The sequence below is a fragment of the Neopelma chrysocephalum genome, unplaced genomic scaffold (genome assembly GCF_003984885.1).
Source record: "Neopelma chrysocephalum unplaced genomic scaffold, ASM398488v2 Primary Assembly neopelma1_84, whole genome shotgun sequence".
Taxonomy (NCBI): domain Eukaryota; kingdom Metazoa; phylum Chordata; class Aves; order Passeriformes; family Pipridae; genus Neopelma; species Neopelma chrysocephalum.
The window spans coordinates 6,240,095-6,304,654 of NW_020897746.1; the positions used below are offsets into that span (position 1 = coordinate 6,240,095).

General features: G+C 46.0%; 1 protein-coding gene and 2 long non-coding RNA genes across 7 annotated transcripts in view; all 3 read right to left on the reverse strand.

Moving 5' to 3' along the window:
- LOC113971479 overlaps nucleotides 1-2,082 on the reverse strand; it is a 26,368-nt gene extending 24,286 nt beyond the window's left edge. For all 3 annotated transcript variants that reach the window (XR_003535571.1, XR_003535570.1, XR_003535569.1), the window contains exon 1: nucleotides 1,976-2,082. This is a non-coding gene — a long non-coding RNA (uncharacterized LOC113971479). The remainder of the gene's footprint in view (nucleotides 1-1,975) is intronic.
- A 1,566-nt stretch (nucleotides 2,083-3,648) lies between these two features.
- TOB1 (transducer of ERBB2, 1) lies at nucleotides 3,649-8,202 on the reverse strand. Its single transcript, XM_027691439.1, has 2 exons — nucleotides 7,875-8,202; nucleotides 3,649-5,591 (listed from the first exon to the last, which is right to left on the reverse strand). The coding sequence occupies exon 2, from the start codon at nucleotides 5,452-5,454 to the stop codon at nucleotides 4,477-4,479; it is 978 nt and encodes a 325-aa protein (XP_027547240.1). The 5' UTR covers nucleotides 5,455-5,591; nucleotides 7,875-8,202; the 3' UTR covers nucleotides 3,649-4,476.
- Nucleotides 8,203-9,261: 1,059 nt separating this feature from the next.
- On the reverse strand, nucleotides 9,262-43,035 carry LOC113971478. 3 transcript variants are annotated; one of them, XR_003535566.1, is made up of 6 exons: nucleotides 33,201-33,311; nucleotides 31,953-32,118; nucleotides 25,494-25,775; nucleotides 13,076-13,189; nucleotides 12,665-12,707; nucleotides 9,262-9,882 (listed from the first exon to the last, which is right to left on the reverse strand). It is a non-coding gene; the product is annotated as an uncharacterized LOC113971478 (long non-coding RNA). The 3 variants fall into 3 exon arrangements; XR_003535568.1 differs by having other exon boundaries at nucleotides 9,262-9,885; XR_003535567.1 differs by lacking the exons at nucleotides 31,953-32,118; nucleotides 33,201-33,311 and adding an exon at nucleotides 42,864-43,035.
- Nucleotides 43,036-64,560: the final 21,525 nt, after the last annotated feature.

Here is a 64,560-nt window from a genome sequence, read left to right on the forward strand (position 1 = left end):
TGTCCCAGCACTCAGAGGAGAGGAGCTCTGATTTCAGGCCTCTGAAGTGCTAAATTACAAATGAAAACTACAGCAAGTTCCACCAGAACTGCAGCCCTCGATACTACAGATTGTTCCTAACAAACGAAAGTTGACAGAATAAAGGATGGGGGTTGAGGGATGTCTGCACTGCACGCCAAGGTTTTTCTAAAAATATTTTACACCTGCCATTTGTTCTGCACTCTGATCATATTTTGTCTATGAGGTAGAGAACTCGTAGTGCCAAAGGGAATGTGGTTTATGTTCCTGAGTCTTAATGCTTTTTCCCTTCTGTAAGGCAAAACTTCTTACTACTGTCACTAAAATAAAGCCAAGAGGACAAAAGTCACACATGCACTGCCACGGTCACAGTTTAACTGTTCCTCTCGCTGATCTTTGGAAACAGTCCCTTCAGCAGGATTTTACAGCTCTGGCACTTCGATTTAGCAAACTTTTTATGCAACTCATGAGAGGAATGCAGCCAACTCTGTACACTCAATTTAAATCAACTTGCTGATGATATAAAAAAGAGTGCTGAACCACCGGTTTGCTTCATCTGCTCCAAAACTACCAACACAAACCCTGAGGTATTTATTCCTGAAACGTTAATAGAACAGTCTGGGGCATCAGATCAGTACATGAACTCTGCTTTGATCCCATGTCGGTCCAAAGAGCTGATTTAACAACTAGTTGTTTGGTTACTTGATAGTTCAGAATGCAACTGGGCTGTTTGCTACCACCAAGCTTTTGCGTGCTGCGATGTGGTGGGAGCAGAGGGTGCAGACTGTGTAGCGAGAGATTGCAAGCAATGTAAGCAATGTTTAGTAGCTTTCTCATTTTGCATCATGAAGGAGGGATGATCCTTGTGTGGTTTATAGAATCATAGAATTGTTTGGGTTGAGAGGGACCTTGAGAACGCACCTAGTCCAACTCCCCTGCAACGAGCAGAGACATCTTCAACTATATCAGGTGGCTCAGAGCCCTGTCCTCAGTTTGTACAAATTCCCACAGTTGAGCTGAAGTTGGGAACTGCAAAACTGGTACCCAGGCCAGGCTGTGCCCTCTGGGCTCACCCCTGTGGCAGGGACCCTTGAGAACACGGTGCAGCACTGGAGCACTGTGAACTCCACCCCTGAGCCGGCTTCCCTTTGCACAAGAAACCAGATCAGTTTAATTTTGGTGGCTGCTACCAGCCTTCTGATCAAGAGTGAGGTCTGTCCTTGACCCACACAGCTGATCCAGCCCAGACTGTAGCTGTCCACTGAACCTCTGCCCTGCCACACCGGTGCCTCTGAGCAGGTTCACAGATCTTAGACTGCAATTTTCAAATGTTATTGATTTGCCCTGAATTGAGTGAGCCCTGCAGACCAAAGTACTTTGAACTTGTGCTCGGGTGGGGACTTGGGGTGAAGTGACAGGATGCACTAGGCAGCACTGAGGGGGTCACATACTTATGGCTCTACCCTTTCCTTCAGTGTAAATTAAAGAGAAATTTCCGAGGCTTAACTTGCACCAGCAATTTTAAGGAAGTAAATTGCATGTTCACATGAGAAAACACAAAAGAGCTTGCACAACTGAGCAAATGCTTCCTTTTTTCCCCTCCACTCCTTTTTATGTCTTTTCTATCAAAGCAACTGCCCTTACCCGACAGCTGAATGCTGGGGGTGTGCAAATGACCCCGGCGATTGACTCGGTGAGAACAGAAGGTTGCAATGTTAATGTTTGATCTTAGAAATTCAGCACCAAACTTTAGCAAAAGATAAATAAATGGGTGAAGGAGACTGAACACAAAGCAGGCACCTCTCATTGCTGTAAGGAGGGAATTAAAAGCATTAAAATCTTCACATTTGTGTTGAGAAAACTGGAAGCTCTTCTACAGACTCGTCTCCTTGCAAAGCACCAGAACCAAACCCTGTTTGTCAAATCTTTATATTAAAAGGTGCTGCAAAAAACCAACCTTGTTTCCAGAGATTTTTCCTTGCTGCAAAGCACAGCGGCCCTTCAGATGCAGAGCTGGTTACAGTGGAACAAATCAGCCTGGGAAGAGGATAAGCTCAATGACCTTTAAGACAAATGATCTCAGTTTAAATCACAGGAATAGAAATATTACAGAACACATCGAAGAGTCTCCACTGTCAGAGTTGCTCAACCTCCTAGGCAGTTTAGGTATCAGTATTGTGCTGTCAATAGTAAAACTGTAAGTCTTGAAATCTAGGCATACAAACAGAAATAATACACAGAGCTAACGTTCTCCGTTTTCCAGCAATCGATCCAGTATTTTTCTAATTCCTCTTAAAAGCAAAATTATCCACTTAAAATTAGGTACCAAATGATGCGCTTTTAAGGACCGTTCTGTCCGCGGATGTGCCGTTAGCGGAAAGATAAACCAGATGGCAAACTCAATAAAGAGGAGCCAGTTAAACAGAGACAGATGAACGCCTAAAAAAACCCCTTTGCTCCATTATTGCTTTTGAACTGGTTGTCATGGCACTAGAAATGGATACCACTGTCAGCCTCCCACCTCCGCCCGGCCAGCTCTTCTCAGCCTCTGTCCAAAGCACAGAGCTCACGCCGGTGTGAAAAACACCCTCTCCCAGCACCACTCCGCTCCCACCAAACAGGGGTGCGTGCGTGGAAGTCACACCTCTTGTCACATCGAGGGCACCCAACAGGAAAAGACTGACCTTCAGTCTCAAATTCCAGTTTGAGAATGCTAAAGTTCAAATCATTTTAATCCTGTGCTCCGTCTGTGGCTTACAATCCACTGCCAAGAGCCAAGGACTATCCACTTAGCACTGGAGCTCTGTACGACTGGAGCTGCCATGGAACATAAGCTGACCTTTGTCAGATTTACACATTAAAGCAGTTTCTCTTCCCCTTGACAATGTCCATTAGCAAGGAACACTGTTTGCCAAGCAGACGGAAAAGAATAAGGGAGGCAACTTCAAAATAGCCCTGGAAAAGCTGAGTTGTTCTGTCAGCCTCTGAATTCTTCCTCCTCCCACACACATTCGATTTTGAGAATCTATTAAATTAAAATTGGCAAAATCCACTAAAATAAAAACCTTAGAATGTCACAGTGCAGTTGCATTACATTTCTCCTTTTAATAGAGCATATCAAATGTGAGTTTACAATGAGTTTAGTAAGCTGTAAATCAGCACTTTTATTCAGTTTTGTTTCTGAGCTATTAATCCCTAATACAGAGGCAGAACGCTGATGTGCTGGTCTAGGACCTCCCGAGATAATAGTTCAAATAATCCCAGTGACATGGAAAGGGAATTTCATTGAATCACCTGAGTCCCTGCTAGGCACACCCTCATCCCATAACTCAACATTCACAGAGCTTATAGTCTTAATTATCAAGGAAAAAGAACGGAATTCCCTTCCGGCTTCACTGAGCAGCAGTTACGGAAAACAAGTGGAATTTTGCTCAAATAATTGAAGGCAAGTCCTTAATTGGGTTCTGTGCTCTGTCAGTGGTGTTTTGGGTAAAGAGCCCCGTGTGGTGCAGCAATGCAGCCACCCTTCCACTGCTCCTCTGAGTCAGACTTTGGTGCATCCTCAGCACAAGGAACAGCAGTGCTTGGATGCTCAGCAGGACAGGAAAAACACACACCACCACAGCCAAGTAATTTTAAAGAATTTTAATACAAACTTAATATAAACTATTTCAGTCCCTCTTAACATGTAAGACACTGACTCAAAATACTTTTATACCTTTTTTCAAGTATTGCACAATGTAGGTACAAAATTAATATTTACGATTACATTTTCTTCCATAATATATAGCAAAAATCTTTAAACTTTTAACAGAAAATACAATTTGTGTTTCTTTTGAAAAAAGCAAATATTTCGTACATTTTAATTCCACCACTAAGGAATATTCTGTACACAACTTTTTTACTTTTTTTTTTAGAATTGATGTCTTTAAGATGGATATCTTACAATTTCAGTAAAAAAAATACAACATGAAGCTGCTGCAGCTGTCACAGATCACTGTAGTAAAAAGATATAAATGCAATACCATGTTGTAGAAACAATATATATACTCTGATATTTTACAAACTTTGTACTAAATTAAATTATACAATTAGAAAAAGACCAATAAACCCACCTATTAGTGCCAATTTTTTAAATATATATACATATATGTCTGTGCACATATATATATATACATATGAAAAAAATTAGCCACGTCCTTGCTATATCTTAAATACTGTAAGAGGCCATATTTTGAGAGTATATTTTTGTAATGTACAGTCAGTATAAAATAATTTTGTGCTTGGTTGGCAAATGAAAAAAATGATGCATGTTGTATTTATCTAACCAAGCCTGAATGTATTCATACTACAAGCCTTAAAAAAAATCTCAAGAGGTGGAAAAAAAGATACACCCTTGGGTACGTGCATTTTAACTTGTACAATAGTATTTACTTGGATTTCACTTTCGGTTTATTTTTAGTTAGCCATAACTGGCTGGAATTGCTGGTTAGAATACTGCATGTTGTTTAAACTAAAATTCAAGCCATCCACAAAAGACTTCTCATTTAGACCTCCATAGGCTGCAAACATATCAAAGGCATTACTGTACTGGAGAGGACTGAGGTTAAGGGGGCTGTCACCAGGAAAGATGCTACTGGTACTACCTTGACCCTGCATGTTGGGGAAAATGAACTCCTTTGCGTTAGGAGACAGGGCAGAAGTCTTCTGCTGTTGCTGTTGCTGCTGCTGGCTGCCTAGGCCAAGCCCGTAGAGAGAGTGCATGGAGGAGGAGAGGGCTTTCTGCTTCAACAGGTCATTGACATTCAAGCCAAGGTTGGTGGGAGAGGTGCGGGCGACCTTGTTGCCACGGCCGCTATTCTTCATTTTGGTCGAGCCAAACTTGGTGGCAGCAAATGTGGCAGTGGTGAAGGTTAAAGGCTGAGTGGAGCGGGGCATGAAAGTTGGGCTCACAGCAGCTGAGTGACCAAAGGGAGGAGAAGGAGAACTAGACACTGAAGATGCTGGGTCACTAATTGGCATGAACACCTGGGCCTCTGGGTTAAAGCTGTTCTTGATTTCCTTATCCAACTCACATCCATTTTCATTATCATCCACATAAAGCACTTTCACTGGTCCCTTTTCACCGATTTGGTACGAAACCTCAAACGGGTCAATCCAAACACTAAGATCCTGAGGCAAGTTGCCACGAACATCATCAATGTCCAAACCACTCTCTTTGGATGCTTGTTCTATGACTGGGTCCACTTTCTCCCCTATATGAATACATCTAAACCCTGATCCTTTGTATGGCTTTTCTGGATACCAGTGCCCTTCATATTTCTTCTTAAGAAGTCTTTCAAGCTCTTCACCAAAGATGTTGACACGTCGTCTGGGAAGCTTATTGTACAAATATGAAATAATAAAATTGAGTGCTACTTGGATTTCAAGCTGCATAGCTGCTATGCCACAGAGTTATAAGTCTGTTTCAAAACCCAAAGAAGAAAGTGTTCAAGACGCCACAGGGAAACAAAGTTTCATTCAAAGTGCTGATTCGAGTTGATTATTATCCTTCACCTTGAGTGCTCTTGTTCCTTTAAGAAAAAACAAAAGCAAACACATCCAAATAAGGAAAGAGTAAGATAAAGCTCGGAGGCCTATTCTTTCAGCTTCACTTTCTGCATAAAATAGGTTACTTTTCAAGTGAAAAAATGTGCACCAAACTATTTCAGTTCCTGCCTGCGGAAGGTGAGGATGTCAGCTCCATTCAGCCCGACTTACAAACAACGCTGCAGAAGATGGGCTTGTGTTTACATATACAGCATGGGGCACTTCCAAATCACATGAGCTGGTGGTTTGGTTATTCACAAAGCAGCAAGGATAATTTTTAAGACATCACAGAACTGCCAAGCCTGTCAAGGGTTCAATTACCAACCCTTATTTGGATGATTTATAGTACTCAGCTGCAAAATTTAGCACCAGACTATTAGTTTAGCCTGAGAGGTCTTAGTCCAAGGGTCATTTATCAATTTAAAGTTTGCAAACATATTGACTGCACTGTAGGCTGCAGAATTATAAAAATGTCAACAACTGCCTTAGAAGATTTCACACAAATAACTAAAATTATGCAACATTTATTTTAAGTCCAAGCAAATCTTCCGCATAAACTGTGCACGGGTGAAATGATGCAAACTGAGGAGAAAATGTCCGCTGTGCACATCCAACAGTTCTTCCTCCAACTGCTCAAATTGAAATGCAGTCAGCACATACAGAACAGATGCACGTATGGTCTGTCATAAGGGTGGCCATGACCACGGAATTATTACGATAAATTTATTCACAATTTTTTAATAAAAATTATTCTATATTTTAAGATGTGAGGTACAATATATACTCAATTATTATATTGCACTGTTTGTAGTTCAGATTTCAAAAAGTTGCAGAGCTAACAGGGCTTTTGGCAGCCTCAAACACGATTGCCTTTCTCCTTCTCCATGACTCCATTTTATATTTAATGTAAGATATGGTTGCCACTCCTTCACAGAGGACAAAAGAGAAATTAGCTGTCTAAAGTTAGAGAAGGGACAAGAATCAGGTATTAACACATGTACTGCTAACACAAATCTTGCAGTACCTTGGTATAAAAGTACTCATGGAAAGCACACACCTTTGTCAAAAAGTTCCAATGAAACAAAATATGTTGGGGGGTTTTTTTGCTCAAGTTAAAAGCCCCAAACAGAATTTCAATTAACAGTGGATTTTTCTGCAGTGCATCACCAGGAACAAAATTTAGTGTAGCTGTCATTAAAGATTAGAGAAATCAAAGTCAATATCAAAATCCTTTAACAATGAGGCTACACTGCTTTTTTATTTCCTGGTCCGAATAATCTCCTTTTAAAGTCTGGAACCCTATTTCCAAGCCACTCGTGTTCTCCCCAACATGGTATGGGAATAGTTTGAAAGCCTGTATGATAAGGCGACCTTTAAACGTTTGCTGGATCAGCACCGGGTGGGGATAAGGAAAAGATCAAGGGCAAACAGAAGATATTTACAAAAGGGGCACAATCAGTACAGAAAAGCTGATTGGGTGGTTAAACGGGGCATTTAAAAATGATTTATTAATCCATCTGTTTTGTTTCCCTTCCCCCCACGTCCTTTAAGAAAGAAACGATCCTTTCAAGGCGCACCGGGGCTGACGCTGTGAATTTTTTTTCTAAGCGAAAACCGATCCGCGGGCGCAAAAAAAGCAGCTGATCAAACAAATCAGCCTAATCATTTCTAAGCTTTTTTTTTTTAATATATTTACGGGCAGAGGAACGGCGTTTCTGGGGGGGGGGTCCGAGCCCCACCGGCGGCCCGGCAGCAGCGCCCTGGCAGGAGCCTTAAGCAGCGGGAGTTACATAACCAGGCAGTCGGGTCTCATTAGATTTCTGCTCACAGCCCCGGAGCTCCGGCGGGAGGAGGAGGAGGAGGAGGAGGAGGAGGAGGAAGAGGAGCATTTTCTGAGCCCGTAATAAAGAGGATGGAGAAGAGGCCGGGGGGATGCCGGCGGAGGGGTGGGGGCTGCGGGGCCCCTCTGGCAGCGCAGGTCCCGCAGGGCGCTGCCGGCGCTCCCGGAGCGGCCCAGCGGCGATTACTCAGCCGGCACCGCTCCCTCCTTTTAACCCGAGAGGGGAGCGACCCCTGGCAGCCCGGCCGTGCCCTCACCCCCAGCCCCTTCCATGAGGAGCCCCCAGACCCGCCGGGTCCCTCACGGCCGCCCCGTCACGGCGGGGTCGTGACCGCCCCGGCGCCCCCCCCTCAGCGGCCGGTGCTGCCCCAGCCCCGCCGCCCCAGGCTCCCCGCACACCCCCCCGCGCCTCACGGCCGGTACTCACCCGGGGGTGTGCGGGCGGTAGTGCAAACAGTCCCGGCGGGGGTGTGAGGGCGTGTGTGTGTGTGTGGCGGCGGGTGGGGGAGGTGCGGCTCAGCACCCGACCCCCATCTCCGAGCGCCGGCTCTCCCTCGGCGCGAGGATGGGAGGGGAGAGGAAAGAGATGTCCAAAAAAAAAAAACAAAAAAAGAAAAAAAAAAAAGAGAGAGAAGGGAGGGGGAAGGGTCGGAAAAAAAAAGGGGGGGGAGGGAAGGGGGGGAGGGCAGCGCTGCTCACACCCCCACGACGGGCGCGCTCGGCCGTCGCAGCTGCGCTCCCTCTGCTTCTGCCCCACCGCCCGTCGCGCCCCTACTTATACCCTCCCTTGCCCCGCCCACCGCCGCGCCCCGCTCGGCCACGCCCACAAGCCCCCGCCCTCCACTGACTCGCGTCCGCTGCAGCCACGCCCACAGCCGTCACGCTCCGCCCCTAACCCCGCCCACCGCGCGGGGCCCTGCGCTGCTGTCCCTTCCTCCGGCGCGGCGCGCGCGGGGCCGCTCTGACGTCAGCGCGCTCCTCGCCTCGCAGCCCCGTTGCGTCACCACCCACGTCAAACCCTGCCCTGGCGCCCCTCGGCCCCGCGGGGAAGCGATGGGATGGGAAAGGGAGGGAGGGGATAGCGCTGAACTACATCTCCCATGACCGCCGCGGCCCGCGGGGGCCTGGACGGCGGCGATGGCGGGCTGTGCCCGCACGGCGGGGGCAGCGCAGGCCGCCCCCACGCTCTGGGGGCACCCGCGCGGGCCCCCCCAGGAGGGGGCGCGGGGCGGCCCCTCACAGACATCCCCCCCCCGCCCGGCGGCTAAAAATACTCCCCACAGGTAGCAACGCCCGCCGATTGGCTGCCTGCCCAAGGGGCTGCCGCTGATTGGCCAGCGCGGCCGGGGGGGCGGAGTCAGACCCGGGTGTGGGGAGGTCGGGGGTCCCCACAGGCAGTTGGGGTGCGACCCACCGCTGTGTGCCCTACAACATCCCCGGGGGTTCTCTTTAAACACCCCCCGGGGGGTTCAGGGTTGCGGCCGGGGCGGTTTTCCTCACGCCACCAGCAGGACCCAGTTCTGGAGGACAAACTGTGAAGGGTTTTTTTTTTTTGGTTGATTTTTTTTCCCCCCCTCTCTCTCCGCCTCTTGCTCTGTTTGTATAATAATAAAGCATTTTGGCATAAACGCTGCATGGGCCCCGGGAGAGATTTGGAAATGCCACTCGGAAGAAATGCCAGGACTTTTAACCCTTTGGTGCTGAGAATATAGATGAGACTGGGAGGCAGGAGCCCAAAAACTGAAATACCAAGGGAAAGAAAAGGATAATATTTAGGATTTTCCACAGCTCAAAATTTCTGCTGGAAGGCTGCGTTCATTGTAAAACACATAGTTTTTATTCGGACATTTCAGTGTTGATGCTACTGGGATTGCAGTGTTGCAAACAGCTTGAAAATCTTGATTAAGACTAAAAATATTTACGATTCCCCCCCCCCCCCCCATTTCTCACCCATTTTTAACCATAAGGGGTTGCACATTCCTTCAGTGAAAACTGGGTCACCTGTCGTCACTGTGCACCCCGAATGGAAAATAAAGTATGAACATTATGAAATTACAAGCGTTAGCAACTGGGAGACTACTGGGAACTGCTGTAGCATCACTGGGAATCTGAGTGAGAGCCCCGGGTATTTGTTTTGAACAGAAAGAGACAACGTGAAACAACTCCCTAAACAGAGAAGGCGAAAAGACAAATAGAGGTGGTTGTTTTGTTTTGTTTTTTCTGACATTAGCACTCAGAAGTCTCCCTGGTACAACAAACACACCTTGGGAGGTGACATCAGCCCCCAGTGACAGTTCAGTGTCTCGCTGTGCTCAGTTCTGGGGTGGCAGCAGCAGATTTCCCTTTGAAGTGGGAAAAACTGCACAGCGCCGCAGATCAGTGTTTTCAGGTGAGATTCCGTAAGGAGCTTTACAAACCCGGTAACTGCTGCTGAGCTGCTAAAAAAAGCGGGGTTGTAAAAGCGGAGACTTTCTTTTAAATGGCTTTAGCACTACATGAGAAGCATTAGGAGCTGAATTAAATGTACAGAGCCAAGGCATTGGTAATCAAGGCAGCCGTGGGATCCTTTAAAGCTGTAAAAACAGTGGCTTTTCTGTGACTTAAGGAAAGGCAGCTTCTCGTGCAGTCCGCGCTATCAAAGAAATCTGATAATAAATGGAACTAGATCATCTTTAGGGTCCCTTCCACCCCGAACCATTCTATAATTCTAAATGTTAAAGACAGGTAATTACCCTAAGAATAACCTCTTCAGGTCTGCAAGAATCAAACCTGCTTCTAGTGGCCCATTCAAAGTTCCAATTTATCCTTGTTTGTCTGAAAAAAACCCCTGCTTTTAAACTGCAGTGATCCACATATAGCACATCACAAGTAGGTGGCCAAACTGTAGTAGTGTTAAATTATTAACACCTAAACCCAGAGTTTAATCCGGGATAATTTGTATTCTTAAAACCTCGGCTGCCTTTTTGATCCACAAGGGTCAGAGTAGGGCCTGCAGTATTTTTCAGTCTTTTTGATTAATACATAGCAATAACAAAATGTCTGCCTCTCCCTGCTAGAAAAATCTTTAAAAACGCAATCAATACAAAATAACTCCAGCAGCAAAATTTTACTCATGTTGCCAATTCTATTCAACTGGAAGATTAATCTTAAAAGAAAAGAAAAAATATATATTCTCATCTTTCCTGACAGACCTCGACAAGTTTTTTCCCCAGCAGAGCAAATCAGCACAAGTATTTCAGAGCAGGGCAGGAGGCAGGAGTGAGATTAGAAGTAAGAAGACTTTCTTAATCTATATTAAATGAGAAGGGCTTGATCTCATGCCCTGTTCATAGCCAGATCCTGCAATGCTGGCCAGCAGACAGCAACTGAACTACAATTTCCATGGTCTGGGTCTCTGCAGAATAATCTCTAGAGCCAAAATCTCTGTATTGTAAAACTACTTACTACAAGACCTTGCAGATACTACATAGTCTCAGCAAGGAGCTTTCTTTTCTACTAAAGAAATCTAAATTTGGTTCCTCAAATAATTGCTAGTGCTCTTTAAAATTCTAAATCAGCAGCATTTATTGATCAACACAGTATCTGAAACCAAAATACAGTTTGTTAATCTTAAAGGTTGTTAAAAGGCATTAAATATATCTCAGAACATTTTTGCTAATTATGTCAATGAGGACAAGAATTTAAGAGCAGTAGGAAGAAAGGCTCAGAATTTCCACCACCCATCTTTGTCCTTTTCATAGAATCCTCTTCTCTGCTAAATGAATGTTGCTGTACAGAATATATAAGATTTATCCTGACGGTGGACATGAAGCTTTGTATCATACATTCCTGAAAATAGTACAGTCTCTTTTTTAACATTTTCCTATTTGGGAATACAATTCTCCCTTTAGCGTGGGAGCCTGAGCTTTGATTTTGAAAAATGGAAAGCTTTCCCCATTGTATTCATCTCTCTCTAGCCCAGTTTTATCCATTTGCTGATTTTAACGTGTGTTCCTTTTCCCCACCATCTATCAGTGTGAGCAACCAGGCCTGGCTGCTCTCCAGCGTATATCTTAGCAGTGAGTTTGAAATGTAGTGTAGATTCTCTTACATTTCACTTTAGCATCTTAAGCAGTGGTTTTTCCATAAATACAGATTATAGAGGGTGTCTGGACCCATCTGGACCCAGCATCAGGAGCTCTCTGATCTCAAAGGTTTTTTGAGTTGGGAAACCACGAAATCACCTTGCAAGTAACATTGTTTTGATGGAATAAAGAATAACCAAGAACAGAATTCAGCCAGAACAGCCAGGTCATGTTCTAGGAGAGCCCCAACTCGTTTCTGATCCTGTGAAGAGGCACACAGTTCCCTCTGAGGGAGAGCAGCTGGGGGACAGGGGCTGCTGCCACAGCTTGAGCTGCCAAGTGAGTGCACAAGGCAGGATGTGTGGGATAACTCTGGGTGTGCAGATTCCTGTCCCCAGGGCAAACAGCCACAGTCAGAGACTCTGTGCCCAGGCTTGTGCCTCTGTAGCTCAGGGGGCTGAGGAATGGGATTAGTGTCCTGGGAGATGTGCAGGGAGGGGATGGAGGAAGGAGGACCTGGCGGTTGGGTAAATGTCTGTCAGTCTGAATAGAGGGACAGTGAATCTTGACAGAGAGGGAGGAATAGCCCTGGAAGTGCAGGGAGGGAAGTATTGCAGCAAAAGGGGGAGAACAGAGGGTACAGTAGTGATGGGCTGTGACCATGAGAACAGCCCTGCATTGTTCATCTGACCCTGGGAGCCCTGAAAACCCTGGTACCAATTCCCATGGGATGCTCTGGGTCTGGCTTGCCCCACAGATCAGCTGGGCAGGCAAATCCAAACACCAGCAACAGAAATTGCTCTGCTGTTACAGTGTGTGATGTTAGTGGCTCCAGTGATGCCAAGATTTTAGAAACTTGTCCATCAAGAGCTGGAGCTTGTATGCCATGGATTGAAGAGCAGTTTCCAGATCTGAGTATCTATGGCTTTGTGCAGCTGAAAGAAACCCTCCTAAGCTGGTACTTTCATAGATATTAGTGAGTCTTCTAAAAAAAAAACCCAAAACCTAAAAATATATATATAATATATTCATGTTATTTTGGTGGGCCAACATCACTCAAAGGGACTGATCCTCCTAGACTGACCTAAGGAGCTTAGAGCTCACAAGGACATCACTCTCTCTTAAGTGGAATGCTACTAATGTTATAGCTTACCTGGCAAAAGTTGCTCGAGTCCTGAACAAGACACAGAAGGCAGCTGGAGGAAAAATAAAAACAGGAATAAAGATTTTGCACCAAATCTTTGCTCTTCCCAAAGTTTCCCTGTCAAGGATGAAGTAAAAATGGGGGGGGGTTGTACTGAAGATGGTATGAGGCAGGATCTGTTCTTGAAAAGGAACCTGATAAGTGACATTTTGAGAAGCGGGTGCAGATTCCAAGAAGGCCAGGTAAAAAGAGTGAAAAGAGGAGGAAGGGATCTACAATTGCTGTGAAAAATAGTGGTCACAGGTAGATAGATATTGTAATAAGAGGGGGAGGGAATGGGAAACATTTTATGAGTATCAGAATTTTCTATAGCTGTGAATAAATGGGCTGAAGAAGGAGGAAGGAAGATTGATTTCATACCTTAGAGAGGTTGACCTTTGAGGAAAGTTTTATTAAAATCCAATATAATTTTTTCCTCGAGTTCACCTTTGTGCTGGGATTCTGCCAGTTTAATGTCAGTTAGTTCTGCAGTATCTGTTAATAGATAAAATTATGAGGTGAGGACTGTCCTAGCTGATAGCCATGTAACTTCTACGTTAATCAGCTTCAAGTGCTTTACTGCGTTCATTCCAAACAATGATTCATAAACAGTTTTAAAGAAACAGAAAGCTGCTTTTTAAACTGTAAGAACTTTTATGGGGATCCAAAATAAACACTGAAGATGAAGGGCTGGTCTTTTGCCCTTTCAGTTTCTGATAGATGGAGGTAGCTTGAAAAAGTCTCATGAAGAATTTACTTAAGAATTTTGTGTACTTAGCATTTTCCAGGAAGACAAGTAAATCTTTTTTTTTCCTGAGGAGGGAATTCCGGGAAAACTGTTCAGTCTTGTTCAAGAGAGATACTGAATGTGAAAAAGGAGATAAATGGGAGGAAACTGATTATAAAGAAAAGTTTCATTCAGTCTGTTTACCTGAAAGAAGGAGCAGAGGAGGAGTCACTGTTTACCAAAACTTCCCGATAAACACAGAAGTTCTGCTAATTTTTTGACATTCTGATTATCATCAGCTAGGGAACATGCCTCAATTTTTGCAATAAAACACAGAACAAAATATAATTTTAAATTCCCTAGAAGATCTCACGTGGTTCTTGACTAAGAATTTAAAGCACCCAAGAGCAGTGCAGCTCAGTGAGAAGCCATCCATATTTTAAGCTTTCAGGTGATAAACAGTCTGTTTTTTCTGGAGCGTGTGGCTGTTGATTGGGTTTCTTAAGCCTTTGTGTAATATTATTCCTATTAGAATTGGTGTTTTATGCTGAGCCCAGTACTTGCTCAGGACTTGGAGAGTGTAATTACATGCAGAATATCACCTTTAGGAAAGCCAGGTGTTGATATTGGTCTGAGAGCATTGATTTGAGAAACGCTGAATTAACCTGCTGTGCTGTCACACTGTGACAATGTGAGTGATGGTGACTTCAAAATAAAATGAGTTCAAATGTCAATGTCTTCATAAATACAGTCTGAAAATCCTTCTCATGAGAAGATGGCTGGAAACTGTCTTCAACCTTCCAGTATCTGAAGGGGGCCTACAGGGAAGTTGCAGGGGGACTCTACATCAGGAACTGTAGTGGCAGGACAAAGAGTAGTGGGCACAAATTGAAGGAGGGGAAATTTAGGCTGGATATTAGGAAGAAATTCTTTACTGTGAGGATGTTGAGACACTGGCACAGGTTGCCCAGGGAGGTTGTGGATGCCCCAACCCTGGCAGTGTTCAAAGCCGGGTTGATTAAGGCCTCGAGCAACTTGGTCTAGTGGAAGGTGTCCCTGCCCATGGCAGGGGGGGTGGGACTAGATGACCTTTAACGTCCCTTCCAACCCCTTTACATTCTGTTAATGATTCTATGATTCATGTTAATAAAAAACCAAGGGTGTTTCTTTACAGATGAACAGAAACTTGGTGACTCTGCACTTGTGCAGACACGAAGAACTAGTTGAGTGGAAAGATGCCAGCTTATGACAGCTGAAGGTGTGACCCTGAATATTTAAGGGTATTATCCATGGGGGGGGAAAAAAAGCCAATGGAAATTTCTTTTCAAGCTTGCTGTGCTCCAGATCCGGCCCTTATTCAAGACCATCAAGTCATGGAGACAGGAATAAGGGAGGGGAATGAGGATTCAGGCTGTGTGTTTACTGCCAAGACATACAAAGTGGATTTTACATGGTTTGTGCATCCTGTTTTTAAGACAATCAATGTATCCTGTTCATGTAAGGAGCAGTTCATGGAAGACTCGGTCTGTCACCGGCATTGAAAAGATCATTCAGTTTAAATAGTAAATCACTCATTTCCTCTCCAACTTCTGATTCCTAAAGGTATAATTGCCAAAAATAATATAATAAGTGCCTTAAAAGATTAAGCAAAAGGTCAGATTAGCATAACATCTTTCCTGAGCTGATGGCAAAATGGTGAAGCTGAAGCCACACCTTGAAACCCCCCAGGACGGTACTCGTGGGACTTGCCAATAACACAGTTTCACACAGATTCTTCTGTTTCACAGGTCACAGCTCCTTACCCTGTGATGGACAAACTGAGAAACCCTCACCTACCTACAAATACCTGACCCACTTCATTATACCAGAATGTTTTCTCTTGAACACGCAGCCCAGTAGGAGCCATTATCTCATGCGCTATTATTAATGCAAAGGCTTCAGACGGTATCTGCACTCAGCAGTGGATCTGTCTGGTCTCAAGAGTTGCCATAACTAAGAACTTCAGAAAAAGGGATGAAACAGCCATGTTGCACAGTTGCATTGAGTTTGGCAATGGGAAGAAGAGATTTCTCCTTGATGCCACGTGATGATAATCTTACACGCTGGAAAATGAGCACTCGGAGTGACATACTTTTTATTGTAGCTAATGCAACTCGGATTTGTAAAGAAGGTGATTCTGCTATGTGACCATATTATCTAAATTGCTTTGTCGCCAACGCATTAAAAACTGAATATAAAATTGCCTGAACATAATTGAGTGCTGACTCACCCTCAGATTAGGGTAAATGGTGCAGCGTTCCAGGGTGTCTTGGAGCTTTCTGTAGCCTCACAATCCTATGTGAAATCTTCTGATTGATTTTTCTCCCCTCCAAGCAAACTTGTGTTTCATGCTCCTATTTGAGGCTAGATGCTACAAATCCAGCTGCTGTCACAAGGCATCTTCCCCCTGCTTCGTTATCTTGATCAATTTTCTGCTGAAACTCTCATCTTTCTTCCTGGCTGGTGCAGTTGCCTCCCTTGTGATTATTCCAACTCCTGGCTCTCCATATTCATAGCCACTCTTCGAGCTCCAACTCCAACTCTCTAGTTTCTAAGGCTACATAGCTGCGAATGTTTTCTCACGAAAAGCTTTTCCATAAATTCTCACAGCCTAATCCGAGGCTGCATACACACATGACACTGCTCAGAGCAGACTTTTAATAAAAGCACCTGCGAACATGAGCAAGAAAACATGGTCCCAAGTATTTTAATTTTTTTTCTCTTGAAAACAACCTTGTATCACAAATCTCCATTTGGAGGTGTAATTGTGTGACTATCCCTAAAACCAGAACAATTTTTGTGCTTTGAAATGTAAGTGGAAGAAGGGCAATTTTAAGAAGCAATGCCAGAGAGCTGAGGTGAACTGAGTCATAGATACAGGGCAGAGAGCTCAGATTTAGCTGACTGTGGCAATAAGTCAAACCAGCACTTGTGCCTTGGGCGATCTCTGTTTCAACCCTCACTCAGGTAGTGAAAAGAAGGAGCAGAAGAAGGGCCATGACCTAAATAATTGGGAGAACAGTGATTATTAATCAGCAATCCCACCTAGAAGCATTTGCAGAAGATGTCAGCCCTGAGCTGGAGGATCTGGGAGTGAAACCAGTCATGAAGGTGACAGAACTTGGTTTAGTTTCCAGATAGCAACAAGCATCTCCTTTCTGATTGACTGAACTATCGCATGAGCAGCTGCTGAAAATCAGGTAGGCAAGAGGCTGAAATTTGTTTCTTATATACGTGGGACTGGTTTCATATCAGGTAATAACTCAGAAATGAACAGTAACTTCAGCACACACGTCTGGCATAGATTCTCCAGAAGCACTTATGACTGCACAGCCCAGCCTTGCTCCTTACCAGGAATTTTAACTTTTGTTGTCTGGTAAATACCTTGCCCCAAAGAGGGTAAATCTCATTTATCTCCAACTCCAGAGAGGTAATAATGCAATTGCTCCTTAGCACCAGGAGATCAGGCATCTGCTATCTGGAAGTTCTCTTCCGAGTTGGATCACATTTTCTCCAAGTACTTCCTTCCACAGAATAAAGGGAAAATCAGTTGAAAAGGATTTCCAGAGATAAACAGTTAAGAATAAAGCTGATCGTAAAAAACCCCACCATAAATATGATAAGGAGAAGCAAATCTAAAATTTAGAGCTGATCTAGAGCTGGTTCAGAATCCAACCAGAATTAAGGATCTGATCTCATCTGGTTGATCTGCACAAAGGCTGTACCTTTGCAAAATAAAGGCACTTTAAAAAGACATAATGAAAAAAACCCAGGAATCTCCAGTGGTGAAGAAAGCAACACATTCTGAGAGAAAAAAATGACTGTCTGAACCCTTCAAAGATAGCAGTGAAATGCATAAAAGCATCGATGGCTTCCCCAGACGGGTTAGGGTTGGTTGTTACTCCCAGCCCAGGCTGCACTTGACAGCTCTCTCTCACTTACATTGCCAGAAGTGTGTTTTAAAAGGGGGAAAAAACAGATGTTCAAGCCCACTCTTCCTATCCAGATTGTTCTTGCTAAATGTTTGACAGCGGCCTGTCCAAGTGACATCGAAACGAGGACAATTAATTGTTAATGTCCCCAATTCGTCTGGATCAGAGAAATGCCTACATGACAAGGAAGAACATCGCTGGAAAGACTACAAGGAGGCACCAGGGGATTTGCAGCAGGGGGAGATGTATGGGATGTCTGCATCACAGCACGTTTAACCCCTTCATCTACAGCAATTGGTGGGTCACTCAGCTGCCCTTTATCACTGGGCTGCTGGGAGGAGCATGGGCTGAGCAGGGAGGCAGAGCACCCTCAGCTGAAAGCTCGAGCTAATTCTGCAGTGGAGATAAGCCCTTGGATAGAAATCCTTCAAAGGGATGAGACCAGGCAGGCTGTCACCACAGGCATCTCGAAGCAGGCAATCAGTCCTCCCTTTAATAAATAGAAGAAGATACAAGATGGTCAGGGCAGAGCACACTTCTTAAGTGTGTTGGAAAAATTAGGCTGAAACATCAGTCACTCCTGATCCACAAAGCAATGGAGGTTCCTGAAGAAGCACTAACGCCTGCACAATCAAACAGGAGCAACTATGCTGGTCCTGCCCTGAGGTTTGTGCTCCAAACTATAACTAATGAGTGTAAAGGCCCTAACAAAAAAAGCTTCCACAGAATCCCTTTTCTAAGGCCTTTGATTTTACTGGAACATGCACAGCGGTAAAATTCATATAGCCAACGGGAAAGCCATGTCCTGGCCTGACCCTGCCACAGAAAACAGCAAAACAAAGGGGCAGGGATTTGGGGTCACGTTTGGGGAGGATCCATGATTCAGCATGTCTGTTTACTGGGTCTCTGGTTTGTCACGTGGTGAGGCAGCGGGGCAAACACCTGCAGCTCCAGGCTGCGGCTTCGTTGTGAAAAGGTTTGACCCAGGCAGCGACAAGCGTCGGAGGAATAAATGACTCTCAATTAGGACAGTAGGTCAGAAAGAGCAAGATGATTCATATCCAGGACGTACTTCAACCATCCACTAAACCACTCAGCAATTCTATTCAGCTTCTCTCCTTCATCCACAAACACTGTCCTTCCCATGGCACTGGCAGGTAACAGGGTTTGAAATGTGTGCTGAGACCTGTGGATTTTTGGAGTAACTGAGCAAAGCTGGGAAGAAATGGCTTCCATGGTCCCTTCAGCAACAGGAAGGAATGAGATGGCTCTGTTCTGCTCACAGCATGGCACCACTGGTCTAGAATTTAGGGGACATGGAGATTCACACCCCAAATAAGGTACCCAGAATTTATGGCCTCTTTTAGGGAGCTGGCTGTATGCAGTTTTCCCAGGAGCAAGCAACAGGTCGTGACAGATGGGGTTTAGGAGTGCTTGGCTCCTAGGTTAGCACCCTGACAATGCCTCTGCTCAGCTGTGCAAATTGTATTTTACTTGCTTGACTGTGAGTTGCTGGGCAGTGGGATGTAATTTTCCATGCTTGCAGTTGGCACTCGGTTTTATCTTGACTTGTGTTTTACAGTGCAAGCTCTGTCAACATTGTTTCACCTCTTAGAAAATAATAATTAAGAAGCCTGGGTGATAGGTATGTATTAGTACCCAAGAATTCATGTCCAGCTCTACTTTAACCTAGTCACCACGGTTTACTACTCTGCATCAAAACATCTTTTCCAGATTTACCTGAGGACTACGATATCAGAAAAACTCAGGGGTGCCAGACATATACTTGGTTGACTTTGATCTCTCTGAAGACAAATCTTTTAAAGCTTAGATCAAGGAATCTTTTAATGAAACAAAGAAATCGTACCACTTGTATCAGTTCCAGATATAAATAAATCAGCTAGAAATAAACAGGAGCAAGGCAAACGTAAAGGAGACAGCCACGCTCTGCAATGTCAGTCCAAAGTGACTGTCTGATGGATGATAATATGGCTGGCTCAGAAAAAAAGTCAGTTTAAAAGCCTCGCTGCCAGCCATCTGGCAAATCCTCCAAAGGATATTGCTGTAAAATGGCACTGATTTGGTACCTGGTTTGCATCTCCTGCTATCAAGGCAGTCTATTTACTTTTTAAATGCAGTGAGAATTTTGAGATCCCTACTAAGAGCCTCTCCCTAGGGACTCATTGCAGCCCTTCCCACAGCCAGTTCACTGGTCCCTCCTGCCATCACTCTGCCATGTATGTGTAATCTTCTCCCAGGATCATTCAGGTTGGAAAAGACCTCTAAGACCATTGAGTCCAACCACTAACCCAGCACTGCCAAGACCACCACTAAACCATGTCCCCAGGTGCCTCATCTACGTGTTTTTTAAATACCTCCAGAGACTGTGACTCCTCCACTGCCCTAGGCAGTCTGTTCCAATGCTTGACAGCCCCCGGCGTGAAGAATTTTTTCCAAATATCCGACCTAAACCTCTCCTGGCACAATCGTCACAAAATCACAGTGTGCTTGGGGTTGGAAGGGACCTCTCAGGGTCATCCAGTCCAACCTCTTGGTTCACCCAGAGCAGCTTGCACAAAGTAAAAATGCTTTTTAAAAAGATCTTGCCAAAATAAAGATGCTCTTAGACATTTAGGGGGTCACTAAGACACTGAGCAGACCTGACTCCATTCAGGCTGCTGCAGACACAGAGCCTGTTCGCAGCTCAGAGGGGCTGTTCCCTTGTGCTGCAAGGGAGGCAGAAATTCACAGCACTGGGATTTACAGCACATCCATCCTCTTGCTCCAGAAGCATCATTACTTCATGCTTGGAGCTGAAGAGCAACATTTCATACTTCTAAACGGTATAGGGCTTATTTTCATAACAAAAGTCATTTGGACTTTGTACCCCAGAAGGCAACAGTAAATATCACCACTGGCCATTTCCTAATAAACATAAAGCGATGAAAATGTAATGTCAACTTAAAAAGAAAATCCTTTCCATTCCATGAAAACTAAATATATCTTTAAAGAACTGGCTGCTTGGACAAATATTAATGATTTTTTTCCCCCTGTTTCTTCAGCTCCTCCCCTCTGGTCCATAATCAGCTGTAATTGAGTCCACGACCCTCCTGAATTGCGGTGAAGTGTAATGGCTTGTGGCCATAGAACTGAGAGTCCTGGCATGCAGATAACCCCAACACGCTGCCTGAGGGCAGCTGGAGATCCTATCTGGTGACCAGACACTCCTGGGTTGTAACATGGACTCAGTAAAAGCTATTTTCAGCTTAAATGGTCTTTGATACTGAAACCAGAGTTAACCTGGATGGCGAGTGTAGGAGATCATCTGCTCCAAGAAAGAAACCCAGGGAGAAGGGGGAGGGAAAAGAGTGGGAAGATAACAAAGGAGAGGGATTCTTTAGAGAGAGGAATTAACTTGAAAACATGCACTGGTGGAAAAAGGTACACGGGAAAAATGATGTTGCATCTCCCCATCACTGCTGCTCAGGTCCCTGTCCCCCCTCCACTGCCAGCCATGTTTGTCATTTGTAATTCTCAGCCTTCTTAGATAGATGGGGCTAAGCAGCAAAAGCTGTCTCATAGCAGCTCGTCTCACCTTTGCTACAGCCAGTTTTAGTCCTTTTTTAGTCAGATTGGTTTGGTTGTTAATAAAGACTTGATCCTAATTTCACCATGTGGAGCAGTAACTTGTTAACAAGCTGCTCCAGGAGATCCTTATAGGACAGTGGAAACCAGGGAAAGGAAATAATTACAGCATTTCCACCTATGGTAGTCTGCTCCAGGGCAGGTATAAATAGATCCATAAGTGTTTGTTCACCTAAAAGTTCAGCCCAACTGCTTTCTCAATTGCCAGCAGTAGAATCAATGGATGGGTATTTTTTCTTAGAAAACAGGGGCAAAGATCATCTACTAAATATCACCCTCCCTTCTTCAAGACTACAAGAAGCCTTTAAAAAGTTTCAGTATTTTTACCAAAGCCAGATGTTGGGTGTATAAAAGTACAGGCAGTTTTTCAAAGCCATTCTATTTCTTTGGGAGGGGAGGGATAATTAGATCAAAAAACTCTATTCAACCTCAGAACAGAGGAAATTGATGAAAAAAAAAATCACATTTCATTCACTTGGTGCATCCAAAAAGCTCTGGCCTGATGCATGCAAAGAGTAACTCCCTTTGGAGTCCCACCACAAGTTTTGAGAAAGCAGTTGCTAAAGTGTCTGAAAACACCCTGTTTCTTGCCCTCTGCTCTCTGAAGGGCAGAGGGGGCTCAGTGCAATGCTCAGCTGGGGTGGGACTGGGGTCCACCTGTGAGCTGGGCAGTGGGACACCTGCATCCAGCTTGAGCATCCCAGAAATAACCCACCTGACACAAAGAAGGTTTGGAAGCCCCTCCTCAGGGCCCAGTGGTGTGGGAGGAAGAGGAGCCCAGCGTGGGTGACCATGTGGGTGCCCTGGGCCTCTCTCCTGGAGCAGCTCTCCCACAGCTCCATCTACCCGCAGCTCCTAGCCCAAAGCCCTGCCAACATCCACCTTTCCCTGCACCAAATTGTTTAAATAAACTTCTCTACTGTGGGCTCACAGAAATGCAATAAACCCTGTTTATGTGGGCTCCTTGGGAGCTCAGCTAATGGGCCAGTTGGAATGGCATTACCAGGGCTTTCCAGGCAAATTTGCTGCTCTCTGCCTCTGGCCTCCCGCATTGAAGCCTCACCTCGGACTCTGTAACAGCACAAAGCACGTACCCTGCCACTGCCTATTGTTCAAGCTGCAGGTACTATATATAACCAAACAATAGCTAATAAACAAAAGGCATTTTAAGTGGTTTGTGGCGGCTGCTGAGCACCAGCTGCCCTTTTTGTGTTCTACTGTGTCTTCAGTCCCGATGCTCAGGTCTCCTGGGTCCCATTCAGCTGCAGAAGCCCAAAGCTACAGTGAGAGGAACAAACTAATCTGATAGGGAAATAAAACAATTGATGACTCATAAAAGCAAGAGGGACAGATATTTGAAAAGGAAAATAGCAGAACAGATTCAAATCTAATTGTGAGTCCTACCACAGGAGTGCTGTAGAAGCAACAAGTTCCGCCACGTTCTTCCACTTGTGCCCCCAGCCAACTTCCCCAGAGCCAAGACTCAAACCTGTGGTTCCAGGTAGCCTTCGTAAGGTTTAGTTCTGAATTAAACCACTCTCCTGCATGCCTGGGGATGTGATTCAGATCTCCAGTCTTGTGGCAGCCTTGGCTGCTTCAGGCTGTGCTGAAGCATCTGGAGGTGCATGTTTTTGAGTCCCAGCCCAAAGCACTGGGACAGAGCTGTGAGCTCTGCTGGAGTCTGAGACAGCCCGCGGGGGGGAAGGACCTGCTCCCAGGTTTCCCATAGGGAGCTGAGTCCAAAATCAACTCTTTTGAAGGCAACAACAGTGCAAGCCCCCGGCCAGCACAGGGATCTGTGCGTGGCTCTGGGAGAGGAGGACAGGGGGCTGAGCCCACTTACCCAAACACCCACCTTCCCCTGGAGTCAGTTGCTGCTCCTCGGGGGGAGGAGGACCCCCAGATTGGCTCAGACACCCCTGGGATGGGGAGGAGGGGTCATTCCTGGGGCTGATGGGACCCTCCCATGTCCTTGCTCTGGGGTTTGGGGCTGTCACCTCCCTGGTCCCTCCTCTCCCCCAAGGCAGGGTAACGAGGCCAGCGGAAATCTGAAGTAGAGAGATTTACTTTACTCAAGGATTCCTATTCAGAGCTACAGCTATTGACAGATTTTTTTCTATTCCTACGCTCAGCGGAAGCTGATAGTATTTATTAAGCTGATCTCAGGCACCAGAGCTGGATTCTAACTCCAGATAGGCAGGCAATCATCAGAGCCTGTTGTGTTTGCATGAATATACTAATCCTGCCTCTGCTTTCTGAATGCATAAATTGATGTATAGGACCATTCATCTATGATAGTCTTCTAGATGGCTGCAGAGGGCGAGACAGTATTTTTAATATGGAGAACTCCATGGCAAGCTATTTTAATACCTTAGGATCATTAACATTTTTGAATGTCTGAGAAGCTGCTAACATTTATAAGACAACTACAACCAAGATTCATTCTCCCAAATGGAGAAAGAGCTCATATTTTTCACATACACTTTAGATATTGATAATTTTCTCATTTTCTGATATGACAGGGCTTGGGGATTTTTTCCCCGTTGAGACAAGATGACTGACAGAAGGAGATGAGAATTTCTCATAAAGAGAAGGAATGCATTTTTACACAGCTGAGGCTGGAAGAAAGCAATAATTGTCCTAATATGCAGGCACAGCCCTCCAGAATGGCTGATGATTTATTCAAAGAGTCAGTCACCACTGACCAAATTCCAGGCATATCTTCCCAAGCCAAGATGGGAGCTGAGATCAGTTTGAACAAACCCTCATCCTTTTGCCCACCTGCTGTGCTGCTGTTGGGAGGGCAGAAGGATAGTCCTGGGTGGGTGTGGTGCCAGCCTGGGATACCCTGACTATGGTGGATGCAGACCAGCAGAGCTTCACCCACACCTCTGCCCTGGAGGGTCCAACCTGCTGTCACAGAGATGGCACTCAGTACACATTTGGTTCAGTTTTAGGGTCATTTTCACGGAATGTTGGCGTGCTCAGAGTGCCCAGGGAGCTTCGGGCAGAATTTAGAGCTGCCACTGCAGACCCCATCTGGGCTCTGCTTTAAAAAAACAACCAGAACAAAAAAAACCAAAACCCAAGTCAGAGATGCTGCCTCCAACACTTGAACCAGGACACAGCCTTGGAGCAGCAGGGATGCCTGTCCTCAGGGTCAACACCACTTCTGTCCCCCTAGAGCAGTGGAGCAGCTTTGCTTTCTGCAGGGATCCTCTGGAACCATCCACTTTTCCCGTGTTTGTTCACATCTTGCAGGGTTGTAGCTGGTTCACTGGTGCATACAAGCCAAAATTTACCCTTCTCTACCTGCTTTCCTCCCAGCCTCCTCTTCCAGCTGTTCTCTCTCTCCTCTCTCTATCTGCATCTCCTGTTCTTCTCTGCTGTTCCTAATAGCTTCTATCTATGCCAAGTCCCATCCTACTCATCTCTCATTAAACCCCAGACCTTGCACAGAGCTTTTCTGCATTGATCTCCCAGCCAGCTTTTGTCTCTTTGACGTTTAGGTTCTCTTTGTTTGTGCTTCTCTCTCTGGATCTGGGAATTATTCTGCGTCTATTGATGTATGTGATCCAGGCCCTGATATTTTGCTGAATTCCTTGGGATATCTTCTGCTTGGCAGGTCCAATGGTAGGTACAACTGCTCCCTGCACCGGGGGTGTTGCAAAAGCCTTGAGAGGCTGATGTGTATCACAAGCAGTAGGAAAATTATCCTGTGCTAGATACTGGCTTGAGAGAGACATTATCCCTGGCAGATACCAGCTCCAGAGCGACATTTTCCATGGCATCCCTGCCCAGGAATAGATCCTGACTTCACCTAAGCGGGGAGCCGGAGCTGATTGTACAGGACTGTGCTGCTCGCTGGAGGATGGCACGGCCACAGCAAATGGGCAGAGGTGACCCCTGCCATGCCCGTGGTGTTCTGCCTCCTCCTGCTCATTTTCTGATGGCATGTTTTCCTCTCCTGAGGCCTCAGATCAGTATCTTGATAGAAAGCTGTGGATCTGAGCAGCCCCTGCCAGCAGCAAGTGCTCCCTGGAGCACGAGGGGTCCCGGCACATGTGCTCTAAGCAAATCTCTCATTTGGAAAACTAGATGGTATTGACTATTTATAAACCTCAGCTTAGAGCAAGGCAAGGCCAGCTGGAAAATGTGCCACCATGGGTGAGTGAAGGTGCTTAGTGAGGAGCAGAGAATTGAGGGTTTTTAGCCCCAAATTACTGGGCAGCAGTGAGCAAGTGGCTTTGCCTTTTCTTTTTTCCCTCCTACTGATTTAGTTTGGAAGCATTTCACAGGGCACTTTCTCCTGCTAAATGGTGATAAAACCCTGGGCTCAATAACTGAGATCTGCTGTCTGGCATCAGAGCAACACAAATAACAATAAAAGAAACAAAATAGTGGTGAGTCAGGCTGGTTTTGACTTGGAAAAACATCAGTTATCCTTATTACTCACCAGCTCTGTCGTCTCCTCTGGGAGACTCTGCCGGCCACCAGCAAGGCTGCAGTCGTAGAGAGGCTGTATTTAGCTCAGGCCCTCCTAGAAATGGTTCTCCCTGGGGTTTTGGAGGGTCAGTGATTGCATATCCATGTCATCAGTACCATGAGCAGCCTTTTTGCAGAGCAAAAGCCTGTTGCGGGTGAGCCCAGTGGAACCACAGGGCCAAAGACGTGACACGGCATGGAGAAGCCACAGTCCATGGGGGGGTTGGACAAGCCTTGAGGTCCACGTCTTTGTCTGGGTGGAAAAAACAGAGGAGGAGGCCTGGAGGAGGATCACCCTGTCCCCAACACTGGCTGTGGTCACCCCTGGGCTCCTGAGTGGTGTTCAAGCCCCGGCTCTGTCGTGCCCCTCAGAGCATCATCACAGCAGCCTGATGCATCTGAAACACGCACAGAGGGGCCGAGTCCAGCTGGAAGTTGATTTCAGCTATTGAGACTTGTATTTATTAATTTGTAGCCCATTTGCTTTCTTTTGGCACCATTTTTCTCTGCAAGTGAAAAATTTCCCCTGAATCACAGCGTGTTATTTCCACTTGTCAAGATAAAGGTTAATGAAATACCAGTAACTGCATCACAAATCCAGCTCTGTATCTACCCAGGATTTTATATGGCAAGTTATACTGCACAGCCTGTTCTTAGAAAAGGCTATAATCAGAAAAACCAAAACTGTCAGAGATCAAGAAATTCACAGTTAGAGCGGCTGAGCCTCTGCCCTTCACTCCTCACCTCTCGCCTGTGGGACAAGGAAAAAAACCTCCTGGAACTGGCACAAAGAAGTGTGGGACTAGATTTCCTCCAATAGAGAAGATTCTGCAGGGCTGCAGAATTTAAACAGCATTTTCCTTTGAAAACATTGTCTGCCTCTGGATAATGGTTACTTGGATATTTATACCCTGTGTAAATAATACATAAATACACAAACACCATAGAATCATAGAGTTGGAAGGGACCATCGAGTCCTATAAATACATATAGGATTTAGAAGCAACATAATGCTATAATTGACATACGGCTGTCTTCAAAGAGATTTGCACCAGAGACACGGAGAGAATTTGAAATACTTGCTGCAAAGAGTGCCCCAAACGTGGAACCACTGGGGCTTATCCAAAGGACACTGTGTGCCCAGGGACTGGGGAGCTGAGACCAATTACACCATTGCAAACACACCTTCGAGATCCGCCAGCACAGGGTCAGACCCCAAATTAAACACTTGCAAGTACAGAAGATGCCCCCGCTCAGCAGCGGTTTGGGCACGTGAGCTTTCAGGAAGGAAGGGAGGAGCTGCTTTGTTTTCTTCCTAGGGAAGGCCGGCGACGGATGGGATGAGTGTCAGAAGCTGCCGTTTGGGATGAGTCAGGAGATCGGCATGGGGCGGTTTGCGTTAATACCGGCTTGAACACATGCCAAAGAGGATTTCCAAAATTCACAGCCAGTTATTTCTTGTCACAGAGTTAAGAGATCCTATAGCCTGTTCTTCCACTCCGAGGCATGCGATCAAAAGCCTGCGGAGATTATTCTGAGAAGGTTTGTTTGTTCTGTAAATATGTTTTTAAAATCTTGAATACAGATGACTAAGTTTTTTTTAAAAAAAACAACAATCCAAAAAACTTCTAACAGATCAAACCCTCTCACAGAGAATCTTATCCCTCCTTGGAGGTGGATTAAAAAGCATTGTTATGAAATCCCACTGCAGATTTTATTATGGGCTAAATCAAAATGCTTTGGAGTTTTTGGAATTCAGATCTGAAGTTCAGCGTTTCAGCCCATATGCTCCATATAAAAGTAAGATAAAGAAAGGGATGTACTTTTTCTTCCTTTTGATATGCAAAGATTTCAGACGAAATGCTTACTTTCCAATTTGCTTTTTCAGTAGAAATTCACTAGAGATCATATCAACCTGAAATACCCTGTGAAGCCCAAGGAGCTCCTGAGATGATGGATGACATCAAGAGCCAAAAGAAGGTGTACAAAGCATCTGCAGAAAGAGATCCTTAATCACTCTCTGAAGCCTGTTGATTTGTTGCCAAGTACTTAACTTAAAGCCTGTGTTGTCATATATCTAACTTTAAAATTTAATGAACCAGTTGGAGAGAGGAAATCTCTGTTAAAAAATTCAGTCCTGTCCCTTCAGCTGCAGTGTGAGCAATAACACACTTCGCTGGATACTCTCAGCAAGTCCCTTGTTAAAACAGGAGCACCAAATGAGATCTAATTTTCCTAATATTTGTAGACTACAATGCAAGAAGGAAAATATTTGAGATTTTATGTATTCCTGAAGAATAGTAAAAAAAAAAAAAAACCAACAAAACACCAATGCAAGCTGCTCCCCAGGTTATTTGCTAGACCTCTTTCTTTCACAAGTATTTTACTGTTGAAATTGAATATCAATAGTATTTTTATCTTTTAAAAAATCTTTTGCCCACTAGATGGCTGTAATTGTTATGGCCATGCTTCATTTTTGGTATCAAATTCCCATCCTCAACAAAATCTATTCTTCTTTTTTGCTATTCTGCAGCACATGCTCTTGCTCTCCAGTGCAGTGTTTGAAATTATGGGCTCCTCGCTTTGCAAATTTCAGCTGTTTTTACAAAATCTAGGTGTTCAAGATGGCTCCTGCAATGCCTCACATCTGAGGCACAGGAAGCCACCACCATTTTGAAGGATAAAGTGGGACTTCATCTTCCATTACTGAAAGAAATACTTTGTTTTCTGCTAATACAAAGAATGATCAAAGACTCGGAGCCCTTCGGAAAGGCTTTCCAATAGTGTGGCACTTAATGCAAGCAGTTTGTGATTACTGTTATAGCACAAAAACGTTGTAAATCTGATGAACGAGAGCCCAGAAGGCAGGATTGAGCATCTCCTGCGTCCTAGATTCAGCTGAGGAGCTGATGTGAAAAAGAAGCAGGATCTCCTGGAAGGAAAACTCAAACGATATATCACAGGGAATAAAATTTCCCTGCTGTTTGCACAGGCTCTAGTCCAAGAGCAGGAGTGGGTCTGGGTAGTGGATTTGCAAAGTGTTTGCTGGCTGTGGTTCCCTGTGGCCGCAGTTTTCCAGAAGCTCCACCCAAAGGGAACGACCGTGTAGGCTCAGGTGAGGGGAAAGACTTTCCTGATTCAGCCACTGAGCAGGACACCGGTGGTTCCTCTGAACAGAAATGCCTGGATATAAACATCTCCATATGTTTGACAGATCTTGACTACAAGATATGGAAAGGGAACTGGCTGTCTTGTTTTGTAAGTCAAACACAAGTTTTAAGCAGCATGCAAAGACATTCGTAGGAACTCTCCACTAAGCGTGAGCCAGTACAGATTCACCGAGGCATCACTACAGCCCCTCACACAGAGCCTGGGTCTGCCACCAGCAGATAAATCTGCCCTTAATGGGAATTATTTGTTATACAATGAGGAGTTTGCCCCTCAGTTCAGCACTGCACCAACAGGGTGATCAGGGGCCATCAGGTTTCATAAGACTGAAGTGCAACTCCTCCATTAAGCCTCTCTTGAGAGGGTTCGTTCAGCTGGATTGTGAGCAGCTGGACTGGGGCAGTGCCTGTGCCTCAGTTAAAATCACCTCACCAGCACAGCCTGTGCACCCCACACCGAGCTCTGTGGATCAACTGGTACAGAAGAGAAGAGAGAGCACCTCTGGCAAAGGATGTGCTGTGGTAGGGTTTGGTTCAGAAGAAATTCAGGACTGCTGTAGCGTGCTGGTTTAATATCAGTCAAGTAGATAATTTCACTTATTGCTCACTCTTCCAGAAATACCCTGTCAAGGTGCTTGGGAGGTCCACCTGCAGTCAAACCAGTGCGTCCCCCTGCTTTACCTACATTTCTTCCTAATTCAGTATTATCAAGCACTCTCCTCCTGCCTGTGCACAAATAGGTCCCTGCCAGCACGTGAGTCCCGTGTGCTGTGGGTTGGTCAGCCAGAGGCTGGTCTCTGCCTCTCCAAATCCAGCACCAGGCGTTGTCCCCAGCCCCACCTTGACCCAGCTGCCTTATCGTGATGGGTGTGGGGGTCTGGTTTGTCTTCCGTCCTTCCTGGCATATGCAAATCCAGCCTACCTGGGTATTTAAATCAAGTTCATTGCCATGCTAGCTGAACACCTTATAAAGTGATGTTAATCAAGGAAGAATAATGAGCCTTCAGATTCCCCTAAGTTGTAAGTAAGGACACAGTGCTCAAGTAAAACATCTCTCATTCTAAATGGGTCTTTATTTCTAAGTCTTCTGCATCCACAAAACAGGATAAAGTAAACACTCTGAGATGAATGGATGAAAAGAGCAAGGTACTACTCAGGAAGATGGACATCTGTTTTACCCTCTCTTCCTACTCTCTTCAAAGTAATTCCTGCCATCATCCTTTGAAACAATATGAATAAGTCCCTAAAACTCAAGAGACTTCTTTGAGATCCTCTGACTCACCGACTTTTCTGTCTTTCTGTGTCTACAGCAAATCTTGCTGAACAGGTTGAACCAAAATGATCTCCATCCAAACATTCTGCAAATAGATCAGTTCCATATCCTGTACCAAACATCCTACCTGGAGCCCACTGAATAAATGGATGTCTTTGCTATAAAATTATAAACCAGAACTTCATGTAGCACCATACCCATATAGATTTGAAATAATTTAGCTTCCAGCATAGAGTTTCCAGCATTGCAATAGCAGTAGTATAAATAGCTACAGTCTCTGAGCACTGTAAAGGACAGGGATTAAGGTCAGCAGCCACACTGCAGTGGTTTGCCTTTGAAGACTATCTGGAGCAGACTATGGAAGGTACAGGGTATGTGAGGCTCCCACTCAACTGTGATGGGGTTGTGGATGCCTTGTATTTGCCACTAATCACTCTGGAGGGATTTTAATAAGGAACAGATGTAGGAAAACCTGCAAGACACTTTTTAATAACAGAAGCTGGCTTGCAGAGAGGACAAGGCTGGTTCAAGACCACGGCACCTGCTCCTACCTGTAGCAAAGCTCCCTCTGAGCTCTGTGTCCCAGTGGAGCACACCCTCCACCCATCTCACCTGCACAAAGCAAACCAAATACCACAGGGGTTTGCTGGGTAAACGACTCACCCCTGAGATATCAGCTCTGGGGAGAAACAGAGGAAGAGCTGCAATGGGTGCTCCTCACCTCATGTGACTCATCCTGGAAAGATGTTTGGGTATTTTTAAAGTTGACAGAAGGCAGGTTTAGATTAGATATCAGGAAGAAATTCTTCCCTGTGAGGATGATGAGGCCCTGGCACAGATTGCCCACAGAAGCTGTGGCTGCCCCGTCCCTGGAAGTGTTCAAGGCCAAGTTGGACAGGGTTTGGAGCAACCTGGGATAGTGGAAGGTGTCCCTGCTCATGGCAGGGGGTTGGACTAGATGAGCATTAAGGTTCCACACCATCCAAATCATTCTATGACTCTCTTTGGGAGGGTGACACCCATAAGACCCTGAAATATATTCAACTGCACCAGAGACTTGTCTGAATTGTGCAGAGATACCCAACTGGAGTCAAAGAGCCAGAGGAAGCCATGAAGGCTGAGAGAACCATGTTGGGTTGGATGGCTGCTCACTTCCTGGGGCTGAGCACTCTCACTCATGGGTCCAGAGCCAAAGCCCCCACAGCCAGTGGGGAGACTCTGTTTGACATCCCCAATGTTGGACAGGGCTTTGGGGTGGATCAGGCTTTCCCAAAAGGGACGTCTGTCACCTTCATTAATCTTATCTGGGGATTGCTCCGAAACAAAGCGCTTTGTGAGCCTGAACAAAATCACCGGGGAGCGCTCGGCGGCGAATTCTTTTGCATGCTCCCTTTTTGTTTTGTATGATTTCCAACATTTCTGGCAAAAACATTTCCTCTGACTGTTTTCCTTCTAGAAACAGCCTCTTCCAGACAGGGCTGCTCTGCCACTATTTAGCTGGGTAGACACAAGGCTATTTAAAACACAGAGCTGGAACATTAGCAAAACACTTGTCTCATTCCAAGACAAGCAGGGGAGGGGAGGGTGCGCATCGCCGGGTGCAACCTTGCCCGTCCCCGGGAGGTTTGTGCCTGCGTCATGCTGATTTGTGCTGAATTTAGGGCTTCTGGGGATGAAGCCTGTGACAAAATCTGACAAGATTTTTTAGAAGCCGCTAGTTCACAGCCTTGAGTATTTATGATTTTTGGCTGCCGGCTCTCGCGCGCTTCGCGGTCAGCAGTTTAATTATTTACCAGGCTCTACACGGCACCGCTCAAGCAGCAACCATCCAACCCGACATTTTGATAATGCGAGGGTAATTGGGTTATTTTTTTCTTTTTTTCCCTTTCCCTCCCACCAGCTCCAACCCCCTATTCTGCTGGGAGATGCAGAGTCATAGCTCTGCTGGCTTGGCTTCCCGCCACCTCGCTGCTCCTTTAAAACCCCATACCTCCCATTGAAGGAACTCGGTGTCCTGTTCGCCAGGAGGACGTCAATGTTTCTATGGAAACTCTTCCCAAAGATTCTCGCTCCGCGCTGCCGCTGCTGCGTATTGTATGACCGGCTTTGTACACTGCAATTCATTATCAGGGCTGTGATGAAAAGGGAGCAGCTTTCTGCCCAAAGGGAAAAAGCATTAAAAAAAAAAAAAAAGAAAAAAATATCCAAACTCAAAACACTACCCCCCCGCCTTAATATTAATAAAATAAGCCACTAAAACCAAAGGTGTTAAAGCTGTTTGGTATTTGAGCCATGAATGGAATCTGCTCGCCTGTGCTTCTTGCAATGAAAAATACCCTTCCCTGAATAATTAGCTCAGCTGAAGAGGCTTATAAATTCTATGTAAGGTCCTTTTTCTTCCGAGTAGCTGGGAGAAAATTTTCCACCTCTCACCATTACAATCACAATGATGGATGAGTGTCACGTAGGTAACAAATGGGCCTGAGCAGGAACCCTGAGTTGAGCGCTGGGGAGGCTCAAACCCAGGCTCAGGTTTTGCATTTGAATTAACGTCTGCAAAAGGGGACGCAGAATTAATAGGCTGAAGGAAGATTCACATTAATTTCCCATTTGCCTCAATAACAGAAAATCTCTGGGACCAGGAGAGAACATGTTGATGCTGTTTATGTGCATGTCCCTTACTAATGATGTCCAAGGGTGACCAGATCACCCACCTCTCTGCAGATGAGCTCCAGGTACTACATACTAGAAAGGCAAAAGGTCAAGGTTTTGTTTCCACCTCTATCACAGATTTGCTCTTATTTTGTATTCAGACATAACTGTTAACTTTGAAAATCTGAATTTCTGGGTGCTGCTCTGAAGGAGCCGAGGACCTGGTTTCCTTGACTCCAGTGGATCACTGGCAGGCTCTTGGCATCTCGGGCAATCAGATCGCAGGTCCCCCAAAGCAGATACCTCAAAACCAAGGTACTCAACTCGTGACACCTGCAGAAAGGCAACTCCTTAACCCAGCAGAAGTTTGAGATCTCCTGAAGGAAAACATTACGTTCATCTACTATGCTGGGAACCAGCACTGAGTAAAGATGAGGATGAGAGGAGACAAGTATTTTATTTTTAAACCTTATGAATTTCTGAGTAGTTCTGCTTTGTTGCTTTCCTAGGGAGGAAGGCAGGGTTGGGAAGATCAGAATTTCAAACTCTGCTCGCTCCCTGATGCCACACTAAAGACTTGTATTACCTTTAATTGATGTTTCTGAGTGCATCCTCATTGATTTACTCCAGCCGCGCTCTTTATGCAGGGAACATTCTATTCTCAGAGCGTAATCTAGACCCATGCAAACAATATAGATGTTTCCTGATAACATAATTTAGAAAGAGGAGATGTAATTACTGCCTGTGCTCAATGCACAGCATCTCTGTGCTTGCCAGAGCACTGCAAACCCATGACCCCTTTCGGAATCCACACAGGGAGAAACTCCCAAATCCTTCAATGTGGTTCTCATTTTGCCGTTTCCATCTTATTAAATATGCTGGTACTTGTGCCTTTGATTTTAACTTCCTAAGGATAGCTCATGCTGAAATTATTTAGGAGGCTCTCAAAGGCTCTTAGATGAAATTCAGGGATCATTCCTGCGGAAATGTGTCTATTCGTGGAAGAGGGGACAGCAGCAATGTGGGCATCAGCTGCAGAGGAATGGGAAGGGGACCCAGCAAGTTCTCCCTGGGGTAACCTGTTCTTTTAAGAAGTGCGACAAAGCAGGTTCCTGTTGTTAAGGACTTCTCTTAAATACTTGAAGAGGAGGTTGGAACTCATCTGACCTGCTCCAAAACCAGTCAGCTTGGCTGCACGTAGCGCAATTGCTGTGATTTAGGATGAGTAGTTGGAGTGCTTTTGTCTTATAAATCATCCCACAACACTATGTTTCATTCTCTTCTCTCTGATGGAAGGATATATAGGGTGAGACAATCTGAGTTTTCATCTCTAGGGTCAAATCTGTCTCAGTTCAGCAGTGCCTGGAAAGCATCGCCCTGCAGTGGGGTTTTATGTGAGATAAGCACATGTCCCTCCACGGCACGGTCAATTGGGATCCACAGCATGGAAAAATCACCACTGTAATTGCTCCCTGCGTCAGCTGCCTCAGGGAAAAAAATAAAATAAAATAATAAATAAATAAAAATCAGTGACTGAATTGGCCCCGGAGACTGAGTCACTCTCCTCTCATTTGGAGAGTGGTCCCTCCTGAACACTTTTCCACATTGCAAAGCCACCACATAATGGAACAATTCAGCTCCACTGACAGCCCTGGCTAAAATAGCCCCGGAGCCACACGGTGAGATAGGGGAGGTGTTGTAGGTCAGTGCTGAGGTGCTTGGCAGGACTGTCAGCAGGAGTCATGCCCACACTAAGAGAGTTTTCCAAATTACTTCAGAGAGGCCAGAATTAGCTCTTAACCCTGATGCAACAGTTCAGAGTGAAGCCCTTTTATATTTTGAGTTCCTGCTCATCAGGTATCGACTTCTCCCCAAGTTCTGCAGCAGCAGTGGCAGCTTTTCTGCTGGCATTGGTGGTTAATGGTTGAGCACAGGTTGGGCCTGGGACTTCCTATCAGAGGAGAAGGCCCAACTCTGCAGTCTGTTTCCTTGCTGGGGTCTGATGGAGCCTGAATTTAGTTTGCCCTGTGACCCTGGGTAAAGTCAAACTACAGATAATAAGCGTTTCCTGTTTAAAAATCTTTAAACATAGAGCTAAATAGGTATTAGGAATCAAAGCTCCATATTGTAATTGCATGTAATTATCTGAATTGGACATGAGGGAAACAAGAGTTGAGTTCATTGACCATTGGGATTAATAGAGAGCAAGGAGACCACCTTCAAGGAAAATAACAGCAACCAAAGACGTTGTGAGCAGAAAACACAATCAAAGAGGAACCAGTTCACAAAAATGAGAGTAAATGCCACTGGCAGCATTAATCCTTTTGTCTTCCTATTGCTATGGAGCCTCCCAAATCCCAAATCTGGTGAGACTGGACAGCCCAGAGGGTTTGGTTTAAAACCAGTTCAGGTTAATTCTGCAGGATAAGCAGAGACTAAACCGCATAGCTCGTGACATAACAATGTCACCTGTTCATGATAAGGAACCAAACTGAAGTTTGTTTAAAAAAAAGCCATTTCTAATAAGGCAGAAGAGCAGTCAAATCAATGACTGAGAGGAACCAGAGGTGAAAGCTGAGAAAAAGAGATATTAATACATTCATTTTTAAACATTTTAATTTAAAGTCACAGGAAAACCATTCAGTGTGTGTCCTGGGGTTTCTTTAAACAGGGAAAGAAGATTAAAATACTAATCTCCACCGATTTCCCTGTGCAGCAGCAAAAATGAGTGTGGCTCAAAGGACTGACCTATGAGAAAAGATTAGGAGCAGCTAAATTTGTATAGCTTGGCTAAGCAACAACCATGAGGGACACTCTGGGAGGGTGCAAAACCAGACAAAAGGGAGTATTATTTGGAAAGACAACAGAGTTAGGGGATGAAAATTAAAGAAAGGTCAGGCAGAATGGTAAAGAAATGTCCTCTAAGACTCTGGCATGTGTCTTAACCAATGAAAGCCATGACACTCTGAGCGTATAAGTACAGGGATGAAGTAGATGCTGGTGTGGCTGGGTGCTACCAGTGACTTCAAGCACTTCTATTCTTGAGTTTCCAAAGCAAATCACCTTTAGAAAAGTGACAGCTCAGCTCATACTATAAATCATTTCTTCTCAAGCTCAGCATCCAGCAGCCACCGATCAGTTCTTAAAATCTTGAGCAAAAAATAAACCACAAGGAACAATCCTGCGCTCCGAGGGAATGGACAAGCTAATCTAATACATCTTTGTCATCTCTGGTTTCCATGACAGTTGCATAATCAGACATTTATGTAAGTAGAGGTTTCCTCCTTAAATAGCAGCCTATGATCTCATCCGCACCTACGGTATAACCCATTTGAATGGAAATGATGTGCCAGTCATGTGTACAACTAATTTTTTAATGCTTCTCGCTTATTTTTATTTATTTGTTGTGGCAAATCAGCCTGGCGAGTACTGCTCACACATGACTAACTCTCCCTGTTGTGGTCTTCTCGTGGTCCAGAAATAACCATGGTCCCCAGGTCCAATGAATGGCTGGGCTCCACGATTTGCTCAACGATTCAGAATGAAAAGGGAAGTGCAGCACCTAAGCCTGCTGCCTTCATAGAATCACAGAATGGTTTGGGTTGAAAGAGACCTTGAAGACTATCTAGTTCCAACCCCCTGCCATGGGCAGGGACACCTTCCACTATCCCAGGTTGCTCCAAGCCCCATCCAATCTGGCCTTGGACACTTCCAGGGATGGGGCAGCCACAGCTTCTCTGGTCAACCTGTGCCAGGGCCTCACCACCCTCACAAGGAAGAATTTGTTCCTTGTATCTAATCTAAGCCTGTCCTCTGTCAGTTTGAAGCCATTTCCCCTTGTCCTGTCACTCCAGGCCCTTGTCCAAAGGCACTCTCCAGCTCTCTGGCACTGGAAGGGGCTTTGAGTTCCCCCTGGACCCTTCTCTTCTCCAGGCTGAACAACCCCACCTTTCTCAGCAGAGGTGCTCCAGCCCTGATCATCTCTGTGGCCTCCTCTGGACCTGCTCCAGCAGGTCCATGTCCTCCTTACACTGAGGGACCCCAGAGCTGGACACAGCACTGCAGGTCTGGGGGTCTCACAAGAGCAGAGCACAGAGGAGCAGAATCACCTTCCTCGACCTGCTGGTGACACTTCCCCTGATTGGCTTTTGGGGCTGCCAGTGCACACTGTGGGTCATGTCCAGCCTCTCATCACCAGAACCCCCAAGTCCTCCTTGGCAGGGCTGCTCCCACAGCAGCTCTCTTCAAGCAGCTCTAACCTGCAGGGGTTACCAGCCGCCCTCTGACACTGTTTCAGGTTTGCCAGGAGGGTGAGATTTCCTCACCGTATCCTTCCTGCAAGGGGCTGGAGCGAGGACCACGGTGGGAGAGCTCCAGGGGTTTGTCTTGGCCAATTTGGGCTTTTCTTCCTCTCAAGGCAGGAGGAAATCACTCAGGGCATCTCTGCTCCTGCTGCAGAGACTACCTGAAGGCTCCTCTGAGCTTATGCCTCTGCAGAGTATCATAAAGCAATGCCAAAAATACAGATCCTTTCCTCTATACCACATTAATTGAAATGAAGACAAGCAGACCCAGTCCATGAAATCTCACTCCTACTCCCATCTAAGATCGTGTAATAAGAGTGAAAGGCAAGCAAAAGTAACTGCAGTTAAATCTGCATGCAAAAAACCCCAAAAAACATCTAAAAAAAAATCGGTTACCTGGAAGGAGTGGCTTTTATCTAAAGACTGCAGACATCAGCAGTCTGGGGAGCTGATCCCAGTAGGCAAATAGTTCTTAATATGGATGTTCTGGGGTATCAGACACTCTTCAAAACCTGTTCAGAAGCCGTGTCCAGTGAGTTGATCCTGAAATGTAAGTGGTCCTATTTAAACCATCCTCTTAGTGCTTTTTTGCATCACTCTGCATCAACCACTGCACACAAAAATATCCTCCCAGCAGAGTAAAACAGGCAAGAACAGAAATCTAATCTGATCTGCCAGCCTTTGCAGCCTCAAATTTGCAGGACTCTTGCCAGCCTTTGGATGTTGCAGTGCCTCCTCTCAAAGATCCCACTATTAGAACAACACAAAGTATATTATGGACTATTGTTCCCAACGTCAAACAATCAGCAGAAATATCTCCACTGGCTCCTCAGCCTAATCTCCCTTCTCCCACTGAAGCTGATTTAGCGACAAAGATAGAGAAAAATAGGGTGGATTGGGGTTTGCAAGTGATTGTCAATTGGATTTTGCGAGCCCAGCGGTGTCTCAGAGCAGACTCCACTTTTCCCTGAGCCCCCTGCGGCTCCCATTAGCCTCGATAACTGGTTCTAATTTTGGCCAGGACGTTTGCCCGGATTTTTGGAGAGGTGGTGATGGGGGGGGCTTCTTTCCCTTGTGCAGAGCAGCTCCCACCTCCATGCAGCAAACACGGGCTGTGTAATGGCTTAATTACAGGGAGCACTCCTGCTCGTACAGCCGGGCTCTGACGCACGTTACGTAACTGGATTGTTAATGCTTTTTATATGTTGGCGGAACTGAAATTAAAAGAGGAAATTATTCTCCTGATGCTCAACTCTAATCCCCATCTGTCTGTGTTTTTACTTTTCTGCACTTGCAAAGCTCCCTGATCAAAAGGTCTTGAATAGATTCCAGATTTCCAATTTAGTTTGCTTATGCAACCCAAAATATTATGGCAGTCTTTCCTGGGGGCGATTAAGCATATATTTTCAGTTCCTCCAATTCTCTGTGTTCCAAGAGTGCTAAAAATGGCATAAAGCTTTAGCTCATTCCATACTGTTAACACCACAAACAACTTTTCTTTTTTTTTAAGACTTTTTAAAAAGATAGGAATAGCCAAGAGCTTTGCAAGGAAGGAAAATAGTCTGAAAAAAAAATAAATGGGATTTGTTAAATGTCCCCTATGCCTTGGCAAAAACAAGCAGGGAGTCTCTACTGATAGAGCTGTGCAGCCAAGGCAAACAACGTGGGACCAGACAAGGAGCAAGGAGGGAGTCTTCAACCAGGGCAGATCCCTGAATCCAAAAATCTCAAGAGCTCTTTGGATCTAGACTTTCGCTTTGTCCCATCCAAAGGATGAGCTTCAGCTGGACAGCTGAGAATAGATCTGATCTTTCTTGTCGTACTGGGATCATCCCCACCTGAAAATTGCCACAATTTTTTTTTATCCATTTGCTCTTCTTTCCCAGTCCTTCCTCTGGTGCTAGAACTGTGTGATCAACAGATGTTTTAATTTGAGGGAATGACAAGGCTCCTTAAGTTGGAAAGTCTACCTTTTATTCAAAGCACCAGGAAATGAACCCAAAGTGTTTTGTTTCATCATCTCTTTGGTTTCCAAGTGCAGGAGGGGAGCTGGCACCACACTCACCTGGATCCCATGTGACCATGATGCTGGGACACAGGAGCAGGGAGTGGAGAGAATGCTTGGGACCATTGGTGTTGGGTGCACTGCTCTTAAAGAAGGGGGTTTTTTTAAATACAGAAGAAAAGTTTATATTTACCCACGGCTGATGGGCACCTGCTCACATGGGTGATGGAACAGGTAGCTACACACAGGATGGTGTCACCCCTTCTGACCACTGAAGGAATGCTGGAATCACAGTGCAAGCCTAGATCAAAAGTCTGAATGGCACTTTTTCCAAATTTGGATTAGGGAAGCTGTGATTTAAGGCATTTGCTGATTCCCAGAAAATACTGATTTCTGGCTCAGTCAAGGCTTGCAGCCTTTCTGCTTTCCAGGATAATTTGATTTGAGAGTCCAAGTGCTGTCAATCTCCCAGGTTTCAGAGAAACTCAGCACAGGAGATGCCCAGGAACCAAACAGGTGATCCTGGGGGAAGCCCTGCTGATCCCAACCTGCCTGGTTTTGCTGGACTCAGCATCAGACCATCTCTGCTGTTTTGACAAAGTGCCAAACTCTACCCTGAACATCTCCAGCCTGAGCTTCCCTCCAGCAAGCTCCAGTCTTAAACACACCAGCACACTTGAATCCTTAGAGCAGAAGGGGTGTTGGAGAAACCCCCACCACAGCTGGCACGTCCAGCAAAGGGAACAGGGCTCCATGTACTCAGCAAAGTGGCTTCAGTCAAATCACACAAGCCATTTATTATCTGTATTTCAGCAACACCCACAGGCTTCAGGCAGGGACCTGCACTCTGCCTGTACAACAACATCCAAATATAGAACAAGACGACAGCACAACCACAAAGCTTCACTCAGAAAGCATCGCTCCCTTCCCTGCCCTGGCAATAGTCCCTCCAGCCCCAAACCGGAGAGGAGCTGCTCTTGCTTTTGCCAGAAAGCATATTATAAGGAACAGCATATTATAAGGAATTTTTTTAATGTTTTTAGCAGTGTGACAGAACCACCAGTTCTAGCAAGGCAGGAGGGTAATCATCTGCCAGAGCTGCTCAGGTTCCAGGTTTGGGGAGTATTTAAGCATATGCTAAAATTCCCTTGTCTCTGGTTAGAGCAAAGCACGTGTTTAAATGCTTTGCTGAGCAGAGGTGGACTTAAGGACATACCTTGCTTTAGGCATGTGCTTAACTACTTTGTAAAATTAAACTGAAGATAATCAAGTGCTTTTGCTGAATCAGGCCCAAGTGCTCTGCAAACCCCCATCCTCTTAAGCAACACAGCTTTCAGCAGCATTTAATTTGAGAACATGCTCAGAAAATACCATTAAAAAAATGTTAAAGAGCCAGGAGCCTTTAGAGAGTGGAAATAAATAACTAAAAAGATATCTGAGGAAATCATTAAACTGCACAAACCAGCACTGGGCTTTAAAAAAAGAAACTTTGCCTTGTGCTAGTTCAGCATTTGCACATAGATGAGAGATGCTTCAGCTGCAGGGACCCAATTTGTGATGGATTTTTCCTCCAGCTCATGCTACCAATGCTGCCACCGGGTCAGACAGGTTCAGCCTCATATGTTTGCCCTTCAGTCCAGCCCCGAAGAGGGTTATTTTGCAGAGCAGGGTGGGAGGAGACCTGCTGGTAACAGATATGTCCAGTGTGTGCCCCTGGGGCAGGGGGTTCCGGCTGGGAGAGGTCCCTGATCAAATGTTGCTGCTCTCAGTGGAGAGCACCCCATGTATAAATAACCCCAGATTCCCTTACTCCGTGACCTTCATGTCTCAGCCCTGCCAAACCAGCTCTGTGCAAATCCAAACTTATCACAGTCACACCTCCAGCCCAGACAGGCCTCCCTGTGGGTTTTGGGCTCCCATCCCAGCTCGGGGTGATGGTGATGCCCCCTCCATAGGGAATCATCCTCAGATGAGCACAGCTCAGCTGGATTCACCACTGGTGCCTTTGGGGTGGTTGGCCAGGAGATGGGGTGTACTGGAGTGTTCTCGTGGAAAAGGTTTGATAAATGGGTTTGCACATTCTCAGATGTCTTAATAAGAAATAGCAAAGTTTAGGTGGAGTTTACATTAAATGGAGCTGTGCCTTGCAAACCTTTACCCTTGTTTTTTTTATGCGTTTCTTGAATACTAAACTGTCTGCAGATAAAATTGTTGTAGCTCATATAACACAGGGATCGCGCCCTCTCCCCCACCCCAGACTTTCATCAAGAGGAGATTTCCTGGTTAGTCTGAGTCTAGCAAATCTAAGGCCGGACTGGCAGCATTTCAAGTCAACTTGGGCTGATTTGGAGCTTGGACACATAAACTCAGTGACCCCAAAGAGAAGGAAACGTGGCTGTTCCTGTGTCAGTCCAAACCTAAAGCACGTTGCTGAATCAAAGCTTCAGAGCAAACTCACCCTGAATGTGCACCCAAGGCACCAAGGTGAGCAGGGCATCCCAAAAAACAACCCCCCAGCCAAACACCTGCCTTATTATCACACCTGCCTGATTACACACACAGCCTTATTATCATTTATGATCTGTGCAACTTTCCTCGATAGCTCAAAAATAAAATGGCATTTCTTTAGGAGAGCGACATTTCCTATTAACTGTAACAGCCCAAGAAAACCTCAAGTGCCAGCACAGCTGATCCAGGCTTTTTCCTTGCCATAAAGCCCTAAAGTGTCTGTTACCAGTTGTTTTCCTTAAAATTTGATCTTGAAATTTTGTCAACAATGAAAAAGAATGACAAATAATTCCTTCCTGAGCAATTTTGTATAAATATTCAAAAGCTTTTAAAAAAATAATCAGAGTCACCAATGGCATTGCTGAAGCTCACAGTGCACTGCTGCCCCATTGCTGGAATAGCATAAATCTGTGATTTTTCTCTTTTTTTATGTTGGGGTTTTTTTTTGCACAGGTGCCTGGGGAGATGCAGAATTTTAGATTTGCTTGATGCCAGCGTTCCCAGCTCTGGCTTTAAAATTCCCAGCAGCACAAGCTGTTGCAGAAGACAAGTGAAAGGGGGCCCTGAGGTGCCACTTTCCAACACGCTGTGTTGTTGATCCCTCCCTGGTTGTCTCTATGAGCAGCAGTGCAAAGGCTCAAGTGTGTTTTCACATTTGCCACTGCAGGAAAACCCTGTTTTGAAGTCTCAGTGGTGTGTCATGGAAAAGCTCTTGAGAAATGTGCTGGCTGGAGACAGCCCTGCTTATTTTGGGATCACTAGACACATCCTTCAGAGACCCTTTCCCTACAGGACAAGGGCTCAAACATCAGGTCTCAGGTGATCATCGTCCCTTCAGCATCCAAATAAATAATAAATGTGCTGGGTAACAACCTTCTGAGCACATGGAGAAGTGAAATAGCCAAAAAATGGCCATGAGAAGTTCATGGAGTTTTGGGTTTGTGCCTTCAACCCCAGGCTGTCAGGGACACCGGGGTCAGGTCACGCACCCTTCGGTGGGGCTGAAGTTGAACCCTCACCCTCAAGACAGGAGGAAAGGCAGATGCCAGTGTTTTCTCCCTGTCAGCACTTCTTGAAGGCTTAAAAGCTTTGCTTTGGTTTTAAAAAGCTTCTTTCAGCACTGTCAATGCCCAGGGACCTTTTAAATTTAAAAATAAATAAATAATTACATTATATCTTTTAAAACTCAGGGCAGAAATTCTTGTCCCACATTTGAATTCCTCATTCAGCCAATAATCCCTCGTTGAGGGAATAATATACACTTTTTCTTAAAATCGTTTTTATTTTATGTCCAATTTCTTTTTAATTTTTATTTTTATTTGAGTGCTCTAAGCACACCAAACTTTTCAGATGCTGTTTGTTCACAGCCAGGGCTTTAGGGCTGGGCCTGTTTGAGAAACCAGAGCGTTTGGGTGAAGTCTGGGTTACTCACTGTTTATTTGGACAAGTAGGTATTTTGCAATTCTTCATAAGGCTGAAGCTATGTTTTCACCGTGAAAGAAACACCAACTGCATCTGGGCAAATTCCAGTGGGGTTTTAAGCTCAAACTCGTCTTCATGTGGCTCTGAATTTCCTTACAATACACAAAACCTTCAATCCTGGTACCACTGAGCTGCTGCTGGATAAGGAGCAGCCGGGGGGTCTGAATGGACCAGCAATGTCAAAGTTGTTCTGAATAGCAACACTGCTCGTGCTGTTTGGGATCTCAGAGGGAATCCCAGCTCATCCCAAAAATATTTCCATCACTCACTCGTCCTGACCACCCTGTGACCCCGGGAGATCTGGCAGGTCCAGAGGGGTTTGTGCTGGTGCCAAGGTGGAGGGAGCTCAGCACAGAGATACCTGCCCAGGGATCGGGTGTCAGGCAGGGATATTTAGGAAAATATTGTCACTTTCTTTTCCCCTCCAGGTAAATAATGACAGATCTACTAAATTGGAAGCTGTGACCAGGCTCTCTGGTTCAACCATTTCAGTTTTAAAGCAACACCATAATATTACCATAAAAACAGACAAACAAACCCAAAAATGGAATCCAAACCACTGTGCAGCATAACTCTCACTTTAGGGGTTTTTCATTATTATTAAAAACTGCAAAATAGTGACGTCCCAGGTCAGACTGTGACTGCTGGTAATACCACGAAACTGCATTTCAGGTAATTTTAAAATGCTTCCTAAAAGCAATATATAGGATACTGAAGCAAGCTATGAAACTTCCCATCAAAAAACTTCCTTTGTTTTCCCTCTTGTCCTTGGTAACAGCACTTTTAACCTGTCCCAAAAGCGCAATGAGGACAAACCCAGCTGCCAATGTGCCTCAGGCATCTCTGCATTTCCCAGGAGGGGTAACCACATCACATCCCCCCAGGGACCTGCCTCGGGAATGCTCTGTTTGAAACAGAGCCCTAAAGTCGTGCAACCCCTTGGATAAATATAGTTGTGTAACGACAGTTTATTCCTTTGCAAGAGTAAGCGAAGTTGCAGCTGCCCTGGGGACTTTTCACAAGTTTCAGCTCTGGGTCAGTCCTGTGTATCAAGTTGGATGGAGCAACACTTCAGTGCTCGGGTAAAATCTGTTATTTCCCACAGGAAAACCACTGATCCCTCTAAAAGAATGTGATCTGCTTCATACACACCTTTTGTATCACTAGAAACCATCACAGCTGGACGTGCAATATTTGTCACCACTTGTGATACAGACCCTCCCATGCAGATAAAAAAAATTCCACACTGCCCTTCCCTGCTGCAAAATAAATATGTTGCTACAAGCGTCTCTTTTTTCCCCCCCTCCATCCCCATTGCCATTTGCACACAAGGGTTAGCAAGAATAGCTAATATGGAAGAACAACAATCTGTTCCCTTCCTTTCTTCTGGAATTAATTTCCAATGAATTGGGGGTTTAAATTGCTTGACAGGAAAGACTAAAAGAAGTCCGTCTTCAGGATGGCCTGGGTGCAATCTAATGGCATTGTAAATCTATCAAAAACAACATAAACTGTCATTTGTATTTTTCTGTGTTCACAGGAAAAAAAAAATTATACACTAAGATAAACCAAACCATTCTCTTTGAACTTTCCCTTTGTTTGAGTTAAACGCTCTGGAAGCCAGCAAGTTAATCACACTGTAAAACCCATCAGGTTTGCAAGCTTAGATTATTTTTTTTAATGAGCAAGTGTTCCTTGTGATAACTTGAATTATACTTTCTGAATGGTGGGAAAATACACAATTATGTCACATCCCCCCAACCTAAACACACTATTCAGGAAACACAATTAAAAATAAAAAACGAATAATTCTTTTTCTTTGCTTCTCTACTGGAGAACTTCAGTTGGCGATTATAAATCCTTTTGAAATGTTCCTTTTTAATGATGTTGCTCCTGCTCATGTTTCTTTTATGGCATTTTCTGAATTGTTTTCAGTATTTAGATCTGCTTTCTTAACTTAGAAAATGTATGTTTTCCCCTTTTAAAGTAGGGCTGTATCTTAAAACCCCTTCTGTTTTGATGTTATGAAGTAGGTGCTCTTGACATTGCACCTTGTGGTGCAATTAATCATTTTCTTGCATTTCCAAGGAAAATTGCTATTTTTGATACAGTAAATCACTCCTTTCCATTGACTGGCAAGTCTTGGGTGGGCTGGAGGTCACTGCTGCCTGCACAGTCTGAGCCCCAGCACCCCAAAACCTGCTTCACATCACCCGGCCCAGAACAGCGAGTCCAACCTCTTCCCATTCCTTCAACCCCCTGCCTTTATTTTGTACCCTTCAGGACATCTCCTACTGAAATTTTTACCCCATAAGAGCCTCAGCAAGATGCACACACAGCCTGATAATTGGCAACTGGGTTTGACTGGGACTGTGGGAAGCAGCGGGCCATCTTTCTGCGGAGCTCCCCGTGCAGCAGGAGCAGCTTTGTTCAGCTTTGAACCTCTCGGATTAAACCTTCCAGCAAAAATTTATTTTGATGGGGATTTTTCCTGTTGCAACAAAAAGCCATGCCAGCTTCGGAAAAAGCCAACCCGCTCCAAATCGGAGAAGGAGAAAAAAAAAAAAAAGAAAAGTGCAAATTGCAAAACATGGCAAGTTTTTCTGGATGGAACGAGCCCAGATGGATTCTCCCGTTGCCTTTGCCAGCAGGAGGAGTGACTCAGAGCGCTCGTGTGTTTCATGGTGAGGGCTCGGCACCCTGCCACGGCCCCAGGGACGGGACTGGGACGGGAGAGTGAAAACAACCTCAAAATCAGATGCTTTTCAATTACAGGGGACCGAAGAACAGACCCCAAACATCAAAGCTGAAGGGCAAGTGTAGCGTTTGTCGCTCATTGGGAACCGCTGCTCTCCCCCCTGCCCCTCCCCAGAAATCAGCTCCTTGTTTCCTTAGTAACCCCTCTTGGTAGAAGTAAACGCACCTGAGCGTAGCTTAGCAATGGGAATTTTCTACATACGTTGCTGCATCCCTTTCCACCCACTCCCAGTGTCTCCGTGAGCATCCGTGTCAGCCCCGCCGCGCTCGGCGCACGGGCTGGGCGCCGGAGGAGGAGGTGCAGTTGGGGAACGAGGAGCCCGTTAAAAACCAAAGTCTTAGCAAGGAGCAAAAATAAACCCTCACCAGTCACTTTCTTGCAAACGTTGCTCCCAAAGGGATGGGAAAAATTGTACGCCGAGATGTACACGCATGAGGCTGCCTACGCTGCCGTGTGGGAAGGGCTTTAATAGGGAGCCCAGAAAGAGCCTGCACGTAGGAGGAGAAAAGAGCAGATGTTAGCAGTGCCTTTTTGTTTTCCTGGATGGCATGGCAGGAAGGGAAGATGGAAAGAAAAGCTCCCCTTCTGCAGAAATAGAAGCTGAAATGGGTAAGGCTTTTTCCTCTTGTCCGGGCTGGACTCAGAGGTGTTTGCAACAGCAAAAAGAAAAGCAGCAATGAGATGAGAACTGGGGGCTCACTGCCAGGACCATGCACTGACCATCCTGGAGCACCACAGACAGAAAGAGCCTTGGTGTGAGACACCAAGGAAATGACTCTTCACTGTGCTCATGGAGGCTGAAACAGGTCCCCTTCACCCTCCCACAGGGACTCTGGAGCTGGAGACAGTCACAGGCTGCCAGGGCCATCTCCCATGAGGAACCCCCTGTGAGGTTTCTGAATATACCACTGGTTCCAGTTCCACTACAAAAACTTTAGTGGCTTTCCAAAGAATCATCTCTCTCCCCAGAATAGCTGTGTGGGATGTAAGTACATGTAATTTGACGTGTAACACTCCAGGCAGGAGAGGGCTGGATAATTCACCACATCAGACACGCACGTTCCGTTGCAGGGCCATATTATTGCCTTTAATACCTTGAATTTTTTGCCAGGCTGTTGGATAATCTCCAATGCAGATTCCAGGTGGACAACAGTGCCTGGGGAGCCATCAGGCACACAAACCCTGCTCCTCCTGTGAGCGGAGGGGTTCCTTCTTGGGAGAAGGGACTCGCAGGTCAGATGCAAAGCGCAAAATTAAGGCAGAAGAGGAACAAGCTGCGTTGGTGGGAGCACAGGACTGGAGCTTAGGAGGGCCAATGTTGTCTGGACTTGCCACAAATACCCTCTGTTACTTAGTTTGCACTGTAGTGCCCTTTAGAAGTCCTGAACTTAACCCCTGGCACTGCACTGCACAGAAAATGCCTGCTTGGAAGATTTTTGACTCAATTATTTCACAGAGTTTGTTTTTCTGTGCCCCTGTAACTTGGAGGAGGGCTGGGGCTGCATAAATCCTGCAGGACTGCCTGGGCTCTGTGTGCAGAGGCCATTTCAGTGTCCAACTAACTGCTCTGGATGTGTTTTTATATATAGTTTTGTTCACTGGCAGAGGCTGCACAGGCTGCTCGTCCCATGGCAGGGCACAGAGACAGGGGCCCTTTAAACCCTGCATGAATGAGGCTCTCATAAATTCCATATTTGAGAAACGCTGGCTGTATCCTTTGGTCATAAAAAGAAATTAAAGCTGCATATAACATTCAGTACCCTATAATCCCACTGCACAGCCTTGTGCCTGCATAAATCAGCCTCTCATGAATATTGCACTGTACCTGCAACTGCCTAACCCGGGGGTTTAAAAAGGATAAATCAAAGGGAAACAAAGCGACAGTCACGTAAAGGCTGCGCAAACAGCACCTGCTTTCTGAGGGCCTGAAAGGTCACCAGAAGCAACCCGAGAAGAGCACAGATTTCAGAGACCCAATCGAAGCTGCAAAAGGAGGAGAGAGCAGGTATTTTTCCTCCTCTCTTGCCATAGTGAAGCAAGACCTGGAATACATGGCAAATCCTCTGGCAGGAGTTTTGTGGTCACGAAGAGGGACAAGCTGTGGGACACCCCGAGGGTGGTGAGGAGCAAGGAAGAAAAGCTATTTTATAAACCTGCAGGGAAGGAGGGCCTGAGCTTCAACAGTGAGGTGCTTTTGCACCAGAAATGACTCACAAAAATTTAGGATTTCAAATTCTGTCTTGGTTAAAGGAAATTATCAACTCCGCTTTTTTTTTTTTAATCCAAAAAATTTAAAGAAAAAAAAATCTGTCCTGTCCAGCTCCAAAACAGAGAGCAGGAATAGTTTCTATTAACAACTTCCCCCGAGACCTAGAAAACACATCACAGTGCTCAGGGGGTGTTTTTTTGTTGCAGAAATCTTCAGTCACAGGCAACAAAAATTTCAGCCAAGACATCCCCCTTTGTCCCCTCCACCTTCCCCAGTTTATTTGCAGCTCAGCAGGTTATCCCTCCTGGGATTTGTGCATGGGAACAGTACAAAGACAGGTAAGGGACAGTGAAAAGCACAGTGTAAATCCATTTTCTCTGGAAGGATCAGAGACCACGGACCAAGATTGTCACTCTCTGGCATCTTACTTGCCTTGCAAGCATTGCCAAGTTAACTGCTCTGCCTCAATTTCCCTATATAATAAACTATTTCAAACTCCTTGGTGTCCACCAAGAACCCTAGAAGCCACCTGAGGTTTGACCTGTAGGATTTTACATGGTGGTTTGCAGACTTGCTGCCACCTTCCCCACAAACTGGGGATTTTTTTCTTGAACAGCAGCACCTCCCTTTCAGCTCCTTAGTTCTACTCACACCAGCCAGAAACACAACACACCTTGTGCTCCCCATTTCAAAATCCTGCACCTTTAAAATGTTAAGCAAAGGTTTGTATTGTAGCCAACAAACACTGTTAAAGGGTATTGAATGCTTCTTCCACTGCCATTAATTGTGTGAAGAGAAAACAGGCTCCGCTGCTGTCATATCACATCAAAATAATTAGCTTGACTATAAATAGCTCAGCTTACTCACTTTTTTCTTTTCCTCTTTTTTAAGGTCAAGGCTGCAGCCAAAAGGAGTAGCAGCACATCCCAGAGGAGCATCCCTCTCTTCTGCTTGGATTCAGGCAAAACAGGGAGAGGAGGAGTGCATCTGTAATCAATAATCCCAAGGCCACACAATTACATCATAATTAGAGAAATAATTAGTCCCATTTAGATAGGAAGAGGGGGAAAAGAGTGTTAGCAAGCCCACATCTATGCAAATTTACCTTAGCTTAATTAATGAGCATTTTCAAAGCAATTTTAGCTAAACTGTCTTTGTTTTCATTGGATGATGCTTCTGTATCGACTTGGATTATTCTTTAATCACTTCAGCATTAAGTAGAGCTTCTACACGAGAAAAGCAAGTAGAACAAGCTGTGACACCAAGGCATTTTCCTCACCTTAATTAAGGTGTTTCAAAGCACAAGCTGTAGGAGCCCTGCCCTTGCATTTGCTGCAGCTGACCCCATCCCCTCTGTCCCTCCTTAGAGGTTATATCCTGAATATCCAGGCACTCTGGATGGCACAGTATCAAGATACTATAAAAAGCAATAAGAATAAGCAGTTGTAGCAATGCTGAGCACAGTGAAGGCTCCTTTACTCTGCTCCTGGATGTATACATTAAACATTGCTTAAGAGAGCTGTGTATTGGTTGACCAAAACAGCATCCACACTGTGCCCCTTCCCCTTTCCTGGTGGATTAGCTTTGCCATCATTTTGGAATCGACACCATGTTCCAGCAATTAATATCATCAGTAGCCAGCAGATCAAATCTACACTAGATGCATGCATTTTATAGTTGCATTAATCAGAAATCTCTGAATTTCTCTAAAGGTGCTCTAACGGAGCTGTTTGTGTGAGATTATTGTTATCCCTTGGGAACATTCACCCCTGATGCTTATGGATGCACTTAGGTATTAAACTCCTTTGGGGTGATGTTTATTTAGTGCAATGCACAGTCTCAGTTCCAGACCAAGGGCTGCACAAGGGTGCATTTAGATCCATCTCTATCCACTGCATGAAACCTAAAAAGATTGCTTTCCTTCCTTCCTAACTTCCCAACTCCTTGCAACACCATCAATCACAGAAGCCTCCCTCCCCGTGCTCGCTCAGGGCCTCGCTGCAGCAGGGGGGGACTGGACTCTCTCTGTTCAAAGCAGAAGATTTTCTGCAATTGTTGAGTTTCCACGGGAGCCAGTGGGAGTTAAATACCCAGCCTGAAAAATGTATTTGCGCTCAGGCAGGTCTGGCAGGTCTTCAAGTGGATCCTGACCTGCTCTCAGATATTTTTTGCTGCCTGGTCTCACATGCAACCATATTTTCCAGGTACACTTATCTGCCTGTCATGCACAATGATGTATAACCCTGAAGAAAGCAAAGCAGGTGATTACCTTTCCCCAGTCAAGTGCAGTGGAAAGGTCAGATTTAATATGAAGCTGAGGGGCGATGAAATGACACAGAAAATGTACAGAAATAGAGTGTAGCCACGCCGGAGGGGGAGCGGGTCTGCCCGTCCCGGCGGAACACCCGGCAGCACAGACACACCATTCATATCCACACAGGCTCCTTATTGCTCCCCGGTCTTAGATTTGGGCCATGGCTCCACTTTCATGGGAAACATATTTTTGGGAAGATGCAAATTAGGCAGGTGAATCATTTCCAGCCCCTGAGCCCCCTCTCCTGTGAGCACCCCAAACCCCAGTCCTGCCACGGCTGCTCAGGCTCCAGTCAGAGCCACTGACATCCAGCACCCACTCAACACCTGGAGTCCCTCCAAAGGAGGGGAATGGGGTTCTGCTGGGATTGTTCCAAACTTTTATTCTGGAAAAGATGTTTTTCCTCAGTGTCTCCCTTCCACGGCTGGTCACGTGTTGTATACACAGTCCTACAGTTACTTGTTTTTAGTTCTTGAGCATTTCTGGGCTCTTACAAAATCAGCAGATTGTTCACCTGGATGGAAACACATGCACGATGCAGCAACTTCCTGCATTCAGCTTTCCATAGCAGCCTTCCATGCCCTAAATGCAACCAGGTATTTCACAACCTCTACATCTAAGTTAGATTTTGCCATGTACATTTTTTTTCTCCAAGTCTTTCCTAAAACCCATAGCAGATTCCAAGGAGAAATTCTGACCGCTCACTAGGGCTCGAGCCTCAGATCCAAAGCACTCAGGTTGCAGACTCAAGATCAGCCACAGAACACAGAAGTGCCTTTTAAAATAGTTTCACAGTTGAAACAAGCTCCTGTTTTTGCTCTCCTGCCTCATTTTTGAGTTCGGGATTCAAATTGCCTTTCTGCACTCAGGTCCAGGCAGATCCACCGTTTGGATGGGAAAATGCCTTGAAGGTTATGGGTAAGACATCAAACTTGGAAGTGGTTATTCTCAAAGCTGAGAAAGGAAAGTTCCTGACGGTCTCTATGATAGGTTGATAAGAAATAATGAAGAATTGTTTCATTTAAGCACAAAGAACAATTCAGTCATAGCATGACTCGTGATAGAGACTCTATGAAAGTTATCAGATGAAAGTCTGCATGCTAAGTCTTTTGAATATTGAAGAGAAATGTAACAATTCACTGTCCATGGTGAAGCCTGGGCTTCCTGGAAGCACATCCTGCCTTGCTGCTGCTCCGTGTTCCCCATTTCTGCCACTGCCTCTCAAATGAGTGCCATGAATCACAGTCTAATAGTGATGTTTTAAAGAACTACTTATTTCCTAGGAAGTCAGATCAATCCCACTTAAAAGTGAACTCTGTGAATGTGCCAGATATTTAGAAGAATAAATCTCAAACCCAGTAGTGATCTGCTTCCTTTATCTACAGATACTCGGTGTGATCCAGACACCAGCACTCCCAGCATCTCCTGTGGGCCCAGAGCATGCAGCTCATGAGGGAAACTTTCAAGGGAAAACAAAAAATTATATGTAGAATCAAAAATATATTAAAAAACCCCACTAACAGCTAATTCTGTCAAGTCAAAAAATCAATATATGGTCTCAGCTAGACCTTTCCTATTGAAATTTTGCTTTCTCACAGGGCCCCCTTGAGCTGCCACTCCTGTATCTGAAATGAAGCACCACTGACTGAAGGGCTGGTTTCAAACCTCTTTAAGACCCATATGAAGAGTCTATGCCCTGCAGCAAGTTTGGCAGTCAGCACTTTAAAAAATAAACTCAGCTACAGAATGATGATTTGCATAGAGCATGGTGACTAAAATTAGCCTGCCTCCACTCCATCGCGGGAGGAAGTCTGACTTGCCACTGCAGTTTCAGGTTTCTTGCCTTTAGGAGAAATTCATAGCACCCGAGGAACACAGACGTGTCTTCTGTGCAGCTCTTGGCTGGCTCTGCTCTCCCAAGCTGCATCTCAAAGCTGTCCTACAGCACCAGCAAAAGCCTCATTCTTCCTAGCATGGGAAACCAGAGTGTGCTGAAACCTGTGAAACCCTTATTTTCAGGATGAAAATGTTTGGAAGACGATTTACTAAGGAGAGAACGTGTTGCAGGTCGCAAGGTGGTCTGTCCTGGAGGTAGGAAGGGTAAAACCTCTCTGAGAGTTGAATACCACGTCCAAGAGAGGCTTCTCAAAGCAGAGAGGTGCTCAGGAGGAGCCATACACAATGTAAAACTGGTTTGGGATTGGTAATTTAACCTTCATTAGCTGCTGGATGAAGGTGAGGTACCCCAGCTTGGTTCTCAGCTGTGGCCCCACACCATCCTTGTGTAACAGCTCGTGTTCCTCTGCCATAATTTAATATTGTGATTTGGCTGGGCGAGCAGCTCACACGCTCACTCGGTCTCATTTAATTCTGCAGATGAACAGATGTCCATAGGAGGTCATGCTAGTCCACCATGGATGTCTCTGTCGAATTTAAATTATTCAAAAAGTCAGTCATCAGCTAAGTGCTAAGCTGTTGGGTTTGTTGGTTTTTTGTTGTTTTTTTTTTTTTATTTCAGCTTGAGATGTGGCTATAGCTTCTCTCCCCAAGATGTATAAATAATTCATGCAGTTATGTAGTGGGATCACTCGGGACCTGTGCTGCAGAGTGCTGCTTGCTCAGATCCCCCTCTCACCTACTGCATGAACTCAGCTCAGCTCAGACTCTTTCATCCACCCTCCACAACTGATGGTTGGGGTCGGGCCATGAGCCCTCAGGCCACATTTCTCAGGGTTTTGGTTCTGTCCCTGTGAGGTTCCAGATGCCTTTGAATCTGAGATCACAGCTACCAGAGGTTTGTAGCTTAATACTTGTATTAAATTTGTGCAAAATAAACTTGCTGTAGAGACAATCCAGTTAAGTGTTGGAGTTCATATTTTATATGAACACAAGCCAGCAACTAATTTCATTTTCTGCTCCGTTATAGAATTGAAAGGTAATGATTCACCCTTAAAAATACATTTAAAATGATTTAGTTACTACTTTGACTACAGTATATATCTTATGGAGGGAGCCCAGAGTAAAAGCTCACTGATGTGCAGAGTCCTGGCTGGATGCAATTAGGAACAGAACAGCCCCATGACATGAAATCCGATGATACATTGAACTTCTGACCTATAGGAGAAATCTGATCGTCACCACCCAGCTTCTTCTTCATTTCAGCTCTGTTCAGGAAAACAAAAGTCTTCATTCAACATTCAATTTTCTCCACCCTTCACCACTGGAATTTTTATATGAGCTGAATTAAATATGCCAGACTTTGAAGGTAGAAGTTCCAAGTGGCTAAGTGAAATCCATGGTGTCTTTCTGTTTCTTTAGCTATTGTCATTAAACCTTGTTCTCTTCTAATGAGGCCCTACAGGAAAATGAGGTGCTGCTGTGTCCAGCTTCACTGTGGTTTAAGCAGAATAAAATACTGACTCTAGTATTAATGCATTATTTTTTTCCTGGACTGGAGGCAATCATTGTTTTTTTGCCTGCTTTAGTCACATTCTCTTCTCCTAAGTTATTAAGTATTAACCCTGAAGTCCTTATTCAAGGTTCCTATTATCCAAGGCAAAGCTTGAGCAAGGCACAGACTACACAAAGTTTAATTACTGTGCAGCAGCGAGTTGGGTTAGAATCACCCAATAACCTGCGGTGTGTCACAGCCATGGGGCTGACACCTCTGCAGTGTTGTGTGGAGATTATTAGGTCTTAAAAGGCATACCACCAAGCTGGATGGAGGCCAGTTCAGCAGTCCTGCTTATCTGAGTTCCTGCTCAACTTTATGCACATCGCTCTTTGCTCGTCCACGGCCGAGCTCCACGAGAGCCGGGCGTGCGTAAGAGGACGAGGGCTCTGCCCACCCCTGCTCTGATAAGCTAAAAACAGATTGAAGGTCTAAGTCAACTTGCACTCGAGCATGTGATAAAATTCTTTGCCAAACTGGGGCCTAAGTCAGTGTGCTTTTAGGGTGGAACTCAAATAACTGCTCTTGGAGGAGGAAGAACAGGCAGGAGAATGGAGCCAAAGGTTCTCCTGGGGTGAGCCCGAGCAAATGGGGAAATGGCATGATCCAAGAGAGGGAAGGATTGTGTGACTGGCTCTGTGGCTATGGCTTGGGAGGAGGAATTTCCTCGTGGGAACATTTCCAGGAGGGTGAGGAAATCGCCTGCTTTTCTAAGCTGAAGCAACTGATAAAGGAGGGGTGAGAACTAAGTTTCTCGCCTGTGCTGTGGCAGTGTCACTAAGACACGGTATGAGTGGTGCTTTGGGCTATGGTGTCCAAAATAACACTCTTACTTTAGCCCTTGAAAACTCTGAAAGGGTAAAGTAACAGAGCTCATCTCCCATAAGCATCTGTGGCCACCATTCAGGAGGTCTATGGCAATGGCTTGTGTAGTTGAGGATAAAAATAGCCCAGGTCTAAGATACCAGTCCCAGATTTCACCTTCAGTTCTGGAGACCAAGTGTTAGCTGAGTCCCTGGAGCTCCTCATCACACCAAGCTGCTACTGCTGGGCTGCCTGCTCCCTGTGTTTGTGCTTCCTTTGGGGCTTTTGGGCCACCTCACAGTTCCTTGTTCTAAAACATGCTGAATCTTCTTCATCACGAAATCAGGGTGAGCTTCTGTCTGTCTGAAAGAATTTGTGGGAAAGGCATGGAAGGACCAGAAAGCATTATCAACACATAAATGGTTCAGGCTTTGTCCCTTTCTGGAAAATAAGTAAATTGCAATCTGGATAGAGGGGATCTTAACTTCCCAGGAAAACACTTCAGTACATCAGGAACTACACTCTGAAATTGGTAGAGCTGTGTGTGCAAGAACCCAGCTTCCTCACACACAAAGACACATTTGCTAGAGCCAAAAAAAAATCTGTGAAAGACAGAACCAAACAACCTCCCAAAAATGCATTCCCCCCTAAGGGGGCTTTTGGGCACTGTGCGGGCTGACAAGAGGCTTGGAGCTGTGCAGAAAAGCTGTTTCTGGAGATATTTCCACTACACAGAGGGAAAGAAGGCTTCGTGCCTGAAGGATCTCCTTGATTACATCTCCATTTCATAGGCGCCATCTACAACTGGTTAGAACCTAAAAATGGCAACTTCTTCTGCTCAGAAGAGACAGCAGCCTCTTTTCTCCCCTTACACCAGAAAAAAAAAATTGTTTTGAACTGATTCCTTTAGATAAATACCACTTAGAAATAAGTGTAGCGCTCAGGATGAGTCTCGTGTAGGGATTTGCAGTCACTTTTCATGCCACAGATCACAAATTAATTAAGAAAATCTTGTCTCTTGGAAACTCTTCTATTCACAGTCACATCAAATCACTGTAGCAGTAGTTTGCATGGAAAAATAACGTTAGGGATATTTTTATTTTTAGCTGTCTTAATGAAATATAGCAGATGGAAATAAAGAGGAGAAGCCCGTCCTATGTGACTAGCCATCTGTCTGGGGATCAGCAACAAGTGTTTCATGGATCACAGCTAGAAAATTAGTGGGTAATTAATGTCAGTCTTCAAGCTACCTTACAATTCTTCACCCTCATTATTCTACTCTATACTGTGGCTTTCAAACACCATCCATAACTCACCCAGCCATGAGAGACACGCACGTGGCACCACCCTTACCTTTGGAGTACTAAACCCTGGGTTTACTTCTCTGCCATCCCTCCCTCCCTCTCACACAGAACTGCAAAGCTGTCAGCAATCACACAGCCATCCACTCTCCCTGAGCCCAACCACCAAGATCCTAAGGACTATTCCAGCTAATCTAAATTTGCCTCAAAGATGTTCATATCCCACCCTCGGTTCTACAGCACACCAAGCACTGGGATCTGTACTAAGCATGTCATGGAAACCAGGCGGCTAACTTGAACATGGGGTAAAGAGCTATTATCCAAAACTAGCTTTTTGTGTTGGGTTTATTTCTGACATGTTGCTTTTCCCAGTTTGTTGACTAGCTAGTCTGGAATCTCGCTCTTCAAACCCGCTGCAATTACTTCTACGCGCTGTTCGGCTGGAGGAAGCCTGTCTTGTTTAATGACATCCTAAACAGACACACAATCCTGAATGCTGCTAAAGGTCACGCAGCCTGAGCTTTTGGAGATGAGATACTTGTCCAATGTTGTCATCGTTATACCCTCTCGGTGCCCACACATGCTGCATTACGGCTCCGGTTTGTTCTCCCTTTCCTTTTTGGGAAAATCAATGCCCTCTCACAAGAAGGGTTTTGTGTTTCACCATTACAGAGTATTGCTTATTCTTCTCTGGTAACAGGATATTGTTGTCGGGCTGTTTTAACTTTCTTTATTGCCTCCATTCCTCCAGCTGCTACAGTTCACTCGATATTGGTTTGGTTATTTTTATGCTTTGATTTAAGAACAGTGTGCTCCGAGGCTGCACTTTAAGAAATGCCCAAGGAGCAGAGCTAAGGGAGTCATCAGCTTATTTACTGGACTGTGCTGAGCCCTACACGATGCCTTAGGAAATAACCTCTCTTGCTGGAAATCCGTGGCTAAGTGGTAAAACTCTACTGTATGGCATAAACATAATTAATCTTCACAAAACCCTGGAAGCACAATGTCTGAACGTGACGTAGCAGGGGGAAATTGTGTTATTCCTCATACAGAGAAAGTGGCCACACTGACAGAGCTTAAATCTAGGGAATGCTGCTTGTAGACCTACCAAGGTTTTGGCTGTCTATTTAGTTTTATGGGCCCTTTTTTTTTTGCCTTCTGAATGGGTGAACAATCACAGTTTGCTGACAAACGCCAAATATTTACAAACACATTTCAGTCTGCCCTTCCCAAGCTTGCAGGTGGATTTACAATTTGTGGAAATGTCAAATGTCCCCTCCATTCTGCATCAATACCTTCAACACCTCACCCCTCCTCCTTCCAGCCCATCCCAGGGCAGCTGGAGGCACTGGTGGTGGCTGTGCTTGATGGCAGGGCCAAATTGGCCTGCAAGGCCACTGGTCCTTTTCAGCATTACACCCACCCAGGGAATCAGGGCTGAGACAGGACTGGGATGCCAGTCAGAGGGATGCCATCAATCAGCCCCTCCCTTCCCACTTTCCCCTGAAAACACCTGTAAGGAAATTATTAAAATGCATCCCTGCTGATCCCACCTGGCCTCGTGTACTGAGGTGTAAATTAGAGGAGCAGATGTGAGGTTTAGGTGTGTGCTGCCTTTCCAGGTGAGCCGTCCCACCAGAGCCGTGTCCGTGTGCTCTGTGGAGGCAGGTGGAGCAGCTGGGCTCACCCTTGTGTGGGACACACGTGTGAGTGAGCAAGTGAGCCGTGGTTTGCTTTGACAGGGTTGATCTGCCTGAAAAATGGGGATTGTGGAGCCTCCCCACCTCATAAAGAAACCGTGAAGTTGATCTAATTAACACGCAAAGGGTTGCTAGAGAACTGCAAAGGGAGGGCTTGTGAGATGTGAAATGCCATTTGCTTTTTAATGAAGAAAGGATGAAGAGATGATCTTAAAAACAAACACATACACAGTGTCATGTGCCTTCTGCGCATTCTTTGCAATGGCCCAGTTTCTGTTTCAGTTTCCTGTGCACATCTGGGTGTGCACAGCTGGAGGGGGAGAACGAGCATCTTCTGCTTTTTTGCTCCCTGGAGGCTGGACAGACATAAGAGTGAGTGTGCAGAGGTGCTGCTGCCCAGAGAGGGGTGATCCCCACTTACTCCTTCACTGCACCCTTGGCTGCACTTCAAGAACATATGCAGCCAGAAGATTGACTTTCCTGGTATTTTATATCCAAATTAAGGCAGTAAAGATAGCAGGGTGTCTCCAGATGTTTGTCTCATTTCTTTTCTGTCTAAAGTTTCAAGCAGCCAGACGGTTGCACAGAGACCAAGATGAGAGAATTTCTTCATGAGCTTTACCTCAGGCAAATCCCCCAACAGTGAATTCAAAAGTCATTTTGGAAGAGCTGTTGGCTCTTTGCTGTGCTTTCTGTTTAAACCCCAGGAACCAGGCTGAGCCTTTTGCAGGGCAGGCAGCTCCCTATTGCCAAGAAGACTCTGATGAGAGGCCGGTGCTGTGGCAGCGAGGCCAAGCTCAGACCTGGTTGTGAACTCTGTCCATGCACTGGGAGGGGCTGATGCCCCCAGCCACACCAGGGTGGAAGCCTGAATCCACTGGTTCAAAGCCATGTGGGGGCTTGGCACACACTTGGGACCCTGCAGTGTGTACATCTCCAATTTGCCTCCCAAGGAGCACAGGGATCCTTTACCAGATCTTACATTACCTTCTCTTTTCCACACATCTCAGCCTGTTGTCAGTACTTGTAGCAGCAGTCAGGCAACAGGGAACTCATTTCAAAATCCACCTCTGCTCTCGTGGCCAAATTGACCTCCCAGCTATCCAGGAACTGGTAACCAAACCTCGTGGCTCCACGGGCTCAATGGGCTGTTAGTGACGCACGACACAACCATCCTCTCCCTGCTGCTATCCCACACTGAGAAATCCAAGCCTTTTCAGGGTATATTTAACCTGGAGCTCTACCTCCCTGTAGGGATAGGGCTGGGATTTTTCAAATGAGACCACTGGGAATTGGTTGCTCAATTCCAATTGTGTTTCAGGGGATTTGGGGAATAACTCACAGCGTCTTTTAAGAACTCACAGAATGGCAATGGAGATGAATTTGCAGGTTGTCCACAGAGGCAAATTGCTGAGGTTCATTACAGTACCAGTTAAATATCATTTATCTCTTTGGTGTCTCAATCCAGTTACTTATTTCCCCTTTGGAAAGCCAAAGAGTTGGACACATGAGTTGGCTGGACAAGGTTCTTCTTTCAACTGTCATTCTCTGTTTAGGAATAATACCTAGAAATATCTTTTCCTCCAGAGTCTTAAGCATCCAGCCAGGACAAACAACTGCTTATTGTAGGAGTTTGGATCCAAAGTTTACCACCATTCATGGAGAGCTGGATCAAAGGTTTTGGTTTGGCTGATGATGAAGAGAGACAAGCAAAGATGAGTAAACCCAGATCTGAACTCCTCCCAGTGCCAGTGGCCAGAGACTGGGCTGCTCCCAGCTTATCTTCACAGAAGCCCATGGCCTGAGCTGCAAAGTCATTCTGAAGCAGCAGAACAGAAGTGTTTAGGTAAAAGTGCATTGCTGTTACTCACAGTAAATAAATGCATGAAGTAAGACCTGCTGTGGTAAAGAAAACTGCACCTGAGGGGTGATATTCGGAGCACTGAGCTGCACCCCCGGGATTTGCACCCTGGGGTTGCCTGGTGGCTGCTCTCACCAGGAGGCAGCCAGCACCATCGCAGGCTCCTTGGGAAGCTGCAAGTGTTTCCCAGGTTGTAATCCAGCCCAAAGGTCTTCGGTCCCTGGTGTAGGTGACATCCAGCACAGCTGCCCGGGGCGCTGCAGAGAGGCGGGAGAGATGCGGACGGCGCGTATCGTGACATTTGATCCGAGGAATCACAGCTGAGGCACCGGCAAGCCCCGACAGGATTCCTGCTGCCGGCTGTAAAGGGCAGGGAAAGGCGCTCGGTCGGGAGATCACCCCGTGCATCGGCGGGATGCTCCTGCCGTGACATCGCAGCCGACCCCCGTCACAAACCAAATTCTCCCTCTGATCCCTCGTTTCACTGAGCAGCACAAACACGATCTGGCCTTTGCAGCTGAAGGCAAAGGGCAACCAGATTTCTTGTCTCTATCAACCCTATCCTGACCGTTCCGGTGTTGTGAGTTCAAGATCCCTGGTATTTTTTGAAGCCTGAAGGCTACTGAAGTGCAACTAGTTCCCTGCATTGACCTTTTAATGTTTGAAGACTGTTTTCATTAAATGGTAAGAAACTATAAAATAAAAAATAAAATGCAAACCCCAGATTTTTAGTCACTAATGGCAGGAGGAGGATACAGAAAAATGACTGCAAGCCCTCACACAGGTAAAATGACAGCGCAGAAAACTGTATCCTACTCTTCAGCACTGAAATTCTCTTTTCCAATAAAACATGCCTGCTGAGCTGGGGTGTTTCCCAAATGAAAGCAAGTTTTTGAGCCATTTTTGGATGCCATTCCAATGGGCACACGCCTGAATGCTCTTCTGAACCTCTGCCTCCCAAAGTACCTCTCAGCTAAATACCTGGTAGCTGCTGGAGCTGACAGCATTGAGGATCCTTATGGGACAGATCCTTCAAAAACACTTAAAAATCAAAATATAAGCAAGCCAGTTCCTGCTGGTTTTGGTTTTACCAGCCCTTGCAAAAGCATCACCTTCAGTTTCCAAGCTGCTGCTGTCTTTCTTAGAACCAGGATGATCGTTAGGCTTACTGGGTTGGAGGATCGGGGAGTCCAGGCTCTCATCCCTCTTCCTCAGTGTTTGGGAATTTTACTCCATGGCCTGGTTTAGCCAAACACTAAATGAAAGAGGTAACACATGAAAAAGGCAATAAAAGCAATATCTTTGTCCAAATGCCCCATGCCTAGTGAGGCTCAAGGCACCCTGTGTACACCCTGCTCTACCGGCTGTTGGGAGTTTGGTTGCTGTTTCTCTGGAGATGGTGTTGCAGTGCTTGCCCTCTGTCACCCTCCCCATCCGGGGTGACAGGCTCGTGCAGCAGGACCTGCTGCCTTTTGGGACATGTGCATCTTGATCTTACTCATGGCTCAAAAATAACCAGCTTTGTTTTCACATCCGTTTCAGCAGCGCAGGGTCAGACGGGCTTTGGGTCTGCCTCAAAGAGCTGGAGACCAGCCCAAGTCCAAAAGGTTTTAGGGCTGTTTTGTGCAACCAGAAAGTCTTATGAGGTGAGAAGAGGAGCAACCAAGCCAGGAGAAACTTGCTGCTGCTTCCAGCCACAGCTCAGGTGAGGCCCACTGTGAACATAACCCTTACCCAACGCTTTTCTCCTGAATTTTTTTCATCCCATGACCACAAGTTGAAGCTGTGTTTCCAGTCTAGAGGACCCACATTGAGCCAGTGCTCTCTGCAGCACAGCTCCAGGTTGCCTTACCTGCCTGTTTGAACCTGGTTTTCTTAGCCAGGTTGCATTTTCTGAGGCACAGGGACATTCTCACTGGCAATCCTCAGAATGCCTTGCCCAGGGGGACTGGTGAACCTCCTCATGCTAACAGAATACACACAGAAAGACCTTGCTACTGCCACCCAAATTAATGGGTGGGAAGACACAATGTGTGTATTAAATAATACTTAGCAGTCCAAAGGGTTAATCGTAAGGGCTAGTGGAGAAAAAGAAGCTCTCAAAAAGCTGAATTTTGGGCCCATCACTTCACTGTGCATCTGGGCCTCCCACACTGTCTGGTTTGATGTGAATCTCTCACACAGGGACTCTGTGTGCTCAGAGCCCCCACCGCCACTCGCTCTCCGCAGGCAGATACGTGTGTGTAAGTGATACACATCACCGGCCCACGAGCTGCAGCTAATTAGCAGAAATACCCTGGTATTCCATTTGATCAGCCTGTCAGTCAAAGAGAATCCCATGGTCCTTTCTGCTGTTCATCCCAGGGCTGCAGCCATTCGCTGTTTGCTACTAGAACTGAGTCCATAAAGACTGGTGGAAGCATCCAGCTGGTAACGCCTTGCACCAAAGGCCTGGGCTTGGGCTCAGCAGCAGGGGAGCTACAGCACAAAAAGAGCACTAAATAAACCCAATCTCAGCACCAGGGTTGGTACAAAAAAGCCATAAAAAGCTGCAACAATGAAAAAGAAAAGTGCACGACAACAACAAATGCCAGATCCTGACATGAAGGGGTTTTGTTTGGAAGAGGCTGCCTAAAATTCCCTCTCCTGAAGGCAGTCACATGTCCCGTCCCAGCAGGATAGTTGCTTGCACACACATGCATACGTCAGCCTGTATTCATAGCCCCAAAATGTTCCTGTCAGTTGTACACTCCACAAATACCAGAAAGACCCAAGATGCTGCTTCCCCTGCCCCTGCCCACCCTGTTGTTGTTGCCTCTGCCTGTTCCATCCATCACCAGTCCCATCCCCAGCTCCGCCTCAGCATACGTTGCAGGAGGAGAAATATAATTAAGTTGGGAAAATTCATTTTGAGGTAACCAGATGTCTTGCACCACCTTGAATGTATTTCCCACACCTTAATTAGCAGAGGGGAGGTGGCTGCCTGTGGCTGAGCAGCGCTGATGGCAGGGGCTGCCAGAGAGCAGACAGGCTTCTCACTCCAACACAGGGAAGCATCTTCTCCAGGAACACATCCTGCAAAGGCTCTTGGAGCACTGACGTGGGTTTGGAGAGGACTCAATTTCTGGTGCTCTTCACCTGCACACATCCTGATAGCCTGTAGACAGGCTTAAGCTGTGACTTCCTGTTGTCTTGCTTCAGGGCTGCAGGCTTGATTTATTACAGATGTGTGTGGTTGTGTGTTCCGGCACCAAATCCACATTGTGAGCCAGTGCAGTCACTTCTGGGTGCTGGCTGGGGGGCTTGGTGGTGGCAGTAACACACCTGTACTGGGGCAATGTGGGCACAGGAGCTGCACACACTAAGCCAGGCTTAGCTGTGGGCCTACAGCACAGACACCCACCCACACCCCGTGACAATGGCATTTCCAGATTGCTGTTTTACAGGAAGTGCCTTGTTATTCCATAAAATGTTGCAGGACACCCCAGGGCACAGACTCAGTCCAGAAGTTTGCATGGAGCAGCAGGGCTGGTTTAGTTCTCTCCAAAACCCCTTCACTCCTCTGCCAAAGGCTTAAATCCCTCTGAGGGGCTTCAGGTGATCTCCTGGCTTGTGGAGAGGGAAGGGAGTTGCACAGAGGGGATGGAGTGATGCTGGGAAACCTGGAGACAATGGGGAGCAGCTGGGAGAAGCAGCACAAAAGCTGCCCAGGTCACTGCTTCAGGAGAGGGTTTTCCTATGGATGTACCACTCTCTAGGGAACTGGGCACTGGCTATTTCTGTACTCCTGTCAGCAGCCAGGAGCTGTGGGATATTCCTTTCCCAGCCCTGCTGCCTCCCCCAGGGCTGGGTTTCCTCCTCCTGTCCCATCCAGCTCACTGGGTCCCTGCCAGAGGCTCCAGTGCCAAGGGAGGGGTGACACAACACCCGCCTCCCTGGAGCTGGGAGGATTAGGGGAGGGACTCGGAGTTCTTCTCCAACTTGTGCCCTTGTCACCCTGTTGCTCCTTCATCTCTGGGCGATCCCGCTGCCCTCGTGCTGGGAGGACCATGCTGGGTGTGGCACGTGCAGCAGGGATGCATCTTCCCTTGCTGAGAGCTCACCAAGCTCCCACCTCAGCCGTGCAAACACCCAAACCAGACCCCCACAGCCACACAACACCCCATTTGTGTATCCTCAGCTGTGTTTGGAAACAGCTGAGACAGACCCACCACGGACTCAGTTTCCAGCAGGAGTGGCCGTGCTCGGAGTGCAGGTGCTGCCCTGGGATGGGGCTCTGATTCTGGGATCAGCTGCCAGACTCAGGCTGCAGCCCCGTCCGGGTGTCAGCTGCTGGCTGAACAGAGCAGTGCCCGTCCCCCCACACCAGCAGTGCCCGTCCCCCCACACCAGCGCTGCCCATCCCCCTGTGCCCTCGGATCCCTCTCATTGTGCCACCCAGAGACAAAAATATTTCCCCAGCTGCTGCCCACCTGGTGCTGGAGACGAGTTTAGGAAACAGCAATAAGAAACTGAAAATAAAAGGCTGAAAAGAGACAGATACAGGGCTCACACCAGAAGTGAGAGAACTAAAAATAGTGGTGATACGATCTGTCAGAGCTATAGGTCATTATTAACTACTCAGGTGTCTTTGGTCATCAAGCAAGTGCCTCTCCAGCAATAGGAAACTCATAGGGGTTTAACAGCCCAGACAGAGTGTCCTGGGCTTCCAGCATGTCCTGGGCTCCCGGCTGGACACTGCTGAAAATAGAACATGTATGGACAGTCCTGTGATGGGCTGATGCCAGGCACTGGTGGGGCATTCCCCTTCCCCTGCACTGGGGTCCACCACACTCCTTTCATCCCCCACCATGGAGCTGTGGGATTTTCTCCACAGAAGGGGATGAGCCACCCCCTCCTTCAGGGAGAGTAAAGGCCAGGGAGGAGCAGGCAGGCACTGGCCCAGGGCCACCATTGTCCCTTTGGGTACAAGCCCACTGCTGTATTCCCAGTAGCTCTCAGGAGCTGCTGGGAGATGGATGCATGGATAAGCCTCAGGAGCAGCTTGAAAGGAGCCTGCATAAGGCTCAGGCACATCTGCATTTCCTTCCTTGGAAAGGAGAAGACACAGCTCTCAGCAGTCTTCCAGTCTGGACACACCATGATCCCTGCTCGCTTGACTGCCCCTGTCAGGCAGCTGCACCTTCCACAGGGAATTCCCAACCCTTGCTGGGACCAGCACTGGGTGTTCCTGACTGTGAGGGAATTCC

Coding starts and splice junctions, on each gene's coding strand:
- TOB1 (XM_027691439.1), bottom strand. CDS start 5,454: ATGCAGCTTGAAATCCAAGTAGCACTCAATTTTATTATTTCATATTTG.